Below are 72,089 nucleotides of genomic sequence, written 5' to 3'. Positions count from 1 at the left end.
CCTAAATACCTAAGGGGGATGAAACCTAAGACGAATCTTGTTATTATTTTCTGAATTGTATGATAAATATATAACTTGTTCTTAATTATGTGTTCTTAATTCTTGTTTTGATATCCCAGGATACTGATTCAAGATAAGCTCTTATTCAGAGGAGAAATAGACCCTGTCTAAGAGTACATTTGTCATAATTAAGCGGAGTTGTTTGCGCACCTAGAGATAGGGTGACAAGATTTTGTCGGATTAGAGTGAAACCTAATAAGGGGATCAATAGATCGAGTTAATGCAACCCTAGGGTGTTAATTAGAGAAAAGTCTCAATTATTCAATCTAGGGATTATACGTTATTAGTCTTGAATATGGATTATAACATAACTTAGGGATCTCTACGGAATAAGTTAAATGAATAAATCGCCCGATTCGGAGCTAGAATAACAAGTACAGTCTAGGTGGATTTTTCCTTAGGTATTGTCTTAATTCAATCGTTTTCCAAAAGTAATCCCCCAATTTCATTCTCTGTGAATTCTTAGATTAGTTAATTAGTTAGTAAAAACAAAACCACCTTATTTTTAGGCTAGATAATAAAAAGATAGTCATTACTAGTACTTTTAGTTCCTTTGGGTTCGACAATCCGGTCTTGCTAAAACTATACTTCTGTTCGATAGGTACACTTGCCTACATCGCGATAATAGTTAGTTTCAAGAACAATTAATTATAAATTTATAAAACTTATCACACAAAATCACGCGATCAACAACTTACACGTTTTAGTATTCTACAATGGAATGGAGTTTCTGAGAGGAGAAATTAAACACTGTTGGACATGGTTCGATCAATCATAAGTCATATTGGTCTTCTTATATCTTTTTGGGGACATGCACTTGAGACAACTACCTTCACACTAAATCGTGTTCTATCTAAATAGGTTCAAAAGACATCATATGATATGTGGATTAAGAAGCGTCCTAGTATGTCTTTTATAAAGATTTAGGGTTTTGAAGCTTATGTTAAATGTTAGACATTTACAAAGCTCGAACCTAAATCTCAAAGCTGTATCTTTGTGGGATATCAATGATATTATTTCTTCAATCCTACTGAGAACAAATTGTTTGTTGCTTAAACATGAGTCTTCCTTGAGAGATAATTTGTCTCTAGAAAAGGAAGTGGTAGAAAAATTGAACTCGGAGAAATTTGAGAACAATAACAGGTTTCATAAGTTGTTGTGGAACAATGAACTATTCTAGAAACATAAATACCGAGACGATTTTTAAGAGGAGACCATGTACTTGAGAGATATGGTTTCTCATTACAGCACATGGTGATATTCTACTTATGGATCAAGATGAGTCTAGTACTTATCAAGAAGTGGTGGCGAGCTTAGATTCTGAGAAATGGCTTGAGGTCAGGAGGTTTGAGATGGATTCCATGTTAGAAAACTAGGTATGGATCTTTGTTGACCCACCTAAAGCGGTTAAACCCATAGGGTGCAAGTGGGTTTTCAAAAATAAAAACCCGATTTGTTTCTCATACATGGATCCTTGGTTGATGATCACTGGAATTTTTTTCCCATTGCGCCATAGGGTGTACCAGCTATAACAATCCACTTTTTAGTGGTGTCAAAAATAGTGGTTTTGGGACCACAAATCCAACGAATAAGTTCATGTTATTATTTAATATTTTGAGTCAAACCTAGAAATGGAGGAGATTTATAGCCGAAAAAGACATCATTTTTCTTTCTATAGCCCTTTGGGAAATTCATATATGGTATAGCCCATAAATCTTAAAATATTATATTAAACTCTAGCTTAATATTTTATTTTTATAAATTGAACGAATAAATAAAAATAAGTGGTACAGTCTAAAGGTCAAGCGATTTTTAAAAAGGAGGTATTGGGACTCATTTCTGTAATTTAATGTCGTAAATATTTTTATTAAATATTTACAGAGTCATATTATAGGTGAGTTGAAGTTTGGTCCGGTAACTTTGACGATTGATTGCTTAATTAAGGAAAAATGATTAAATTATAAAAGACGCAAAAGTGAATTGCTATAGGTTTAAAATGCTAAAGGGACCAAAATGGTGGTTAAACCATGGTCAAAAAGTCCAAGAGGTGGTTACATGATTAAATCCACTAACTTTTGGGTTATTTATTCATTAAGTCCTAATTAGTTTAAGGTTAAATTGAAATAAAGCTTGTTTAGTTGGAATTTAAAATAATTGAAGGACCAATTGGGTAATTGGACCCTCCTTAAATGGCCAAATGGTAGGAATGATGTGGAATTCTCTAGATTGGGGTAAATTACAATTAAATCCTAATTAATTAAGGATGTACTAATTAGTCCATTTTTCAGTACTATCAGAAATGGTAGTTTTGGGGCCACAAATCTGATGTGTCAACCCTTAAATATTAATTATTTAATATTTACGAGGTCATTAGTGTTGTGTTAAAATTTGATTACGAGGATTAGATTGTAAAAGTTGTAAAAGTTGATTAAAATTGGTTAACAGGTCTAAATTATTAAATGGAGGGGACTTTAATGGTAAATATACCATATGGGTATTAATTAGACGGTATAAGTTTTAAAAATTCATGAACTTTCATTTGTTTTTAATGGGTAAAGTAGTAAATTGTAAATATTAAGTAAATAAAAGCATAAAGTAAAAGAATAAGTCACCACTTTCGTATTTTGCTTCTTGGGGATGCACCGAATAGCCATGGCTAGTTTTTTTGACCTTCAGCTAAGCTTGTCTTTCAATTTGGTAAGCTGATTTTAACTAGTTTCTTGTAATTTTTATGTTTTTGATATCGTTGCAATTAGGTCCAGTTAAACCGTATCTCCGTTTTGAAAATGATTAAAGATTATGGATTGTGCCATTGATGAGTTTTGGATATTCTTTAAGTTTTATGATAAATTATTAAGCTTCATTATTAAATTAGACTATTTTGTAAAGTAATTTTTAGTAACGTTAATGTTAAAGGACTAAAGTGTTAAAGTGATAAAATTTCAAGGACTTGATGTGAAATAACAACAATTATGGGTTGTAATGAGACATTATACAAATCAGCTAAACTTAGAATTTATTGAAAATAGTTAATTTACAAGTTTTGGGATTAAGGACTAAATTGCATAAAAGTAAAATATTTGGGGTAATTTTGTAAAAATTTCAAAAAATAATTAATAGGATAAAGTGAGTTAATTTTACTTTTGGTATTAATTAATTGAATGAAATTATTATTCTAGATTAAGAACATGTTGAAAATCGAGAAAAAAAGTTGTCAAGTAGTCTTTGTACCTTGATTGTTGTTACTAATTAGTCCGGTATGTTCGTTCAGTTTAATTTTAGTAAATTTTTAAATGTGTTATATGAACCTAATTGCATCATGTTAGATTACATTGATGTGTGATTGAAAATGGAAAATAATGAATTGATACAACGCCAATCACTTATTGAGATACTTTGAATCGTTACTGCAAATCAATCCTGTAAGTTCGTAACTTGGTTAATTCAATTAATTACTATTTCGATTAATTATTATCTATTTGTGTATATATGTGAACCAAATTTTCTGGCTTGAATGAAACGGATAAGACCATAGTTGAAAGACACTATGGCACTATACTGAACTGAATAAGACCATCGTTGAAAAAAACTTGGCATCATACCAGAAACGAGTAAGACCATAGCTGAAAGACTTTATGGTATCACGATTTTAATGAGTAAGACCATATTTGAAATATGTTATAGCATCACACGAGTAAGACGATAACTGAAATACATTATGGCATCACGATTCTAACAAGTAAGACCATAGTTGAAAGATGTTATGGCATCATGAATCAAACAAATAAGACCATGATTGAAAGACACTATGGCATCCTTCAAACATTTTCTATTCATGTAATATGTTTCGGGTGAGATATGTATTATAAGATTGAATGTGTTGACTAGTATAATTTGTAATGAATATTTATGCCTTGGTGTGATTATATGCTATATATGTATATAAATATGCTAACTAATGACGTTTTTGATGTTTAAGGAATTAAATAGATATATGAGTATTTGTCGAGCAGTCAATGTTATTATATTTGGTTCATCGGGCTATGTTTTATTGATTTCTGAAAATTTATTAAAAAGTGGAAACTGATTTGTATTATTATACTGAGCATTTCTCACTTATTGTGAGTTGTGATTGACAGAAATTCTAATAATAACCTCATTGGCTGGAACTCTGTTCATTAATCTTGTATTTGAATTATTATTATGTTTGATTCGGTAAGCTTTACCGTTTAATCGACGAACTTATTAAGCTTTACAAAAGCTTACTTGCGTTATTTGTCTTATTTCTTATAGATACGTTTTGTGGATCAGGAGATTGGGTTAGCTCAAAGAATCACACTATCCGGGGATCATTTGGTAGCTTTTGATTACATATTGGCTTATATGACATGTAATAGGAGAATTTGATTATGTTTGTAAAGGTTCATAAGTGCTTATTGGTGTTGTTGTTAATGTGCATATTGTAACAGTCGATTTTCAGTGAAATCAGAACAATGGTTTCGTAACCACAAATTCAAGCCAGAAAGAAAATTTATTTTAATATTATTGCATGGTCCGCATTTTGATAGGAACGTTATAAGAAAATTCTGATAAGAAAATTTTATCGATTATGTGTTTAATTAGGGAAATGACCAAATTGCATAAAAGTGAATTTTGATGAAATTGTGATTTAGGGACTAAATTGTAAAATTTTGAAATTTGAAGAAAAATTCTAATTTTTTTGAAATACATGTACTATAAAATTTATACTAAAATTTCGGCTATACTTGGAATAATGATTAAATTGCATAAATTTTAATTTCCGAGCCTAAGGGCGAAATTAAAATTTATGGAAAGTTTAGGGGCAAAATGATAATTTTGCCTAGGGTGTAAATTGAATATAATTGAATATGAATTGTATTAAATTGATGATTAAATTCATTTATATAGATCTGGATAATTCAAATTCGAAGCTAGATCGAGGAAAAGAGAAAGTTTCGAATTAATAGATTTTCTTATACGAACTATTATCGAGGTATGTTCTTGTAACTTAATTATGCATGTTAATATGTTTCAATTGAATGTGGTATATGTTTATGTGATTTATATGAATGTCATAAATACATGAAATGATCACATGATTGGAAATGTATTTAAAATGTTAAGTTCCGTTGGAATAATGAAAATCGATAGATATGTATGATTTCCCGTATGTGAATGTGATTCTGCATATGTTCTAGACAGGATTTAGCTCGAACGAGTAATCCTGATATAGCCCTCTCAAGCATCATGTTATATAGTTCATGCAAACATCCTGATTGGTAGTGATTTAGCATGTTTTAAGCACTACCGCAGCTCTTTGTGAACGTCTTGATATGAACTCTTAAGAGTTTCTTGACATGTCTCGCTTGAACTCCTTGTTACCTTATCTGATGCTCACTGATATTATCTCTTCGGAGATATCTTATAAGCTTTATGAGCTCCCTGAATAAAACTCTTATGAGTTTACTGATTAGCTCAGATAAGTGTCTTGTTACATGATTGCATGGCTCATTTGAGCATCCTGGTATATGGCTTGAGAGTGTGCTTCCTGAATAAGTGCCCTACTAGGTACCCCTGATTATGAATTGACGAATTACAGATTTGTAAACCTTGAGTGTACTATTTGAGTATCCATCAATATTTCAATAATTCAATGAATAAAACTCTCGACATGAGAAAAATGATAAGATAAATAGAAATATGCCTTGAATGCTTTTGAATTATTTGATGATGGGTTATATGATGAGCTCATCTATGCTTATTTGATGTACAAATGTATTATATGACTAACTTGCTTGATTGAGTATATGCATTTAGGTAAACTTGTCAAATTGATGAAAAACATGTTAATTTTATGCTTAACATTAATAAATGCAATTGGTAAGTTTTAACTCCTGTTATACAAACTTACTAAGTATTAAATGCTTACTAGGTTTTATTTTTTCTCTGTTTTATAGTGCTCAGAAACTTGCAAAGGTTGGAGACCAGTTGGAGCATCATCATACTATCCAATTAGTAAACTTATTTTGGTATAATGGCATGTATAGGTAACTTGGTCATTGTTGGCATATAAATGTGGTTTGTAAACTAGCCATTGGGGTGGCTAGTAATGATTTGTTTTGGTATATTTTTAAGTTATATTATGAAAAATATCTATGTGTTAAGTATATTAAGTATGGTTGATCAAGTTATGCTTAACATATAAGTTAAACAAGGGTAAGAATATAAACATGAATGCATATGATAAAATATCATATTAGATGTTAGAATTGGCTTGGATTTAATGCTTGAATTGGCTGGTGTATATAATTGTAAGTTTTGGTGTAGGTTATTGGCAAAATTTGGGTGAGAAATAAAGCTAGGAAATGGCTTTATTTTGTCCACACGGGTAGACACATGGGCATGTGTCTTGACTGTGTGTGACACACGGCCTGGCACATGGGCATGTGGTTTGGCCGTGTGTCCCCTGCATCTTAAATTTGAGAAACAGAATGCTCAAAATTGAGCACACGGGTAGAGACACGGGCGTGTGTCTCAGCCGTGTATGCTACATGGCCCAGAACATGGGCGTGTGTCTTGGCCGTGTGAAACCTACACTTAATTTTGGAAAATTAAATTAACCACACGGCCTCGCACACGGGCGTGTGGTTAGCCGTGTGGCACAAGTCAGAGAGTTACACGGGGTCGAACACAGCTTGCAACACGGGTGTGTCCTATGGTTCAATAGCTTGCAACACGGGTGTGTCCTATGGTCACATAGGCGTGTCCCTTGACCACACGGGCGTATGTGCCTTGTATCTAGGAAAAATTTTAGAAATTTCGTGAAAAATTCTCTGAGTTCCTGATTTAGTCCCGACTTGATTCTAATGTTTATATTGAGCCTCGAAGGTCCATTCAAGGGACAATATGAAACTTTTAGAAATGAATAGTAATCAACATGAATTATCTGTAATTGTTCTGTAAACTCCGGTAATATTCTGTAACCCTATTCCGGTAACGATACGAGTTAGGGGTGTTACACATATGATGATGTGGTATAAGTACTTAAGTGAGATTTGCATACTTGATTCAATGGTATAACATTTTGAGATAAAAAACAAGTCAATTGAATGTGCTTGTAATTTGTATACTTAGTTAAGGAAATGGATTTTGTAAGTACTTGATATCTGGTGTCATTGATGGTACATTGGTTAGATCTTAGGATGATTGTTTTAACATGTTTTGAGTGTCATTGAAATGCATTTTGAAGTCTTATAATATTGTGTTGAGTATTGGTTTAGGTGCCTAAGTATTTGGATGTGAATTAAGTATGTTTTGGGTCATTTTTGGGCACACATGGCCTGGGACACGGGCTGTCACACGACCGTGTGTCACACACGGGCAATCTACATGGCCGTGTGCCCTGAACGTGTTAGGTGTAGTTTTCACACAGGATGGCACATGGCCTATGACATTGCCGTGTGACCCAACATCAAATTGAGCACGATCTGTGACACAGTCGTGTGAGGGTATTTTGGATGCTACATGGGCTAGCACACGGCTTATAACACGACCGTGTTAAATTATTTCAAAGGGTACACAGTTTTTCACACACGACCATGTGAGCCCTTTTTTCAAAATTTTCAATTTTTCCTCAGAATATTCTGATTTACTACAAATTGGTCCTTGATTATTCCTAAACTAGTCTTAAGGCCTCGTAGGTTTGTTTTAATGCCCATAAATGTACTTATTACTCCGATATGAATTATTATGAAATTTTGTTAATTAAATTGGAAAATTGATACTATCTATTATTGATTGTTCTGGATTGTATAGTAATACGCCATAACATTAATTCGGCAACGGGTACGAGTTATGGGTGTTACACTGATGATCCAACATTGTGAATGCCATTGGGCATACTATGTTAGTACATCCGAATCTCTTTGAAAGGTTGAGTATCTTATGAACATTTAAGCTTAATAACTAGCGTAATTCCTGTATATTATTGTGATTATAGTTAGAACTCACTAAGTGCGCTCGAACTTACTTTATTATTTTCCTTCTCATGCGAGCTGAGTAGAAATGGGTCTGAAGAAAGGGACTACGCTAGAGTTGCTGTTGCTAGTGAGCTACTTAATTATTTTCTGAATCATGCATGATCGTTTGGGCGAGTGGCATATAAAACTGTTTTGTAATCAACTTCGTAATAATTTATGTCTTCAGTCAACTCACTATTTTTAAAAGAAATTCTACGTACTATTGGGACATATGTTAAATATTATTGTTTATGATATCATCTTTAAGACATATACTCCAAACTATTTTAAATGATATTTAACTGTCACTGATGCACTTGAAACTTTTGTACGGGAAATAACTCACCTTGCATTTTACATAATCATATCGACTTTTATAAGGCTTACGCCAAATGTTTGTTTAAACTATGTTTTGTTTTACTTGGCATAATGTTGATTTGATTGTTTTGTTATTATTATACTAGGGTTAACACCAATTTAGGGGTATACACTGAGACCTCAAAGCTATAAAAATCTCAAGTGTTTTTTATCAAACTCAAATGGTTGTAAGTTGTGACATACCATACTCAAATCTGGTGATAGGGTCGGGCGTGGGTGTTACAAAGACCATAGCTAAAAGATGTTATGGCATCATGATAGAAATGTGTGAGACCATAGTTGAAAGATGCTATGACATCCTTTGATAATCCATCAAGACAGTAAACACGAGGTTATATCGTGTAAAACTAAAGCTGAAAAACGCAATGACATTGTAGATAGTTCGTTAGAACAATAAACATGAGATAGTCTGCCAGGATAATAAACACGAGATAGTCCGCCGAGATAGTAAACATGGGGAAATTCGTTAGGACAATTAGCTTAGGAAGAAAGAGTGAAAGACCATAACTCGGTTATGGCATCATGAAGACTCAGCTGGTAAAGTAAACTCGAGAGTTTATAAGGTGTAAATTCTTGGCTCAATGATGGAGGTTGGCAAAGATAGTTGAGTGGAATGGATTCTAAGGCAAATTGAATAAAATGATGTACTTATCTAAGGACCAAGACTTAAGGGTCCTCAGACATAGGGGAAATTAAGGGTGTTTATATCCGTCGAGGTTATACAGGGTTAGGTTTGCAAAAAAAGAAGTCTATCAAGGACTAACCTAGGGTGAATAGTCCCCCAAGAAATAGGGAGGATAATAATTTGAAATCGAGGAAATAAAGGTTAGATAACCAATGACCAACATTGGGTCTCTTATTCAAGGTTGTGAGGGAAAAAAATTTGGTTGAGGTGCATCCAGGTTCGTGTTCCTAAAGGATCTATACTCTGAAGAAAATTAGTGTTTGCTACAGATGGAGGAGAAGTCAGTCAACCGTGAGATACAGGGAAAAAAGGCAAAGCAAAGGCCTCATTGATATAATCTGTTAAATGCCAGGGTTAAACAGAGAGTGGGAAAAAAATCCTTTAAACCTTCAATCCCTTAGTTTTGAATTTTTTATATACGTCTATTATACAAAATCTCACTAAGTTCAATTAAACTTATAAATGGTTTGCTTAATTTCAGGATAAGATTGTCGTCGGAACCAGAATAGAAGGCTGAGTTAGACTTTGTTGACCTGCAAAAAAAAAGGAGTGTAGTCGTAACGTGTGTATAGAGGGGCGCTCTTCGAGGTTATGCCTCAGGGATTTAGCCTAGCCATAGAATTTTCAAGTTTTATAATCAAATTAGTAAATGAAGTTGTTTAGCATCAATTTTAAAAGATGTATGAGCTAGTATAAACTATTGTGTATTGTTAATTTTTCAAAAACATATTTAAAAAAAAATAATATTGGTCAGTTATTTAGAATTCGTTTCATCTAGGACTCAGACTCGGTAAGTAGGTCGGGTATGGGAGTTACAAATGCCATCCAAACACGTGTACCATAAAATGGTACAATTCACCATTAACTTCACTTCCCATAAGCAGTTGTGTAGCTTTTCATTTATGAGATAGTTCTGGAATTTTCAAAGCAACTTATTATCTTTAGAAGCATTCCAACACTCATAATAAATAACCTTTGATATTCTAGACCACCTGCCTTTTTTCTGCTATAACTACCACCCATTGGAACAATCTACGAATGGTTTCTAGTAGGGCACTTTATAACCTACCCCTTGAATGGGGGGAATAGTTATACCTTTACTCGCCTCGGATACATATGGCATCAAAAGAACCTAACTGGGAAGCACCCACAAATGGTCATCCGCCTTATACTATTCAATTGGTCATGAGGTGACCAACCATGAGAAGACCACCCGGTCTTAGCTGCCCTCTAATAGTGGACCTTCTATTAGGTTATCCGTTATTAAAAGGCATGCACTAATCAAGAGGAGACCACTATGGGACCATTGAGGCCAAACAACCTCATACTACCTCTGTAAAGGGAATGTCAAAGTTGTACTACACTTGACGACAACCTGTGTGCAACAGCCTTGCCATTTGGTCTACCATATGTTTGCCATACCTAGAGATTGTCAGTGATATGGTGTAACTAGATAGGAACTCCCCACCTATAAATATCCCAAGACACGACAATAAATGGATCTTCTTCCTTTTCAACAACTTTAGCAATATACTTTAGCACACAACCTCATCTTTCTTTCCTTATTTCCCTTCCTCCTCTCCTCTTTCTCCTTCTCCTTCTTTACTTTAGCTCTCTACCAATCATTGGTGAACCGACCTCCTTGTCACCACTACCATATCTTCTTTGTTTTACCCTTGTTGATACTAGTATTAATAAGTGCTTCTCAAACTCATTAACTTAATATGATATTGGTCAATAACGTTATTGATTTTTTTTGTATCGATTGGTACGTACTATTCCTATATCAAATCGGTACCAAGTAGTTTTAAGTTTAGTTCTGATCAAACTTTCGATGTGTTTTGACCATTTTGATGTATTTCAACATGTCTCAACTAATATTGACTTCTACTAGTGTGTATCAGTTAGTATTAATTGGTAAACGATTTTAATATTTTAAACGAATTTTTAAAATTTTTTCTTAACTATTTGTAATTTTTATAATTATATTTAAACATAAAATTTAATTAAATTATTGAACTTTATTACTAATTTTAAAATTTATATTTACATAAAATATATTTACAGTATATTTACAAATATATATATATAATAAAATTATTTAAACATACTTAATAAGCCAAAATATACTTATTTTCAATTACTTATTCTGGATGAAAATTTGTGGTAAGGGGTACACAAAAGTATTTATACTTATAAACTATTAAGTTTGACTGGAAAAATCCGAAAATCATTGTTGGATATAGATTCTTATACTTTTGAGATTGACTCAATGCACCCTATTCCTTTTTTATCATGTTGAAATGAAATTCATTTTTCTGTCTCTTTTTTATATATTCTTTAAAATTATTTAATTTTTTTAAACATTAATATTATTATAAATTCTTATAATATATATTTTTTTATATAAAACCTAAAATTACCAGTAACCACTAGTTTATTAGATGAGTAAATCATACTCACCAATGAGTAAAAGAGAGGATGCAGATTGAGTTGACTCACCCATTTTGGCATTACATGATCCGAGTGGGTATTGCGAGCAGAAGCTGAGGCTGGCCCTTCGCCCACTCTCTCACCAATGTGGGCCTCCTTCTCCCTTTTTCACAACCCTCCTTTCTCATAAATTCCTTTTGCTTTTCTCCCTGTCTATTTCAACAAAATTCAAAATAATATTATTACCACTAATAATTTATATTGTTATGCTTTTCTCTATATTTGATTATATCACATCAATAAAAAATATTTAAATTATATAATAAAAATGAATAGTATTTACAAAAAAAGATAATTGTCCACTGAATCATAGTAGAATGATAGTATTTGCTTAGAAAAAATAATTATCAACTTAATCATAGTATAATGATAAAATACCTGTTTGTAAAATTCATTGTGTTTTTCTCTTGCGAATGCATTCTTCTATAATCTTACACCCAACATTTATTGTATTATCTTATTAAATATAGGTATGAATGTGAAATAAGAATAAAAATAAGAAAGTATTAAAGATGAAGTTTGGGATGAGCATGCTATTGCATAGTTTTGACGTAGTTGAATTTGTGGTGGGGGCAGATGTGTAGTATTTGAAAATTATGGGTTGGTTGTTTGGTTCCTTCCTACTTTTTTTTTTTTTGGGGGGGGGGGGGGATAACCCCACAACCAAATAAATAAAATGATGAGTGAATCTCTTTGAGGGAGCCCCACCTCCACAAAAGTCTCTCAATTATAATTCACAGCACATATCTCAATTACACACCCACTTTTCTATTCACCTTTTTAATGTTTATTACTGTATATATCTGTATGACATTAGAAAATTAGATAGTGTTGATGCGAATATTGTCTATTATTTGCTTTGGAAGTAAAGACAATCTTCAATAGTCTTGTTTTCTAGAAAAAAGAATGTATTTTGATAGAGAAAAGTATATTTTTGCTTTATAAAGTCATAGTTTAGTTTGTTTTTTTGAATTTGTTTTCATTTTTTCTATTTGGTTGGTATCTGAATTTAAAATTTATCATTTATATTGTCTTAATTTGTTAATAACATTAATTTTTTAAAGGTTAATATTGTTTAAAAATATTTAGTTGATATTTGAATTTATCAAAAAATTTATATATTTTTTAATTAATTTATGTCTGTCACGTGTTATCAATAAATTGACCATCAGTACCATGTCAATATAAATTAATGGTATTAGTACAAAAATATCAACCTAAATAACAAAATATAAGTTTCAGGCACCAAATTATTTTATAAATGATATTTTGTAGTTACATATATTATTTTTTTTCATCTGTAAGGCTTTTAATCGAAATTATTTTTAAGAGATATTAAAGACTAGCTCTTTTAGTTAAGGATTCCACAATTACTACTTTCCATGTTAGCTCCTAGCATAACCAGTCAGCAGTCCCCCACCATAAATGAATTATAGAGATGGTGAGCTTTGCCATTTAGCAACAAAAGAAAATTTGAAAGATTGAAACTTGAAAAAAAGCAAAATGGCACTCATTCTTGATTTTCATCATTCATGATTCAGGCAAACTGCCAACAGTTCTGCTCCCACATGGGGGATGTGTTGTGCTGTGGCCATCATTATTATCCTCTTTTTACTTTTTAAGTATTTACAGTCAGCTATTTGCAATTTGCTACATTTACCAATTATGTATGTATTCATTCATGCCATCCAACTCCAATAAACCCAAACTTTCCTCTTAATTTGTGTTTCATCATGGTTGTTTGAAGCTTGCTTTTGAAATTTGCAGCTTATTATAATTCTATTTGTTGACGAAAAACTCTTTTTATTAGCTACTCGTACAGTCGTACGTACACTCCTTTTTTTCACATATATAGGCAACTATAGACTTTTTTTTCTCATTTGTTGATCACTTGCAGAGACTCCATTGTGAGGTTTGTATCATGCTTATAAGCAGTTTTTTCTTTTTTGGGGTCAAATTCTTATAAGCAGGTTAGCATATAAAATAACCCCGAAAGCATTAGCCATTTCTCCAAGGTCTTGACTACATCATCACTACATTATAAAAATCTTAATTTGTTGATAAGAAACTGGAACTAATTGAATAAGGCAGCCTGTGTTGCACATGCATAGCATTGCGTGTGCACATGTATACATTTATATATAGAAATAGAAAGATGGTGGTAAAAGTATAAGGAAACTCTTGTATTTAGAGAAGGATTATATTTCGAACTTCTACTAAAAGAATGAGTAAATTAATCTTTATTAATTTTGAAACGTACAAATTAGCTCATTCATTTTTTTTTCTATTAAATGATGACATGAAATATGCTGAAAATTATTTTTTGTATGGGTAAACTATAAAAATGGTCACTCAACTATGTCTTTTGTTCTATTTTGATCATATAACTATTAATTTTTTTCAATTTAGTCATTAAACTTTTCGAAATTAAATATTATAGTCTTTAAGCTGATGTAGGCTTTTTTATTGGTCTAGTAACAAAATTAGCCTTCTAATTTTTACACATTCTATAATTTGATCCTATATATAAAAAATTCAACAAAATTAGCCCTTATTATTTACCAAATTTGTCATTTTATTTATAATTCTAAAAAAATTAATAAATTTAGCCCTCAATATTTAAAATTTGTCAATTTAGTCCTAACTCTAAAAATTTTAAAAAATATAATTTAAAAAAAATCATTTTTGGCCTTTTATGACCCATTGGCTAACTACTGATGGCAATGGAACGGGAGAGGCAGGGTAGGGCGGTTGTTTTCTTGTCTTGATCCCAATCCGATGCTCTACTGCTATGCCTCAACCCGACCCCGAATTTAGAAAAAATTAACCTGCTCCGAACACAAACCCGAAAATTAATAGTGTACTCAACTCCAATTTGATCCAACCCGAATTTTTTTAATTTTTTTGTAAAAATGTGATTAATCATTTTAAAAAAAATGAAAGATTTTGGCTCCATTTCTTATTAGATTTTCTTAATTATTTATTTTTGAAGTTGTGTGCTAATGTATATTTAATAATTATTACAACATAGAAGAAAAAAAGAAGGAAGAAAGGTTCCTTTAATAAATTATTAATTTAAAAAGATAAAAAATAGGAAAAATAACATTATAGGGATGAAAGGGGACTAATATAGAGGTGGTAGAATGAGATTTGTAGTGATAAATTTTAGGGATTTTTAATTTAATTAATGTTAAATATGTACAGAGGGTAATTTCGTAAATATTTTTGGGAGAGGTGGGACAATTTCCTTTTAAACCCGAGCCTGACCCGACTCGACTATTTTTAAAAATTGATTTGCCTCAACCCCAACTTTAAGAAAAAACCCGACCCTATCGGGTCGGATCGACTTGAAACTCGTCAGATTCAAATTTTTTTGTCAACCTTACAGCTAACTCATGTGAGATATTAAAATAAAAAAAAGTACCTTATTTCAAGTCACTTGTAGAAGAGCTCTAAAAAGTTGGGATAAAACATAAAAAAATATAAGATCTAAAAGAAAATAAAGACATTAAAAACATTATCTGTTTGAGTAATAATCCAACCAATTATAATAGATAGGTTCCAAATCAATTGTTTAGTCCACTGTGAAGCCTAAATTATAGTAAAAGAAATTGTTGCAAGTGACTTGAAAAGAGGGTACTCTTTTTCTTATTTTAATATCTTACATGGGTCAATTGATAAGTTATAAAGGACTAAAAATAAATATTTAAGATATTAAGTAATTTTTTCATAATTTCTTTGTTTGGATAAGACTTCCATGTTCTTTAAGAACATTAATGATGTTGGTGAATCTATTGTACGTTTCTTTGGTGCTCTCATTTGACTTTATTTTGAATAGATCATGGTTAAGTGTGAGTAAGTCAATTTTTGATTCCTTAACTTAGCCATTTCCTTCATGGGCGGTGACTAGCTTACCCAAATCTCTTTGACACTTTGACATTAAGATACATGGTTGTACTCATTTGGCTTCAATGAACAAAAGAGAGTTTGTATGCCCTTTGCATTGAGTTGAGCATTCTTCTTACCGCACTCATGCCAATCATTTTCATCTTCAACCATTTTCAAATCACAATGTGAAATTATCCTCCAAATATGATAATCATTTGCTTGAATGATTATTTAGACAAACTTGAATTCAAGAGAAAAGTTATAGAGAAAAATTTTTTAAAAGAGATTATTCTAGAAATTTTCTAGAGATATTTTTCTAATTTAAAATTTGACCCAAAAGTTTAGAAAAATTACAAAATTACCCCACTGCTAATTTTTCTGAAAAATTTTCTGACTCGAAGTGAGCCCACACTCGATAGACGTGAGCTTGAAGATAGCGGAGAAGACTACTCGGTCAAAGCACTCATCTTAGATGAATCGAAAAGGTACACTCTTGATTAAGTGTTTATTACTTTAGATATCTCAACGGTTTTTGCCTAAATTTATTTTCCACTGCGTTTTCCAAACTCGTTTTTCCAATAATGTTTAGGTTTATGTACTAATATAAGTTGTCTTTTCGTACTACGATCCAACCACCTAATACCACTTTGTATTAGTTAAACATTTAGACAACCAATGAGCAATATTTGTTTCCATTTTGTTTGCATGCAAAACCATGTGTGGACAATTATACAAAGTATATTAATGTAATTAATGATTTTGTCTTATTAATCAATTTGTTCAAAAAAATTACAAGTGTATATTGACGAAAATACTACACTTACGGCACCAGATCCAACAAAGAGGGGGTGAATTGAGATTTTAAAATATCTTTTCTAAAAGATAAGATAAGGTAGAGAAGCTTGCATAATCATTTTAGAGTGGTTTTGCCCCAATTCCCTACCTCCACTACCTTATATTTCCACTACTAATGACTACCCAATTCACTACTATGAATTGTTACCTTTCAAGAAAAATGTATAACCTTTACAATCCCCCATTTTTTGCTAATGATTAGATAAAACCTTTCCCTCTAATTTTCCAAGGTTAAACTAGAACCTCTTTAGTTTTTGTGGCTCAACTAGAAACACTCCTAATTCACAATTGGTTAAGTGAAGTTAACAAATATTGTAACACCCCACACCCATACCCTACGCCGAAACGGAATACGGGGCATTACCACACTTAAACATATGCATACGATCATTTCTAATTTATAAGAACTAGGTCCAATTTAAAAATTTTCCTTTTCAATCTACAAGCTTTTAATATGGGCCTATGAGGCCTAAATCACGCTTTGGAAATATCCTGGGAATAATCCCAACATCTTTGAAAACTATTGAAAAATTTCCACCTGAAGCAGGGCACACGCCTGTGTGGCCCTTGTGACATAGCCGTGCTGATGGCCCGTGTGACACATACGGCCTAAGCACCTAGGGACATGCCAATGTCCCATGCCTGTGTGAATTAAATTCAAAATTAGAACCTATAGGGGTTTTCACACGGCCTGGCACACACCCATGTCTATGGCCCATGTCCCTCACACGGCTATGACACACCCATGTCCTAGCCCGTGTCCAAAAACCTTGACATTCTATTTCTGACGTCAGCATCTAATAAGGGGCACACGGCCAAGGTACACGTCGGTGGCCAGAGGCCGTGTCTTCCATGCGGCTAAGACACGTGGCCGTGTCTTTGTCCATGTGTTTACTACCATGCATTCTAACTTGCACATTTTACGTGCGGGGGACACACGACTGAACCACACACCCATAGGGCTAACCATGTGTCACACAAGGCCTAAACGCACACTCGTGTGTCTACTCGTGTGGACAATATAGGGCTATATACCAAGCCTTTTGCCACCCTGAAACACAACATAACAACAACCAACATATCAAAGTTTAACTTAATATGATTTTCACAACCAAACAACCATAGTCAAGACCTAGATACATTACATATATTCAACCATGCCAACAATTTCACATTCATGAAAGACTAGCTTGCATTCACGTAATAACTTTCAATATTAGCCATTTTTACATGGCCTATACAAAATGAATCAAATGCTAAAGTAAGCTAACACATTTTTCCAATTAACAATGACATAAAACTCAAAAGTTAGAGTCCTATATATGCCATAATCAAAATAAAATATCTAACCATACCGAGTGCTTCAAGTGATAGTGTGACTGGCTTCTTCGATGTAAGAAATGATCCTCGAGCTACTTTGGCAGCACTATAAGAAAATGGAAAGGAAATGGGAGTAAGCATAAAGCTTAGTAAGTTGCATGCAAATAAATATAACAACAAATTTACCATTCAACAGCATGCTCATAACACAAAAGTAGGCATAAACACAACTTACTCATCACTATCCAATACAATTCACATAGCATACATTGAGCTCACATCTCATACATTTCAAATAGGTACCCGTACCACTCATGTAACGTCCCCCTACCCGAGACTGTTGCCAGAGTCAAGCAGGAGACATTACAAAACTTATCTTAGCACTTAAACAGTTTTCGTAGTAAACTATCCATCTGCGTCATAGTCGCTAAAAAAATCATATCTCGAGTTACGAAACTCAAAATCCAATTCCGTAAATTTTACCTAAAACTAGACTCATATATATACTTACTAATTTTTTTCTAGAATTTTTGGTCAGGCCAATTAGTACAGTTTATTAGAAAAAGTCTCCTCTGTTTCAGGGTTCGGCTACTCTGACCCTTGTGCACTACGAATCAAATTTCTTCCTGTACAGAAATCCAATGACTATGCCATTTGTTTCAATTAAAAATAAACTCAATAAGGAATCCATACAAATAAAGTTTGAGTCCTAATTCTTAATACACAATTTATGGTGAATTTCTAAATTCAGAACAGGGAATCCAGAAATTGTTCTAACCCTGTTTCACCAAAACGTAAATATATCATAAAACACAACTCTTTTACCTATTTTGTTTCTTCCATATAAAAATAGATTCATTAAGCTTCAATTACATATTTTATTCATCATCTAATTCACTTTATACTATTTTTGGTATATTTTCAAAGTTGGACTACTGTTACTGTCCAAATCTGTTTTAGTATAAAATGTTGATAACTAAGTTTATAACATCTTCATTTCTTCTCTCTACAACATTTACCAACAATTCCTCTTATTACTCTTCACTAACATATCAAAACATACCATACTTAAGGTTTTGGTAACATTTACAAAACATACCAAAATATCACTTAACAACTTAGATACTTTCAAAATGACCAAAAGACATCCTAGGTACAATGCCGTTTTCCAAAAAGATAGAAACTTCACCAATTTGAGTTCGGGGATCGGCTTGTATGCTGAGTCCTTATACTTTCGTACCTAGCCTGTGTACGGAAACAAACCGTATGCTGAGAATACTCTCAGTGGTATTTCTATAAACAATAGCTTAATCAACTTTAAAACAAGGTAATTCAAACACTTTATTGCTATTATTCAATATCAATCAGTACTTTAATAACCTTTACTTTATTTACCCTTATTAACATAACTCGGACACTGACGGATACACGGATCCAACCCACACTCCGGGATAAGCACATATTGCTTCATCGGAATAAATCCGGAACTTTAACATTATAGTACACAAAGTACTTCATCGGAACAAATCCGGAACTTTAACAGTAGTCGACACATAGTGTCTCATCGACTCAATGTCGGAATATCCCAGTACTTCCAATTCCTATGACATGTCAACTATATCCGACTAGCCCGACACTGTTAATAGGGTATTCAAAATCACATTCATTTTAATATGGTAAAAATACTTACCTCATTCACATTTTCATACAATATAAATATCAAATATAGCAATAACGATTAAGCTCGGTTTATAGAAATACAAACCACTATTTATCGAATTTAATCGATATCTTCGTTCACTTTCTCTTTTCCCTTCTTTGATGACGTATCCGGTGCTATGTTTGCTACTAACAATCATACAATTAAAAATCATCAATATACTAATTCATAAAACACATTTTCACTTTCTATCAAACTTTTACAAAAATTCCAATTTCGTCCTTTTTCCATTACTAATCTTTTTTTCTTTAACTTAATCTTCATATTCTCTTTTAATCAACTCATTAACAATTTCTAACTCATAAAATTCATTATAAAACATAAATTTTGAGCTCTATTCAACTTAATCCCTATTTAAACCTAACTTAGAATTCTTTTAATAAATCACTCAATTTTCACTTCTAACTTCAATTCCTATCAATTTAACCCATAAAACCTCAATTTATTCAACTAAATCAATATCTAAAAATTTTCTATTTTTCTTCATTTTAACCTCATACATGTAGAACTTTGAATTAGGCATCCATAAACATAAAATCATAAAAAAAATGAGCTAAAACAACTTACCAATCAAGCTTTAGGGCCTTAATCCTCAAATTTCCCTTTTCTATTTCTTTCTTTCTTTCTTTCTTTCTCACGTTTGCTCTCTGTAACTCTTTCTATGTTTCTTTACTCATTATTCTTTATTCATTATACTATATTATATTATTATTAACCTATAATAAATATAAAATTAACATGTGTAATAGCTATAACATAAAATATCTTATAGCTATTACACATATATACCAACTATTACACATGTTATATCATACATTCACACACATGGCACTTAGGGTCTAATTGCTAGATTAGTCCCTTTTACTAATCTATAATCTATAATTAAACTTTTATACCGTATGCAATTTAGTCATTATTCTAAATTCAAGCTACTTAACTTAATCAAACATTAAATAACCATTCAACTATAATTCATCAATATTTCTAATAAATATTCATGAATAAATTTCACGGAAACAGTACTCAAGACTCAATTTCCGATACCATAACTTTCGGTTCATTACAACTCACAACATGGTTATACTTTTCTTGTTTAACTTAAAATATAACTCTCACCGTTGAACCATTTGGAATACTATCGGATATTCACTAAGCCTTAAACATAGGGTATAACGTCGATGCCATGTCCCAGACATGGTCTTACACTGGCTCATCCATCAAGTCGATTCCATGTCCCAAACATGGTCTTACACTGACTATCGAAATTGACGCTGACGTCATGTCCTAGACATGGTCTTACACTAGCTCTCACATATCCGTGCTGATGCCATGTCCCAGATATGGTCTTACACTGACACATCTTGTAGTCGATGCATGTCCCAGACATGTCTTACATGCTTACATCTCGAGGCTGATGCATGTTCTAGACATGCCTTACACTAGCTCTAGTCTCAATGTCGATGCCATGTCCCAGAAATATTCTTACACTGGCTCTCATAATGTGGCCAATGCATGTCCCATACATGTCTTACACTGGCATACAAATAACCAAAATGTCATGGCACGAATATCCGATTTATTTCCTAATGTTCTAACGAGAGTTCTACTATCCCAATATTCATCATATATAATCATTTTCACAAACAAGCAATTTATGCTATATCAATTCAAATGTATATAATAACAATGTAGTTGTATTATTTACATACAACTTACCTTGGATTACAAAATGTAGGCGACTAGATGATTTACTCAACTTGCTTGGCCTTCCTCCGGTCCAAGTCCGGTTTTCCTGTTTCTTGATCTAAAATAATAAAAATTCACTCATTTAATCTCTAAATAAATTTAAGCAATCATAAGTTCACTTTTTTTGCAAAATGACCATTTTGCCCTTAGACTTTCACAAAATGACCATTTTATCCCTAGGCTAGAAAATTTATTTTTATTGAATTTATTCAAATCTTAAGCCTGGACGAACCTTTTTTACTCTTATAGTGACTCAAAATTCCCATTGTTTCACAACAGTACTATCCATTTTATAAACTTTACAAAATGGTCCCTTTTAGGGTTTTCATGAGAAGTTCTTTCACAAAAGTTGTTCACTACACAACTAAGATTCATTTTCTTCCATAAAAACTCAGCAAAAATCATAAATCCTTTCATGGAAAAACCCTATACTATTAACCATTTTTCAAAATGGTCCCCTCATTAGCTAGCTCATGCTATAAGGGTTCCAAAAGTACAAAAATCAACAAGAAAGACCATCAAAATCACTTACTTGTGAGGGTTACAAGTTGCCAAAATTTTCAAGCTTTCAAACCTTTATAATGGATAAATTTTTGGTGGAGAAGAAATGGTGAAAAGGGATGATATCATCTTTCTTTTATTTTATTTTATTTTGGTTAAATAAGTCACCAAACTTCACCTAATATTTGACTATGTTAATTTCCTTGTCTCATGGCCGGAAAAGCCTCTCTAAAGGGTCTAATTTCCCTTTAAAGACCCCCAATTTAGGTTCTCTAGCTATTAGACACCCTTAGCTATCAAGATAGGACTTTTGCACTTTATGCGATTTAGTCATTTTTTTCGTAATTAAGCTCACAAATGCTAAAATTAATTCACCAAAATTTTCATGCACCTTTATAAACATGCCATCACACATAAAATAATATTAAAAATAATTTCTCTGACCTCGGGTTAGTGGTTCCGAAACACTATTCCGTCTAGGCCCAAAATCGGGTTGTTACAAATATAACCTCTAAAAGGTTGGTATTTGGAAATTTTGGCTCAATAAAAAAAAGGTTTTACTATTGAGCACTAGAAACTTGTACAAAATAATAATGAAAAATGAAGAACTAAGGTTCACATTTAGTCTTATCATGATCAACGATGGAATTTCAATGTGGAAAATGACTTTCTACCCTCCTAGCTCACTAACAAGGTTCAATCCACCTAGCATGAAGGGCATGACTTCAAAATTCGAGGCAACATATGTTGCATTATAGGCGATAACTGCTGGAGTTTAGCTATCAAACAAGCTGATCATGGTAGTTAATAGGAGAATGGTAGTATTACTATATAAGGTAGTTTTATTTATTCTTGTTGATCTTAGTTTACTAATTTTCAATGAAATTGTAAAGTACACATAGAGCAAGAATGCCGTGCATATACTACCTTTCGCTTCACTCCTCTATCAGATCTTGCTACAACAAAATAAATATATAGTGGAGGAGGATAAGATTATTGAGCCTTTAGTAACTAAATTAAAGTATTCTTATAAGTTGAAGAGGGAGAAACATGCAACTGCAAACACTGATGTTGGAGTGGTTTCATAGGATAATGAGAATCATGTACTGGTTTTTTGTTTTAGTTGCAACTAGGTCACCATTTGGTGGGTTATTCATAAGACTAAACTTATGGAGAATCTGATAAAGACTTGGCCTATATTGACAAACAACTATGGCATTTAGAGAGCCAAATGAAGCTTATAAATAGGTAAAAATACTCGTTTTCTGTATTATAATGCATGATTTACTTACTCGTGATCTTTGAAATTTTTGCATTTTTGAACAAAAAAAGGAGATGAATGAGTTTAGATTTAGGGAGTTAGGGGAGTAAAGAATGTTGTGAATTTTGATGAGTTGATGATTTGTTTTGCTGGTGATGATAAATGTATTTTGGATTTTATTCTTCGCTTGGTTTGGTTTGTTAAACATGTACTTAAATTGGTCTTGACTATTGCTATGATATTATGTTTGTAATTATTAAGGATATCTATTCTTTTTATATTAATGGTTAATTTCACATTACTTTACATGGATGTCTGGATTGTATTAAAGGAAAGTTTACGTTTATGATCACATTTATCTTGTTAGGGTTAATTACTTTTTGGTTTTGGTCAAAAATGCCATGCAGTTTCACTATCCAAATGCAACTCTAGATGCAAACTTAACTTGGATTTGGCTTGCTAAGTAACTTGACACATATGTGTTGCCATTTTTTGAACAGAAAACTTTGGACTCTTTAAAACATATCTTTTAGGATTTTAGTAGTTGTTTATTGAAGTGAAATGTGAAGAAAATCAAGTCAAGCAAGCACTCTTTGAGGATTTCCAATGTTATCAAGTTTCCTTAATTGAAGATATCTATTTTCCTAAGAAGATTATTACTAGAAGATCTTTATTATTTGACTCCGTATTGAAGATTTACTTGAACTAAATTCAAACTGAAAGTTCACATTGATTGTAGTTTTGACACTCCAATATATGTCTATTTAAGAGAAGGCTTGTTGGTAGTTCATGTACGAGATTGAGAGTACTTATTTTGTTTGTTGTAAAGAACTTATTTTAGTGAAAAATTATTGTAAACAAATTGTTCTTTCTATTCAATTTGTAACTAAGCTTTTTTTGGGGGAGGGGGGAGGAGGAAGCCTTAGTGGGGAGAGTGATCTAGATAATGTATAGGACTGATGTTGTAACTTGGTGAGTGTGTTTAACTTAAATCATATCTTATATTTTAGATTGATAGTGTACTACTCTTTAGGTAAGACCCTGAAAATATATGAAGTTTCTGAATTGTGTAACCAATTTCTATATTCGTCTCAAATTTTTACCATGTTAGTAATACCATTTGCATTTAAATGTTCAACTAAAAAGCAAAATCAACCAACTTTCGATATCTTCTTCACATTCATTGAGGCTGCAGTCTAGTGAAGAGAAAGATTAGTGAACAACAAATTTGTATGGCTAAAATCTAGACATAATGGCTTATTTGACTCTTCAACTTTATAAAAAATTCATTTAAATTGTTCTTTTAATTCGCTTCTTTTAGTTTTTAAGTTTGCACTATTTGTTAAATTACCCAAAAATGGATAAAAAAGATTGCCACGTGGATGCCATATAAGGAATTAATTAATTTTTTAAAATTCTAAAAAATTTTAAAAATAAAGTTATTTAAAAATATTAAAATTATTAATAAATAAATAATTTTAATTTTTAAAAATTAGTTAATTACTAACGTAGCATACATGTGGATATCATTTTAGCAAAGTTAATAGACATTAGCTTTTTCATCCATTTTGAGGTGATATGACAAACAATTCAAGTTTAATGATTCAAAAAGATGAAAAATTAAATGAATAATTAAAATAACCATTTTTTTTGTGTAAAACTAAAAGGCAAAATAAATTATTATTTCGAAAAATAATGAAAACTTTAATTAAAACACCTTTTATATTCTATAATAATATGATAAACAGAGCCAAAAAATTAGCTTACAAATAGAACTGCCCTTCCATTGATCTCCATCTCTCAGTTTTTTTTTTAAATATTTACGTATATATAATATTTACTACCATAATGTATAATTGTACATGTTTGTACCCAAACACACAGTGAAGAGAGAATATATATATATATATTATATTTGAGGGAAGGAGACATTGAACAACAAAATAATACTTAACAACATTAATTGGAGGGCTCGTGTAATAACTTAAAGAAGAAGACGACAAATAAGCCAATAAAAGAATCTTGCTTTTATAAAATGAGTTGAAATATATGGAGAGGGGAAAAACCTTGTTGGAAAGACAATAAGTGTAAACTAAAACTAAAACTAAAACTGAAGAGGGACGAGGGAGAACCGATAAGGGCTTTGTTTTCGAGAATAATATGGAAAATAAATTATTGATCGGAATAATATGAAAATATTTCAAATTGACATTGCGGATAACTATCTGCGGTGACAATGATATATTTATTTTGTCAGAATCAAGCATGACAGTATTGTAAACTTAAATCGACAATCAATAATTAATATGTTGATTTGGCATTTTTATGCACAGTCCAAATATTATTGCAAAAAAAATAAAAATATAAAAACTAAATTCCCTGCGCTTTCCATGTCTGATTTATTGGGCAATCTTGAGTTTAATATTATTTTGAATGGTGCAAAACATGCTTTGGGGTGAAGCAGCAAAATGAAAGAGGGCCACAACATGAGCCATTTTCAATATTTATTCAACACATTATCATATATGAATTCCTGAAAACTTTAAATGAAAAGAAGCAGGTAACATAACTATTAACTACACAAGATTCTTAATATTTATGTTGTAAAAAAGAAGATGGTATAGGAAAACGATTTTGTACCAAAAACCAGAGAAGCAGGTTATTGGTAATTGGAGCTCTTCCAAATACAACACTGCCCTTCCTAATTTGAACAAGCTCAGCAGCAAAGCCATGTTGACTTGGATAATATGTGAACCCTCTTACTGCACTTGAATTCAACAGTTCTTTGGGCTTTAGCTTTACAAAATCAGCTACTATTGAATTCACCCCATTAAAACCTTGAAATTTATACCTCCATCAGATCTCTATTATTTCTATTTTATATAATATATATATAATACTTATATAATTGTTAAGGGGAAAAATACCTTGGCTCTCGTTGAACTGCCATCAAGCAGATGAATCGAAGAAGAAAACCGCACACTTATTCCAGTCCTTGATTCGCGTGGGGAAAGTACTATGAATGTTTTTGTATTAGTAATTAAATTGCATTTTATCTTATTTGTTCAAAAAATAAGTAAATTAATCTTTGTATATTAGATTCAAAAGAAAATTGGTCTTTTTGTTAAGAATTTTATATATTTCTATTAATAAAAATCAATCCTTTTACGTTAGCATGAAGCACACGTGACAGTCATATTCACTATTTAGTTATTTTATCACCATATTAATTTTTAACAGTTCACATAAATGAAATTTTAAACAGAAAAAATTAATTTCTTCTTTAATTTAATATATAAAAGGTAAGTAAAACAAAATTATAATTTGAATTCTAATAGAGGAATTCCATCCTACTTTTACCTTGTATGATTTGTCTAGGAATGGTATGATGAAAACCCATGTTTTGTTTGTTTGTTTGTTTATTTATGTCACGTCTTTCTATCTCATACAATATGATATCATATGAGTGCAGGGCAAAGGCAAATTGGCAATTCAATATATTCAAGTGGTGGGTGTGGGGTGTCTATTCTTTAAATCTTGTATTCAATTCAATATTGTCTAGGTTCTGGATTGGATGTCACTCTCTGCACTGTTCAACCTGTCTGCTGACATCCTTTTGTCTTTTCCTTTTCTTCTATTTTTAATTAAATTTCCTCCATATTTATATCTGCATTGCACGCACGTCGTCTTACAGGCCAGAAAACTCTTTACTCAACAAAAATAGATTTCAACAGTCATTAAGGCCCTCCGCAACGAGCTAGATGGAGGTCCAATATGAACTATGGAGGAACATTGTAGCCCATACAAAAGGGGTCTTTTGGACCAATATGAATCGGCCTTAGCATTCAATTCGGCTATGTCAACCATCAGGGGCCCAAAACAAATGGGATATGAAGAGGAATCTCCATCCCATCCCTTTTATTATATAGGCTTGGTCGAGATATTATTCCGACGAGTAACGATGACGTTGGGATTTTTATCAAAATAATATTCAAATAGAAATTATTTTTCAAAACTATTTACTAAAACAATAAGGTCATGTTTGGTTCAGTGTAATAGGTAATCCATTACGCCCCGATTATGCGCCTATTACATTACCGATCTATTCCGGCGTTTGGTTTGCTGTAATAGGTATTACGCGCCTATTACAATACCGACCTAATGCCCAAATTCTCTGCTTCTCTATTCCCTTCCCAAATCCCAGATTAGCTATTACGTCCGGCTTCCCTTCCCAAGTCTCTGTTTTACCCTCCCTCCCTAACCGAAATCAACCTCCACCCTCTCCTTTTTCTGTCCTCATCGTTTCTCCTCCCATTTCCCACTGATTTCGTTGATGATTCTGTCCTTATCGTTTCTTCTCTCGGTCTTGGCGTTTGGTTTTTGAGGTATGAATAAACTTTTCATTTCTTGAAGCATTTTACATGATTCTTTTCATAATAATGGTTGTATAACTGTGTCATTATCTCCACATTTTATAAGAGTTTCTGCCATTTTTTGAATGAGTTGGTTTTTTCCCAGAATTTTCCCTTTGCTTGTTTCAGCTAGTTCTATTTCTTCGTTTTTCTTTTTGGTGCTAAATACTCGCTTGAATATGTTATACTCTTTTTCTTTCTGCTAGTTCTATTTCTTCGTTTTGCTTGTTTCATTTTTTGGTGCTAGTTCCAGAACCGTTTTGCCTGTTATACTAATCGATCCCAAGGATCGGGTGGAAGCGAGGGGAAATAAATTTATGCTAAGTGATGCATATTGATGGTGTGAATGTAGTTCACACTTGTAAACCAAAGCAGTAAAGCCAATAAGATCATTGCTTGCTGATCTGAATGGATTCTTTTTTACTTTGGAAAGCTTTTTTAGATTGAAACATATGTTTTGCTTGCACAGTGTGATCAAATATTGCAGATGATTGAAAAAAGTTGCACAATTCCTAGTTTTCTTCTTTAAACAAGGATTTGTACTTTCTGCTTCTTTTTCTTCATAAAGAACAATTCTGCCTTAGAGTTAAGGATTTTGTTTGTATTTGTTGCCAAGTATTCTCACAACAACAATTAAAATTTTTTCTATTAATTAACAAAGAAAAATAATGATGTTGGTATAAACTATAGCAAGTGGGTTTGTTTTAATTTGAATTTTGTCCTAAAAGCTGAATTATAATTAAGTTGGAAGAGCAAATATTGGTTGCATAATGTTTTAAATAATTCATCTAAATAAATGAATCTTGGAGTTGATTGGTTTTAAGTTTAAACCTTTTTCACTATAGGCATGCTAGAGGGTGCAGAAGATAATTTAATTCTGAAAGATTGTTCTCCTTTACACCATTTGCTGATAAATAAGATAAATAAGATAAATGTAGTTCAGAATATGATAAATAAGAGATGTCTGTGGGACTTACCTCTGTCATGTTGGAAAGGGAGGTTATTTTTGCTTCAGCAGCATCCAGTTTAACAGTTAACTCCCTCTTTTCATGTTGAAGCTCTTTATTCTTTCTCCTAAGCTCCACAACTTCAATTTCTAACTCCTTTAAAGCTTTCAATTTCTTGTCAATCTCAGCATCACTTTTGATGGCTTCTTGCTCTTTTGCTTGAAGACCAGAAACTTGTTGCTTGAGAAACAATACCTGAGCTTTTGTTTGGTTAGCAGCAAGTTGAATTTGCCTTTGTAGCTCCTTGATTTTGTTCCTAGCCACCTCCAGCTCCTTTTTTATAGAAGCTTCATGTGCAATCTCTTCTTGAAGCTTCTTCCTCTCAGTTTGCAAAGAGTTTATGGTAATATTCAGCATGTCAATTTCAACTGTCTTGATGTTAAGCTGCTTTTGTAATTCAGCAATATCTGATTCCTGCTTTTTTAAATCGTAGTACTCAAGCAATTCGCCCTCGAGCTTCAATTCCCTCTCCTCTAGTTCCTTTACTAAATTGCGCAACCTTTCCAGTTCACTTTCATTGTTTTCCATCTCAGTTTCATATTTTTTTTTTCTCTGCCCTGTCAAATTTGTCAGTTGGTAACGGATATTCAATTCAGCTCCATCGAGACTTGAGGGTGCTTTGGCGATTTGATAATTTCCAGTTTCGAGCCATGAGCAGAGCGAGAATCAGCAGTATCGAATTCATAATTTCCAAAGGTCCGGGCTGTGCTAACCTCTTCTTCGTCATACTCAACTTGTTCTTCCTCTTCCGAGCTGAGCAGTGCATCAATATCATCGGAATCCTCTTTCAAAAAAGAGGATGTTTCTTCTCCCACATCATAAACATCTTTCCTCTCATACTTGCCATCATTGTAATTTGCAAAAACATTTAATCCATTACCATGAAACTTGTTTGTGATAGCCGGTTTGAACAAGACTTGGTTCCTATTATCAGTCTGATTGAAAATAACAAAGATCTTGGGACAAACCTCAAAGGGTTGAAACTCAATGCCATGGAAGGGCGGTAAGTGTTTTGCACATGGAGGAAAAACTACCATAACAGAATGATCGTGCTTTGGTTGTTTTGTACTAGTTCCCTAACAGTAGTTTGTTTTTCTAAAGCTTGTGTAAACCAATCCTGGAGATTGTTTAGTTTATTCTTATTATCCTGTTCTCTTAATATCAAAATAGTATCATTCTTTATATCAACTAAAGCTTGACCATCTCTATATATACTATCTAATCTTCCTTTAATGTTTTCTATATTGAACTTCAACTACTTCTATAATATGCACAACATGGGAATTTATCAGCTTTCCATTTTCTTATTACAGGTTATTTGTTCCAACACTTCTTCATCGTAGTCATCCCCGATTTGCTCATTACAGGTTAGTTTTCCATTGGTATTCATGGTCATTTAATAGATTTAATGAAGTGAGCCTCCATTTTTGTAAATTTTGCTTTAAGAATGAAACTAGCTCGATGTTGATAATCCATGTTTAAATTTTAATCCCAATAGAGATCAGCTAGTATTTTTGACTGTATATATATAACCTCTAAAAATACTACTAGCTGCATACATATCAGACAAAAGAAAAAACCTCCATTAATACAAGCTCTTGTTTTTTTTCCTAGTTCTTTCTATCTGATTTATCTTGTTTCTAGTCCTTCGTGTGTTTAACATCCTTAGCATGTGTCGTGTCTTCTTGTTTAGATTCCGGACTGTTATGATATATTATAAGACTATGCCGGCTGTCGAAATCATCTGCTTTTTATTTTTATTTTTATTCTGATGTATAAATTATGCTGGGTTGTTTCGAAAAAATTCATCAATAATTATTATAACCTTTTTTTTTGGGTTTCACTATTTTATTGAACAATCAATTAAATAAATAGTATTTTTTTATAAAATTATCTTTACATGATAATTTGCTGTGAATCTGTCGGTCAGGGACCATTGATGTAAAGTTTAATATAATATAAAATAGAGCCCCAAGATTTTAGAGTCCAATGGCAAGCATCTAGAAATTCGTTTGAGAAACTTCTGTATTGATTTTTGTATTGTACTGAACTTGTTGAATTATAATTTAATTTCTTCTCATTCAGCATGTGTTATAATTTTAAATTAGTTTGGCAAGCACCTTTTGAATCATGATATTAAAATAGTAATTAATATAATTTGTTTTTTTTGTTCTTAAGATCATTATGTCAGGTGTTCCAGAATCAAATGCTCAAGCTTCTCGAGGAAGCAAAAGAAAATGGGTTCCCGAGGAAGATGCAGCATTAGTTTCCAGCATGGTGGACCTGCACAATGTTGGAACATTTAATGCTGATACCGGGTTCAAAGCCGGTTATTTGAACGAGTTGGAAAGAATGCTAGAAACGGTTTTACCAAATGCAATGTTGAAGGCGAAACCTAATATTGAATCAAGGATTAGGTTACTTAAAAGGGAGTGGTCAATCGTCTACGACATGCTTAATGGCCAAAACAATAGCGGTTTTGGTTGGGACGAGCATAGGCAGCTCGTTGTTGCTGAAGATGCGGTTTGGGAGTCCTATTTAAAGGTAAGATTATTTCAAGTCTTTATTATATTATTTTTACCAAACTTACGACTAATATGATTTCCTCATTTTTTTAGAGTCACAAAGAAGCCGCCCAATTCAGATTTCGTACTTTCCCTTACTATGACCAGCTTACTACCATATACGCAAGAGATCGAGCAACTGGGAGAGATGCTCAAACAGCTGCTGATGTTCTTGAAGAAATACATGCTGATGATGTACGTACTACAGATATGAATGAAGAGAGAAACACATTCTATGACTGCGAAGCTGACGTCTCTTTAGACGACATGGATGTTTCTGGTACGGATCCGCGAGGAGATCGAGACCAAGGGGGTTCCTCATCTTCAAACAAGAGAAAGAAGAAATCTGATGCTCGTGATAATGTGTTTTCTTCATTTAATGAGGCTGCCACTTTGTTCGGGGAGAAAATCCAGGCCGTTGGCGATCAAATCAGTAGGAGTTTTGCCTCTGAGGTGGTAGTTCAGCAGAAGTCAGAACAACATATGGAAGAGAGAGCTTCAAATTTATATTCAGCCTTATGGTCAATTGAAGGTTTAACCGACGATCAGCGGTATGATGCATTGAGTAAACTTCCCGACCATCCAACTCAAATGATCGTTTTCTTTAGTTTACCTTCAGTTGCCCGATTGGAATGGGTTAGGAGATTTCTTTCTTACCATTAAATATCAATGTTCAAACTTTTTGATGTTGTAAAACTATATAACATATGGATTTTAATGTACAATTTCATTTTCATCTAACCTTTTCTTAATATAAGTTAATTATGTTTATGCATAATATAATTCTCAAGTTATATATTGATTTTAGTAAATTCATATAAGAACATTTTATTATTAAGAATTTTATGAAATTATATATCACTATATAATTATATTTAATATTAATTATTTTAAATTGTATAAATTCATATAAGAAAATTTTTATTATCAAGAATTTTATGAAATTATATATTATTATTAAATTATATGTAATAATTATTATTTTAAATTATACAAATTCATAAACTATAATCATATTAGTTATAATAATTTTAAATTTTATTAAATCATATATTTAATTAAATCATATTTAATATTAATTATTTGAAATTTTCTTTTATAGTATCATATATTATGATTTGAGTAAATTCATAGAAGAATTTTATTTATTAAGAATTTTATTAAATTATATATTTTAATTATAATATATTTAATAATAATTATGTTAATTTATATTTTACAGTATCATATATTATGATTTGAGTAAATTCATATAAGAATATTAATTTTTAAGAATTTTATTAAATTATATATTTTAATTATAATATATTTAATAATAATTATGTTTAAATATGATTAAATTATTTATTATTGATATTAATCTTATTAAAATTTAAATAACAATAACAATAATAATTTACCAAAACAAATTTATGCTAATTATTAAGAATTTTATTAAATTATATATTTTAATTAAAATATATTTAATAATAATTATGTTTAAATATGATTAAATTATTTATTATTGATAATAATAATCTTATTAAAATTTAAATAACAATAACAATAATCATTTACCAAAACAAATTTCTGCTAAGGGTATTCTAGTCATTTTAGTTTTTTCATTATGCTATTACACCTCTATTACACTCAACCAAACACAGGATTACTATTACGCCTCTATTCCATTACATTCAACCAAACAGTTGATTTGCTATTACACAGCTTTTCCATTACACCTCTATTCCATTACACCTCTAATCCAATACACCTCTAATCCAATACAGCGAACCAAACGTGACCTAAGTTTTTTATAGTATCCACTTGTGTGGTCTATTTAGAGTGCGAAATCAATCCAAAAATCCTATACCCGGGAATTTGAATTTTTTTAAAAAGGTAAATTATATATGTTTCTAAATTTTGCTTAAAATTATATTACAATCATTTAATTTTTAAAAATTACATAATAATCACTAATATTATCAAATTGTTATATTTTTTCATTTGATATTTAACTTTTGTTAAAAAAGTATCGTTGCACCTTGTTAATTTGATCCATGAACTATAGTTAAAAAAATTATTTTGATATTTTTAAACTTTTCTTAACAATAATTGTAAAAAAAATAAAAAATCTTAAAAAAAAACTAACAGTTCTTGAAAATTTTAATTATATAAAAATTTAAAAATTTTAAACTAAATTTCATTTGTTTTCCACGATTGATCACCTCAACAACTTAATGTTGTTTTACTCAGAAATTGTTTTACAAATTCTATTTTGTTTTATTTTAATTTTTCTCAAAGCCCTAAAAGCCCTAGCAAAATGTATCTTAACGTAAGATTTAGATTTTACTATTAGAACGATTGTTGCTGCTCGAGTTTTTAAGAAATAAAATCTAGGCTTGCAACATTGCTTTCATTATTGAGAATCATAAAAATTTCTACCATTAATGACCTATATTAGAATGATTATTTAATTTTCAAGTTTTTTAATTTTTTTTACAATATTGTTAAGAAAATTTTAAAAAATATTAAAATAATTTTTAACTTTAGCTCAAAAAATAAATTAACTATTAACCCTTTAAATTAAGGTGCAACATTATTTTTTTTAATGAAAGTTAATAATTAAGTGATAAAAAATATAACAATTTAATAATATTAATAACTATTATGTACCTTTTAAAAATTAAATAATTAAAATATAATTTTAAATAAAATTTAATGATAATTAATGAAATTTACTTTTTTTAAATGGGTGTCACCTACATAACATGTGACACCCAATTGATTTAACAAAAAAAATATTTGTTAAAGGGGTGTCACCTACTTGACATACAACATCCCACTACCCATTTTTTCCTCCAGTTTTATTTTTTTGTATTTTTTTTCCATTTTTTGTCAAATTAACAGGGTATTGTATGTCAAAAGTGCAACACCCTTTTTAAATACATATTTTAAACTTTTATACTTATTAAATAATGATGGAGTAGTTTTGGAGTTAGAATTGCTTGTGAGATAGGCGACATCATTTTTTAGAGTAGAAAATGTACTATTTTGGTAAATAATGTTAAACTTATATTATTTTTGGGAAATGATTTTATTTTTATATTATTTTGATAAAAATTCCAATGATGTTGATAGGTCAATATTAGGACCAAGGCTATTCAAAACTGATGACTCAATGCATGTTCAAACAACTGTTTAAACACATTCCGTTTAAATAGTTGTTTAGATATTTGTTCAGATAAGCATTTGGGATAGCTTGAATATTTTAGGATATTGGCATTTTGACTTCGGCTTGCATATATGTTTTGTCATAAGCAAATGGGTTCTTGGAATATTTTATCTCATCTCAAAACTATGTGAATCACATGTGATGGTTGATGGAAGATTGGAGATCAACATGCCTTTATTAGATAAGGCTTATGCTTATCCTTTAACCAGTATATGTGTCGATTTTATGGAGATTACCAAGCCTTATCATGAGATAAAATTTGAAGATTATTTATCCAAGATTATTTTGGTGTTAAAGAAGTATTTATCTCTACTTAAGGTTGCCATATTGAGTCTAAAAATGGACAATTGGTTCATATATGAAATGCATGTTTTTTGAGAGTGTTGTACTAGTTTGTTGAGTTCCTTCTTCTTGTTTTTTTTCCTTGTAAGTTTGCACTCATTTATGAGGCTTTACTTGTGAGAGATTGAACCATTCATAAGATGTTATTCTTCAGTGCTAGCATTGGCAAGATGTTCTTCTTTGATTGTCCATTGAACATTGGATTTAGGCACTCTTCCATCTTCAATGTCCATCATGGGTGACTCCCATCTTAAAAGGATCCAATACCAGGCTTTTCACCAATAAATTTGATATAAGCCTTCATGTAAGCCTTTCAGTAAATATAATAGCCAAATTCCAACATCGGGAGACGTGAGGTTGATGATCCTTCCATAGCTTGTAGTTAGCAATATTAGGAATCTCTAATAGATGGGTTAACTGGTAGGCTCTGATATCAATTATTGACCCAAAATAGTTTCTAAGTAACAAGAAAAGTATGAATAGAAGTGTTTGTGGAAGTGAACATTTCTGCAAGCACTACAATAGCCCAAGATAGAATAGGAGACAATAAAATTTGTTTACGTAGTTGTATTTCCCTATGTCTACAGAGCCTAACTCAGTGAGAATAATCTATTATATTTATATTTTTTTAATAATTATAAAATTTCAGGTTTTTCAATAAATATTTTGAAAAATATAAAATTATTTTGAACTTTTAAATTTTTATTGACAGAGACCAAGTTGTTCATTTCGAAATTGACAAGGACCAAAGGGTATTTAAACAAATATGCTATTTGAGTTATTTGAATTGTACAATTTAACTCGAATCAAACCTCAAAATTGAATTACACATTTAAATTAACTAAAAAAACCAAAAAACTATATTCAACTAACTCAAAATTAAAAAAAATAAATCACAATTGAAGCTTGTAAAAAAAGAATATATATAGCAACATGTGGTAGCACATTAAAGAAAATTGAGGTTACTGGTGAAGGCCAATTAAAGTTCCAAGTGGCAGTTATTTTGCATGGCAATTAACTCATGATCTTTGGTGGCTAAGGAATTATACTTATATTCTATTTCTAATTATTTTAAGGTAAACATTTTCGCTAACCACTTTAAATTGTTCTTATTCGGATTATTATTTTTGTTAACTCTATCACTTTAACATTAAAATTGTAACGTGATCAAAATAAAAACGACTTCTATTATTAAAATAAAAAATACACAAATAGTAAGATTAAAATAGAAACGACTTCTATTTAAAGTAATTATCATCATAGTTTACCAAAATTTCTGTGAAACTATATTATTTTAATATAAAAGGTCTAATAAAAATCCTATATAATTAAACTAAATAATAATACGAATACATGTCAACACAACACCCAGTATTCATACTAATTTTCAAAAAGAAGCAGAAGAAGTTAGTTACAAAATTAGTGCCCGATTAAAAATTCAAAAATCAATTTAATCTATAAAAATAAAATCAAAATTCAATTTAAACTTAAAATTTAACAAAGTTCAAATAAGTTCATGATCTATAAAAAAACTAATAATCTAAATTTTATTCTTTCATTTGAAATTCCTGAAATATTTTATCTTACTAATATTATAAGTCCATGATCTATAAATGTGACAACCAACACTCGATCCGGTCGTCAACTTCGAGTATGTAACATCACATTACATTGTCAAAGCAGCTTAGACTTTAGACTATTTCAATATAATTTCACCATATTTAATTCACATTTACCAATAACATAACAAATAAATCATTTAACAAAATCATTCATATGCATTTATAAGGTTTAAGATCTTATTTCATCTTATTGCGGGGTCATGCTAAGTCAAAATCGGAGTTAGGACACGAATCCAAACTCACTTGTCAAAATTCCAAGTTATGTCTCGAGACAAGTCATAAATTATTCTGGAAATTTTAGCTTCAATATTTACTTGTCTCGAGACACAAAAGAGTGCGTCTCGAGGCAAGGTCCTTTATGTCTCGAGACTAGGTCTCAAGATCTGTAACACCCTTCGCCCGTACCGGAAGAGGGTTCGAGGTGCTACCAGATTTAAACTCAACCATTTATATAAAACCAGGCCGTAAAAATTTTTGATCAATTTTAAACTTTTCATACACGCGTATATTATCCTTTAATCGGGCTTACAAGGCCCCAAAACATTCATGAGATATTATTAAATATTTACCAATATCTTAGTCTTGTATCATTTACTTACTCAACAATGAATCACAATTCAAATTCTAAATATACATGCTATAAACCACATCACAGGAGATAATAACATACAAGCATATGAATAATCAAACTACCTTAATAACAAGCCAAAGTCTTTGGCTTAATCATAATATTACATGCTCAACTTTACAACCCTATACATGCCATAGACTCGAAACACTAAGATTTACTTACGCCGATAGTGTAGACTCGACTATGTGATAATATCTCTGACGACCTCCAACCCGAGCTAACCTTGCAACCCTAGGGAATATGGGAAAGAAAAGGGAAGTAAGCTTTACGCTTAGTAAGTTCATAAGAAAACAATAAGCAACTCATTAACAAGTTTTATCAATGTTTACAACATAATCATAAATTCACTACAAGTTGTTTTCCTGAGCAACAGTTACTAAACTATTTATAACTGGAGCTACGAAACTCCAAATCAATTGTCGTTAATTTTTCCTGAAAATATACTCATATATCTTCTATCCATAAAATTTTCAGAATTTTTGGTTTGGCCAATCAATACCATATTTTTCTTAAAGTTTCCCCTATTTCACTATTTGACTAATCTGACCACTCTTCACTACGAATCAAATTTCTCATTGTACAGAATTCAAAATATGTTCTCGTTGATTTAATTTGAAACTAGACTCATTAAGGAGTATAATAATATAAATTTTATCTTATAACCATTTTTGTATAAATTATAATGATTTTCTAAAAACAGAACAGGGGACCCCGAAGTCATTTGACTCTGTCTCACGCCACTTCAAATATCTCATTATTAGCAATTATATTGCTTACACAGTTTCTTTTATAAGAAACTAGACTTATTAAGCTTTAATTACATAATTTATTCAGCTTCTAACTCAACTCTCACAATTTATGGTGATTTTCCAAAATCACGTTACTGCTGTTGTCCCAAGCAGATTTATTACAAATTTACTCTTTCACACATTCTTTGCATTCATATTATTTAAACATGTATATCACCAATCAATTTCATCACATATCTATAATTTCACTTAAGCATAATCTCAATACAATACATCATGCTCAATGATTCACACACAACTGTTCAAATTAGTAATTATAAGATGGTTCCGCACATAGCCCACCCTTATCGATTATTTACGATGGTTTTACCCTTACTCACATATATGACATAGGCATTTAAATACTTCAGTGTCAACTTTAATTCAACCAAATTCAACCATTGTACCATTTCATAACCACAGTTAATTTCGTCATTCATATCTAAATAGTATTTCACATAATTCATATAACCTTTCACCATGACCGAATACACACATACACATATGACATCTTCACCTATGCTTCTCATTTCACATTCATGATTCAATTCCAATCGATCTAACATGTATAAGTATATATCACATACCTGACCAACTTAATGTATTGAATGAATTCAATTGCCGATTTAACACAAGGTCTCATAGTCTTAGACTTTTATCAAATCACCTGCATTTAGCCTGCTAGGTTTTAAACCCGAATTCATCACCGGCACGAAGCTTGCTAGACTTTAAGTCTGAACTCATTCACCGGCATTTCACCTGCTAGGCTTGAAGCCCGATATCATTTCACCGGTATTATAGCTTGCTAGGCTCGAAGCCCGATATTATCTCACCGGCATTATAGCCTGCTAGGCCCGAAGCCCGATAATATTATTCACCAGCTTAAAGCTTGCTAGGCCGAGGCCCGAATATCACATTTCGATAAACAATTCACCTGTTCTTTCATACTTTCATAACTTATACTTCAATTGGATATACCAAATCAATATCATTTAAATCATAGCCATCATTCAATCATAAATTACATACAAAAATTCTCATAACTATTCACATGCATACCTTATTACGAATTAATAGCAATTTAACTCGTACTTGGCTTTACACTCATTTTTAACTTGTTCAATAACACATCAATTCTTAGTCACGAAAAATCATACCAGCATGTAGCCTGCTAGAATTATAACCTGGATCATATCACCGGCAATATGCCTGCTAAGCTTTTAGCCCGATGTTACAATCATTCACTACTTAGCTCATTGCTAAGATTACACATAGTATGAGTCATAACACAACTACTTTGATACACATCAATTTCATCAATCCTTTCATTTGAAAATACCTTCGGCACATTGTCTCAATGTCTATTTCAATTCAAAAAGTATAGCCACATTCTGCTCAATTTATTTATTCAAACACACATGCAGCACATTATATTTCTATGTCTATTTCGGATTAATAATTTAGCCACATTCGGCTTTAATCATTTCTCCAAACATATATCCATCACATTATATTTATACATCTATATAATCAAGCATTTTACCTTACTATGTTTATTTAAATTCTAAGCATACCGAATTGAATTTAAATTACTTAAGAACTTACCTCGACAACTTCGTACAATAGTGTCGACTACTCGGCTAACTTCGCCTTTCCCGATCCAAGTCTCGGTTCTTTGGGTCTTGAGCTTGAATTAAAGTAAAGCAACTATTTAATCGATCAATTGATCCACTTAACATTACCCCATAGATTATATATTATATATATATAAAATAACACAACTTAAAATTAATTCGCATAACAGCCCCCTTTATAGTATTCGGACATTAACAATTAAGCCTTAACATCCTTAACATGTAATTACTCAGCATTCTATCTATTTCACTTCATCCGAATATTCCTTAGTATTTTCAAGTCCTTACAAATTAATCTAAGTTCATGCAAAATAACAAGAACCAAATTTGTCAAAGATACTCTTAACCGAATGCCATCTCTTCACATACAAGTCCCTCCAACTCATTATTTTACCATTTAGTCACTTATTATAGATTCATAAATTTCTCTCCTTAATTAAGACAAACAACCAAATTTGATTCAATTTCCTCTATGACCGAATGCACATACCTCAACCGAAATCAAAATTTCAACATGGGCTTTAACACTAATTAAACAAGGATCACACATCTATTAAAAATTAACAAAAACTACATGAAATTTACATTAAATTTTTAGCTTATTATGTTGCCGAAATCCTCAAAGCATATTTCTTCTTTCTTTCTCAAACATTCGGCAAGAACAAGGCAAGGATGTATGGCTTTCTTTTCTTTTATTAATTTCTTATGTTTATTATAAAACATTTAATAATTATATTTCTTATATATATAAAATGCATATATTACAAATCATCATCATCATGGCTGGCCACTAACTTTAAATTGGACAAATTGACATGCAAGTCCTCCCTTTTAATAAGTCATGCATTATTCGGTCACCTCATTTCTTCCTAACACATTCTTCAATTTTATCACATAAGTCCTTTTTCATAATTTCACATTCAAATGAAAAATTTAGACATGATACTTTCACACATGATACTTCACATATAATAAACATAGAAAAGAGCATTTAAATAATTTTGTGACTCAGTTTTGTGGTCCCGAAACCACTTCCCGACTAGGGTCAAATTAGAGCTGTCACAAGATCAACCTTCCCTATTTTCTTATTTTTGCTTCGAAGTTTGGATGTCTTGAGATAAGGGGGTTTTGTCCAGAGACCTGGAGCAGGGCAATATCTATTCAGCTTTGATGTAACTCTCTATTAAGATAGAGACCACTTGTCTTAGAGACCTAAGATCAATTGTCTCAAGGCTATACATATATGTCTTGAAACCTTATGCATTTGAATGCAAAATTTAGATGAAATTTGTTCGAATGAGTTTGAGGTATGCTTTTTCCGTCTTGAGACTTAGTGACCAAATGGTCAAAATCTTGCGCTTTTAAGTGTTCAAAGCCTTAAATGAACCTAAACGTACTTAAAACTTACCACAAAACATATTCATCCAATTAACCTATCTAAAACATTGTTCAAACATTATCAAATCATAACCTTCAATACATCATTACTAAACTAACCAATTTGCACATTTAAACTTACAAAATCAAGCATAATTAATTAGTTATCAAGAGATAAAATTCAACCAAAATAACATTATAGGTCACTTACCAAAAGTGTCATAACTAACTTAGGCAACAAGTCAACCAACCTAGGTACATGCCATATGACTTTAAAACATATATATATACATACAAAATAGGTTCGTAATGAGTTCCAAGATGAGCCTAAAAATTGGATGCTTGACCGCGATAGCTTTTATTCGAAACTTGTGCATAGAAATAAACAAATGCGTATGCTGGGTAAAGTATACTCAGTGGTGCTAACATAATTCTAATCTAAATATAAACATAACAAAATAAAACAGAAGTAAGTAACAAGATAACTCGAGTTAACTGACCAACCATTTCAACATTAACATCAAGAATACGTATATACCAATAATTTGTTTATCATTTCAACTGATTCACATCTACGCTTTGCTTAACTACTCTATATATTTTCTGATGCACCCCTAGGGTATTTGCTTTAGTTTAACATATAAACATTTTTATCTCATTTTAGTTTCACATATGTATAATAAGCAGTGTTACATTTTTAATCGTTATTATCAAATTCAAGTATCTTATTAAAAATCACATTTAATTAATTTATTTGGCCCTTATAAATTGACTCGGATTAGAGGACAGATACACGGATCAATCTACCAACGTACACCAGTATACGCATTAGAGTGCTAGTCAAGCATAAAGCACCAATCCCACCAATCACATCAACACAACATGCATAAAGCAGTTAATATAACATGCATGAGGCTGTGACTATAACACACATATAGCGCTCAATGTAACACGCACAAGGCGCTAAATATAACACACGTAAAGTGTTGAAACTCCCACCTATCAAATGGACCCTATAGCATACCAATTATACCCATGACTCTATCCAACAACGTTAACATGACAAAGGCCATATATCATCAAACAAGCATATATGCATACGAATCACATATCAACAATCACAAATCACTTAGTCAGGTATACGCTGAGGCGAAGCTAAGGGGGCTGGCAGAGGCCTCGGTCCCCCTAAAATGAAAAATTATTATTTAGGCCCTTTAAATTTTTTAAAATTTTAAATTAGTAAAGGTAAAATTGCACTTTGGCCCCCTAAAATTATAAAAATTCGATTTAATCTTTTTAAAATTATAAAGATATAGACTATAAAAAATAAAAATTTCATTCGCCCCCTAAAAAATTGTTCTGGCTTCGCCCCTGGGTATACATACCTTTCATTATTAATGTCCATAATCATGTTGATAGTTTACTATTTCCGATCACTTAACAAGTCAAGCAAATACGTTTAGATATTTAATGAACTCGAATTATGAGAACACAAACAATATTAGCTATTCGTCTACGATTTTGCCTTTCCTTTTGTTTTTCGACATCTCAACGTCTTCTTTAGTTATGTGCGATAAGTTTTGATAAAAAAAATAAATTAATCACACAATTCAAATACAAATCAATACATAATATACATGAAATAATTTTATTCGATTTAGTCCCTATATACCCAAATATCTGAAACACTCGTTTTTCACAATTTGCCAAATCGAATTTAAATCTAACTTAATACATATAGTATAGGGACCTCCTACAATCATTATTTATTCTTAAACCTTGTATTTTTTTGTCATTTATGATTTAGTCCTTAGCAATAGATTATTTATCAATTGATTCAAACTAAATTCTTTAATTCCTTTTGAATTTCTAACATATTTTCCATCACTTAAACTAAATTCTTGCATGCATTCAAGCTATTTATATCAAAATTTGAAATTTTCTAACAATGAAAACCTAACTCAAAGCTTATTAATTTCATAGATTTATGATTCGGGCTTCTAAAATCTAACATTATTAATCAACAATTTTTTAAAAATTAATGAAAACAGCTCACCTATCCTTCTAATTGAAGCTACGACAATGGAGGAAATGAAAGGAAAAAAATTGGTTTTCTTTCTATAATGGACGGTGAAAGGGGGAAAGAATGAGCTTAATGTTTTTCTCCCTCCCACTATCAAGGCATATATATGTATATATAGAGATGGGGGTAATTAACAAGTTAATTAAGTCAATTAAGTCACTAATCAAATGATTAAATTAACTTAATATTCACTTAGTGGAAAATGATGACACTCCACTAACATGAAATTAAAATGGTTTAATTGCTAATTAACCTTTGTTTAATATCCATTTAAGGAACTTATGAATTTAAAAATCTCTTTCCTTACACTTTAGTCATTAATCAATTTAGTCCTTATACTAGTTTTATTAACCGATTTAGTTCAATTACATTCACTCTTTTGACCTTTCTGATGTGTATTTGACACTTAATTATTCTAATTTAATTATCTACTAATTCTATTCAATAAACTTGGTCCTAAACCAAATTTTTTGGCACTGTTGAAATCCGGATCATTACAATAAAATATTCAAAAAATTTAATTGAATTTATCTCGATTCAACATGAAATTCGAAATTAAAAATTTCAGGGCGTTACAGAACAAGCCTCTTATGCATATATGTCTGACGACTTGTTTAGGTTAAAAGGTATAAACTATAGAGCACATTTATTTGTCTAATTAGAAATTGTTTTTTTTAGTGCAAAAATTGTAAGTAAACTGAATTGTGTTCACTAATTTACATTTAAGAAAAAAATCTTAACATTTATGTGATAATAAAATGTCGATAATGGCAATGTATCGCAAAGAAAAGAATGAAAAATAGAACACACAGATTTTATGTGGAAACCTTTTCAGGAAAAAAACCACAGGTAGAGGAAAAGAAAATTTACCATGTCGAATTCGAATTATACAAGAGGAGAGACCACTTCATCTATTTATAGGTTTGTAAAACTATATTCTAATCAAAGTCAAATAGGAGTAATGCAAGAAGGTTAAAACAACTTATTATAATCAACATCAAATAGAGGTAGTATAACTTGTGTAGCCTATATTTTATTTATCGGCCATCGCCCTCGCAGATCCCCTATCTTGCCACTTGTATTTTATTTTAACAAGAATTTGGGTCACATATCTTTAACAATTTATATTAATAACTTTTATAAAATTTTAAAATTATATAATTATTAATTTAGTATAACTTTATCCATAAATTATGTTAGAAAACTTTGTTGCAACAAAATTTATAAAAATAATTTAAAACTTTAAAACTTAATGTTTTAATGGTAAGCTAACAAATTATATTTTAATTAGATTGAATTATTTTATTTTATGACATATTTAAATAGATAAAATTATTAATTTAAAATTTAATAATTTAAATAAAATTTATAATTAAATTTATTAATGTTGAAGTCAATTTCTATTTTGAAATATTAATTAATTTAAGTTTAAGTAAAATTAGATAATATAATTTTTTTAATTTTAAATATTTAAAGGATATTTACGTGTTTCATTTAGTAGTTAATTTGAAATTCATAGATGATATACATAAAGAGTTTTAACTCTGAGATCTTTTAATACAAACTATGGAGGCATTGTAGAGGAACCTATAACTCGCTAGAGACTCGCATGATGAGTCCAAGATAAGGATAAATAGTATATAGGTAAATTGCTTATACATAGAAAATATAGCACCAAGTAGATAGATAAATTGCCAAATGTGTTCTAGGATTTTGATTGAGTCGGGACCGTTAGAGGGTGAAATCCGTGCTTGAGGCATGTTTCCCAAACTTTGTCAATGTTAGAGATGGTGTAACCACATTCATGCTCCTCCCATCCTTCCAGAGCATGCAATATCCCAGCTATGCGCCATACGCTCATCACTCTTCTTGGCAACCAATTCTGCTACATGCATTCATGTTGTTACTCTTTAGTACATATATTTTAACAAAGTAGAACAAAAGCTTTTGAAACTTTTAATTAATTTTAGAGATAACGGGACATATGGAGTAAGTTTCAAGGCCAACCTCGCAAGAATCCACATTCTCAAGGGCCTTCGGAGTCTGCATTGCTGGTGTTGTGTGATAGAAGCAGTCTTTGCGCAAATTTTTCAGTGGAAATTGCGAAAAGGGAATAAATAGTGTTCCTTTATTTGCCTTTCTTTGCTTTTCTTCGGTCAAGTCATCTCCCACTAACCATACCTGCAACACATCAAATAATTCATCATCACTTGCTAGCCATTTCAACTATTTTTATTTGGAAAGGCCTAGGTTTGAGGCATCAGACTTAATTACCTTGCAAGAGCTATAACTCTTTGAGATAACCAATTTACCCTCAGACTTGGTGCCTAGTGATATATCAAGCTTCTCATATTCATCCTCATGCAATACAGTGACCTACAATGAATTAAAATTAAATATTATGATATCATAAAAGAGGAAAATATTACGAAAACAATGCATTATGGAGTTAGAGCTTCAAATTTCCTTAGAAAAATTTAGACAGTTGAGAATTTGGCAAGCTAGGCACTGCTTATTTATGTGGCTATCTAATTAATGAGTAAGCAATGAGATGGGATGGTACCTGAATACCCTTTTGGCATAGGGAAAAGGCGACTGCAAAAGCAACTTTAGTTAAGTTGCCTCTAAGAAGTACTTGGGTTGTTCCTTTTGGTATGCTATTTAGAAGAACTGCAACTGCCAAGCTGCTCCCATCCACTAATTTCACTTTAAGCTGGGGATGTTTCTTCACATACACCTCACCATATCTGTTTAGCTCTTTACCCTACATAATGTTCATTTTACCATCATACTTTGTATTTTCCGTTAAAAATTATTTTTGCCTTTTCTTTTAAAAATATTTTTAATGTAATTTTCCTACAAACATGATGATTATTGATTTGTGGGAAGAGGGGGAAAAACTTGCCTGATTCATGAGGCCTAGACTCAACACACTAGCACCTTTTTCCTCAGCTTCTAATACGGCTTCCTCAATCATGTTATTGATGGATTCCTTTTGCCATTTCAAGTGGTACTGAAATTTAATTGCAACACTGTTAACTACTAAGACTATGCATGTATGCATATATTTATTTTTAGTATTTGGCTGCACCAACTCACAGCTGCACTAATAAAGCTTCCTTACCTGTTCTCTGAAATTGGGTATGGCCCATGTCTGTAATCTAAGTTGATGGAATTGGTTCCTTTCAACAACAAAACTGCGACGATAAATCTTGGTAAGCATCATGAACGACAATGTAACAGGCCAGAGCAACCACAAGTACCAAGCTGATGAGTATGGTTTAGAAGCCAAGTAGGGAAATCCAACGCGGAGATGATAGATTGACTCAGGTGTGGTTAGGTGCATTAGATGCACCACGTTGGGCGTTTCCTCTTTTCTTTGGAGTGAAATTTTATACAAGGTATCCGAAGATTTGTCCATTGTGCCATAGATGATTGGCATAAACAATGAATAGTTGGTCCTGAACTGTGTGTGGTGCAAAGAGTGAAACCTGCCCAAAAATTTAACAGTATATTTATATATATCAAATCATATGTAGACATTTAAGAATTGTTATATTATATATGTTTTGCTTTAAAATAAGATATCAATTTAAGAAAAAGGTTTACATGAATCAGTTACTTCATGTGTTATTTAATTATCACATATGATAGTGTAATACATAATAGACTTTCTATATAAATGTGAATATGTAGAATGATTTAATTAAGGTGGCTTTTTTTTTTAAATGAAAGTGGTATGTTGATGTTATGTAATTGTTTTATACAATAATTTCTCGTGAGGCCTTGAAATAGTTGGGAAAGTTGGAGGATGTGGGTTCTTTGAACCTTAGTTTAAGATTTACAATGTGCAATTATACGTATGGATTAATCCAATTAGTTGATTTTATATTGGATTGTTTAAATTCTTAATTCATTTGCATTGTAATAATTTGATTCTTAATTCGTCACTAAAAAATAGAATAAAATCATAATCAACCAAACTCAAAAATCTTTTGTAAAAAATAATTTTAATAAATTTATATGTATGTTATATTTTTTTTAGCTCTCATGTTTATGATAGTTTTTTTTCTTTAAAATATTTTAAATTAAATTCGCTGTTAAATGGATTTTTTTGGCAATTTTTAAAAGGTGTTATAAGTATAAAAAAAATCATTCAAACTTTGTAAAACCCATAATAGTGGAAATTAATGTTTTTGGTTAATAGTAGAAGTTAATTATGATAATTATTTTTAACTTAAAATTATACGAAAGATCTGGAAAAATAGGAACATAAGTTAATAAAAAGAAAAGAAATATATGTTATACGGAAATAAAATTTAAAAGTAAATAAATTATTGTATAATATAAAATATAAAAAATATAATACATTGTATTAATTATAAAATCTAAATTAAACTTATTAGGTGAAATTCTGTTATTAATATTGTATTATATATAAATTATAAATTTAATCTATATTATTTAATTTGATCATTTTTAGTATTTATATTTTTTGATTTTGAACTTTTAGTCATGGCTCAAATGGTAGTCAATAAATCTATTAACTAAAATGATTTGGTTTTTATGTGAGTATTATATGAAAATAATAAGGTGATATGACATTATACATGTGATAATATATTTATCACATGAAATTTTGAAAATAATAAAATATAACTTAATGAGTTTAACGGGCATGTTAGGTGAGGACTAAAATCTAAAATTTAAAAAATATAAAGATTAAATATAATTAAAATTGGAGTGTGGAGACTAAATCCCTACCGTACACATAATATAAGGAATATAGCAAATTTTGACCACTAAAAGAATCTCATTTCCTTTTCCAGACTTTTTTTATTGCCATTAATACCACATATGTTTTTTTGGGTTAATATATATTTTGCTTCCTAAATTTGTCTATTTTGTGCCTATTTGGTATCTAATTTTTTTAGGACTTAGTTCGTACTTGAACTTCTTTTCTATCACATAGTTTGGTATCTCCAGACTAACTTTGTTAATTTGTATTGACGTGGCATTAATAGTTAATCCGATGGGGACACATGACAACTTCTTAGAATGTTACGTATCAAACATAAATAAAAAATCTTTAAAATGATATAAATTAATAAAAAAATATAAAATATTTTTTATATCAAGAATGAATTTAGACAACATTTATTAATTTATTAATAAAAAAAGTATAAATTTTTTCAACATCAAGAGTGATTCCAGGTTCATTCTCCATCCTTGATGTTAAATGTTTTTTGATATATTTTTATTAATTTATATATTTTTATGTTTTATTTATGTTTGACACATGATATTCTAAGAGGCTGTTACATGTCACCACTGAATTGGCTATAAGTGTCACGTAAACACAAATTAATGATGTTCATGTAAAGGTATTATATTGTATAAAAGAATGTAAATTTAGATACCAACTAGATAAAAAAAATGGTACAAACTAAATACAAGTTGATAAAGTAGGGGCAAAATATATATTAAGCATTTTTTTGTTAATGCATCTCCTTAAGAAGACACAATTTACTCGCCGTGTCACGTGCTTGTAATTTTCATGATCCCAAAAGAGTTAAATAGTAGATAATGAAATTGATTATGAAGAGAAAGAGAGAGAACGTACGATGGAGTATACATTATGTACTTGAGAGGAGGGAAAATGGAGAAGACCCAGTTGGGGATGAGCTCAAAGTTGCAATGCCCCATGTTGTTCATCAAGTCAATGTAAGTGATGTAGCCAGCAATGGCGATGATGGATCCAGTTCCAGTAAACACAACTGTTGACACTGGTATTATGAACAGTGCAAAATATACTATGTGTTCTGCAAATGGATGTGTCACAGCTGCAAAACGCATCATTCTTAATTATTTCTTTTCTCATAACAAAAACTATATTATATATAATCAAATACTAATTATTACTAAATATAATTCCCCCACCAAATTACTATATTCATATTATATATTTATACAACACTTGATCTCATCTCAAAACGTAAAAAGGGTTGATATGGTCCCAATATGAGGGTGTGCAGTAGTATTGAAACCAAAAATAGCAACACAACACTACAGACAAACCATTACTATTTATGCTTTTCACTATCATGTTGAACATTAAGTTTGAGAAGCAGTTTTGGAAAATATTAATTAAAAAGTGGATGGAGCACAGAAAAAGCTGCTTACAAGTACTAGGCTCAGTGACAATGGAGGAATGATGATGAGAATGGTAGCGAGAGTAAAGATAATGATGGTGCAAAGCTCTATGAAACCAGTAGTAAAGGAACTCCACTGGACCGGCATGGAGCAGCAGGGTTATAATCACACCATCCGTTCTCCATATGGGTATGTGTGAACCTCCTGGAAAGTATTTGTTGCCCAAGTAAAAAATGATTGCATTGAACAATATTTGATCATCCCTGCAATGTTCATGGTTCATCCCCAATCCAAACAAGTATACCCACTTTAAAAATTAATCAATTCTCGGAAACAAAAATTTAGCTTTATTTGTTACTTGGGCATATCAATTACCAGTTCCTTTCCCTGTCAACTTGGTCAAATTCGATACCCTTGTCCACAATCCTGTTGGTGCCTTTGGTAGTTCGATAACGAGAAAGGCTAATCCAAAGCTGGCTATGCAACATTCTCCATAACATGAGTGGGAGTATCATAAGGTTGAAAACATCACACCCCTTTTCATCCCCAACTATAATCGAGTATATACTCTCTGTGATCTAAGGAGCCAGGATTATGTACTGTAAATACCCATCCAACAACACAACATAGATGAATGAAAATGCATGAGAGAATTGACTCGATATGGGAGAAAATTAATATATAAAAAAGGAAGGAGACCATCTTACCTTAAAGCTTCCAAGAGGCTTCCATGGCCAGTCAGTGAGAATTCCTGGTTCAGAAGCCATGCTTTGGTGAACTACTAGTTTCGATGGGTAGCTGCTAATAGCTTTGGAAGGGGATCTTATTACTAGAATGAAGTTGAGCCGCTTTGTTGTGTAGGGGGTGGTATATATGGTGCATTCAAGCTCTAATGTAGGGTACATTAAAAATATTTCCAACCTACTCCTAACTAGAATAAATTCCTAAAACCTCTCATTGAAGTTGAAAAGTACCGATTTTAAACCAAAACTTTTAATAAACATACCGTTTTTAAATTAAATCAATTAAATTACCATTTTCTTCTTCATTCCACATAAATAGCCCAACATTTACTCTTGCATTTTCGAAGTATCATGTTTGGTTTCTAACTTTATTTTTTGGTATATTTTCTTTTTGGAATAAATTATATTAGGATAATATAATTTTAAAAGTATAGTTTTTAAGCACCAATAAAATAATGTCATGTCGTTAAATTTTAAAAATAATAAAGTATTATTATACACTCATCCATATTTAATATCTTCTCCATCTTAATTTAATTTTAATTAAATTACTTAAAATAATTAATTTTTTAAATTATAAATAACCATATTTTTTTACAAATTTTAATCATTTTATTTTTTTTCATAAGTTAATATTTTTTATTTTTGTGCAACCAATTTTTTAAAAAATTTAGTAATTTTTGTGCAATTTTTTCCATGACATTAACACATAAAAAAATAGAAATTTTCTTCTTGATAACATACGAGACAAGTTATCAGAATACTGAAGGAAGATTTACCTTTAGAAGGTTACCAAAAAAAAAAGATTTACCATTAGAAGATAAAAAATTCATTGGACATAAATGATCACAATAGGCCTTAACAAAGTGAGACACATCTCAAACAAAGATCTGAAAACAGAGAAGTGGTAGATGTTGGAAAAATTGTAATTTATAGGAACTTTGAGGCATATTCTCAATAGGTAAAGGTGGAGATTTGAATAATACAATTATGGTTTCATATTCTACTCCATGAGACCTTTACAATGGTATATTATATGCTCAAAATGCTTGAGTGATGAATGAGAAATTGATGCTCAAAGTAAGCTACTTGGAAATATTTGTTGAGGAAAAGTAAAAGCTTAGATCCCTCATTGGTTAAATATTAAGTGTAAGATGTGTATATATATGAGAATCATCTTAAAGTGTGATTGAATGATTAAGTTTGGAACCTTGCCTCGCGCTCGGGAGGGGGGGTCTAAGTCCAAACCCATCGAGTTGGGGTGCACTAACATGAAATGTTTGAACTGGTTAGACCCGATTTGTTTATAAAATGACATTTATCTTATTTTATTTGATTCCAATCAATTTGATTTTTAATCAAATTGATTTGTTGGCTCCTTTAGTGGCAGATTTTGTGAAAATTTCCAAAAATTCTACCAACCTAAATGCCTATAAAAGGCTTTGAATTCTGAACGATTTACATGCTTAATCACGCTCACATTGACATTGTTTTCTCTCCAAAATTCTTCTCTTTTCCTTTCTATATTTTCCAATGTTCGGTGATATAAAAAGACGTCGTTTGTTCGTTGATCACTGCAAAGGTGCAACTACTTTGATCATCGTGTTATTGTATCTTGGGAGACATTCGATCAACGTTTCTCCAAGTACCGTAGGAGCGGCCGAATCTGTCTTAAGGAAAATGTGTAAAACATGCCTCAACATCTAGTAAAACTCATTTCTTCTTTGTGATTTTTGCTTTTTGTTATGTTATTTATTGGTTTTTCATATCCGATAATTTAAATAGAAACTATTCAATTTATTTTATTATATATATGAATATTTTATTATTTATATTTATATATTTTTGTTTGCTAACGTGTTTTGTCCAACAATCTTAAGACAGAGCCTATTATTTTTTGCAATTCTCTAATCATAGACAAACGAGACACCAAGGGGAAAAGGAAAGAAAAAAAAATTTATTCGAAAATAAATTTTTAAATTAAATAAAATCTGTTTCAGGATTTTTTCCCATCGTTCAACAAATTTTATTCTCTATTTTGTTTTTATTTCCAAACGAATATTAAAATTAAATAAAGTCTATTTCGAGATTTATTCCCGCCTTTTAACAGATTTTATTTGATTTTATTTCTCAATTAAAAGTAAATAAAATCCGTTTCAGGATTTATTTTCGCCGTTCAATGGGTTTTATTCCATTTTTTATTTTACTTCCAAAACGAGTATTAAAATCAAATAAAATCTGTTTCGAGATTTATTCCCCCCGTTCAACAGACTTTATTCCATTTTTGATTTTGTTCCCAAAACGAGTATTAAAATTAAATAAAATCTGTTTCAGGATTTATTCCTGCTGTTCAAAAGATTTTATTCCATTCTCAATTTTGTTGCCAAACGAGAAATTAAAATTAAATAAAATTTGTTTTGAGATTTATTCTTGTTGTTTAACAGATTTTATTCGATTTTAATATGGTTTCCAAATTAGAATTAAATTGTATAATCTGTTTTGGGATTTATTCCCGCCATTTAATAGACTCTATTTGATTTTTTTGTTCGCAAATTAGAATTAAATTGAATAATATGTTTCGAGATTTATTCCTGTCGGTTAACAGATTTTATTTGATCTTGATTTCGTTTCTAAACGAAGACTTAATCAAATAATTTTGTTTCGGGATTTATTCCTACTGCTTAACGATTTTATTTACTTAAATAATTCTATTTCGTGATTTATTTTGATTTTGTTTCCAAACAATATTTAATTAAATTATTCTATTTCAGGATTTAATCCTGTCATTCAACAGAATTGATTTTGATTTTGCTTCAAAATTTTAATTCTACCGTTTAACAAAGTCAAAGGGAAATATAAATTGGAAATTAAATTTTCTATTTATTGTGGCCTTAATTGTGGCTTTAAATTGTGGAAGCTTAAATTGTATCTCCAAAATTGTGACATTAAAGGAAAAGAAATTTGTCAACAGTGAATTAAAAAAGACAATATGAGAGTGCATGTCTAGGATTGGTTCTTTGAAAGACTTGGTATTTAAGTGTGCCAAGTGCACCACCTCTTTTTTAGGGTTACCTACCTGGTGCATTGTTTTATTGTGTTTGCGATTAGACCGTGTAAACTTTTGTTTCGGATTTTATTAAATTCCTGTCGTCTAACAAAAGTTGATAATTTTTCTAATTCAAACCATTGAAAGAAGCAAAAGAACCACTTGATCTAATACATAGCGATGTTTTTGACTTAAAGTTTGTTCAAACGAGAAGAGAGAATAAACATATTTTTTATTACCTTTATTTACGAAACACAAAATACTGCTACGTGTATTTTCTTAAGAGCAAAGATGAAGCAATAAATAAATTTATTCTCTACAAGTAGGAAGTTGAAAACCAACATAATTAAAAGATTAAGATGGTAAGAAGTAATCGTGGTGGTGAATATGTTGAATCATTTGGTGAATACTGTGCACAACATGGTATTATTTATGAAGTGACACCACCATACTCTCTTTAATCAAATGGAGTAGTCGAACAAAAAATTGGACTCTAAGGGAAATTTTGAATGCCTTGCTAGAAAGCTATGGGTCATCATAGGAAATAGGGGGAGGGGACTTCTCCATCAACTAATTACCTTTTAAATAAGGTGCCCCGCAAGAAAATGTAACAACTTGATTTTCAGTGGTGACAGAATAGTGGTTCGGGACCACAAATTTTCATCGCGTAGACTCGTAAATATTATTTTTAGAATAATTATGGAGTCACTAAAGTTGTATGAAAAGTTGGTTCGGAAATATTAACGTTTAGATAGTTAATTAAAGAAAAATGACTAATATGTAAAAGGTGATTTAGGTATTTAATGACTTAATTATTTAAAATTGAAGGACCAATAAGACAATTATACCTCATTAATTAGTAGTGGACGGTTAAGGGATTATTAATTAAAGAAAAAATTAAAGAAAATAGGTTTAATGATAATTTTGTAAATTATTCAAAAATTAATGAAACAAATTGAAACAAAAGCTTTATTTTTTTCTCATTTTCTCTTCTTCTTGACCCAACCTCACCATTGATGACTTAAGAAGCTTTTTCCATCTTTTTTCCTTGCATGGTAAGGAAATTGAACCATTTTAATTTTTATGTTTTTGAGATCGTTGCAACTAGGTCTAGCTAGCTCATACCTTCGTTTTTTATTCTGTTAAAAATTTTGGAAGTTTCCATTGATGAATATTGAATGTTTTTTTGAATGCCATGTATTTGGAGTTTTGATTATGTAATTTAATGAATTTTTAAAGTGATTTTTGTTAGATTTTTTATTTTAGGATTAAATTGTAAAAATGTCAAAATTTAAGGGTTTGACAGTGAATTTAATGTTCATTAGGGACTATTTAAGGTTCTAGTATATTTGGATAGAATTTTGTTTGAGAAAAATGGTTAATTTGATGAATTTCGGGTTAAGTGACTAAATTGCAAAAATTGTAAAAGTTTGGGGTAAGTGTGTAAATTTGAAAAATAAAAGGGTGTTAACTGTAAAATGGATTGGAATGTGAAATGTAAGTTGATAATTGAAGAATTCTATATTTTAGATCAAGACCTGTAATATTCATGGAAAATGAAAGATAGTGGAATACCCTGAACTTTTGCAACTATTACAATTCAGTCCAAGTAAGTTCGTATGGTTTAGAATTTAATATCTATAAGAAATTTTGAGTAGAATAAAATGGTACGAGATATGTATATACATTAACTACTAACAATGAATGATTATTTGAGTAGAATAACTTGGTTGTGTAAGTTGTTTGAATATCCCCTTTTTGGTACTTTTGATATCTTAAAAATATGAATTAAGTAGTTATGTGATGCATGTTAAGATGACCAAATTAGTATGCTATGAATTGAGTATAGTATAGCTAAGATATGATATTGAATCTAGAATGGTATGGTTGGAAATGAATTAGTTGATGAATGGTTAAAAATGCATATGTTTAGTTATGTTTAATGTATATGTTTGAGGTGTCTAAATGACATATTGGTTGTATGGAATATTAGCCTATTGTATGTGTCATTTTATGCATGTTTTAAGCATGTTTTGAATCTTTGGTCATGTGTGCAAATGTACTTAGGCTTATGCTTGAGAAGGGTGAAAGGAATGACTTGATTTTGGTCATTTTCTTGTTTACACAGCCTAAGACACGGGCGTATGTCTCGCCCGTGTGTGACACACGGCCTTGTGACATGGCCGTGTGTCCCCTGTAGTGTTACAAGTCAGGTAGTTACACGGCCTAGTACACAAGTATGTGGCTTGGCCATGTGACCCAAGTCAGAGAGTTACACGGGTACGGGCACGGGCTGGGACATGGTCGTGTGTCCTTGTTTCGATTGTTACATGGCTTGAGACACGAGCGTGTGTCTTAGCCGTGTATGTCACATGGCTTGGCTACATGGCTGTGTGACCCCTACAGTCCATCTTTTTTCACTTTTTCCAAAACTTTCCAAATGTTTTCGATTTAGTCCTGGATTGATTCTATTGTATCCTTAGGGATTCGAGAGCTCGATTAAGGGATGTTATGAATGTATTTGAATAGAATTAAGTTATGTTTGCATAGATGTATGAATTGAATGATTAACTATTCTGTGTATTCGGTAATACTCTGTAACCCTGTTTCGACTACGGATACAGGTTAGGGGTGTTACAAAAGGGACAAGACACCATATGAGTTATGAAAAGGAAAAAAAACATCCTACAACCACTTGAAAGTGTGAGAGTGTCCTGCTAACAGAATGTACAATGACAAATCGAGGCATATGTTTCGTCGACACAATACCATTAAACAACTAATCTCAAATGGAGTTATCTCTATTGATTTTGTAAAATCAAAAGATAACATTACGGATCCGTTAACTAAAGGCTTAAATAGAGATTATGTTGATAAAGCATCGAAAGGAATGAGACTAAAGCCCATTAAAATAAAAGGCGCTATGTGAAGGGAAACCTTACCTAGTTGACTGGAGATCCCGAGATTTAGGTTCAAAGGGACAACCTAATTGTATAGGCCTTGTGAGGTCACTGTGGGGGTTCTTATCCCAAGTCCATTCCTATAATGTAAACAATGACTAAAAATGGGATAAGTTAAGTAATGCTTTTAATGACCGTTGTGTGATCACCTATATGAGAGGGAAGTGGGGCCGCTTCAAGGAGACTACTGGGGCATAGATCTTTCAAACTTTTGCAGAACCAGGAGATGTTCACGGCTGTATGAACATACCCATGAGAACTAAAACCTTCCTAAGGAGGTAGTTGTGTGAGGTATATCATCGTTTACACAAACGACAGAATAGTTTGAGGACATCATGTCTACTGGTCAGCTAGTAAATACACTTTCACAAGGGAAGGTTCAATGGTGGATACCTACCTATCCTATGCAAGTATCAATCGTAGATTCTATCACCACATGGAGTCAATGTTTCAATAAAACTATCAATTTTCATTCATATGGGGGATTGTAATGCCTCAAATTTTATAAATATGTTTCTGCAATTATTTAACACAACTGTGTATTTGTTTCAGTGGTTAAGTGTTCTGGGTGTATGTGTGAGGTCCCAAGTTCAAGCCTTAGCTTGGGTAAAATTTTGGTTTTTATTGAATAAAGCCTTACCTTTGATTAATAGACTTATAGGTATTTGTTTTTTTAAAATATGCAAGAATGGGCCTGCTAGTCTGGTGGATAAGTGGAGTGTTGGTGTGAGGGAGGTCTTGGGTTCGAGTCTGAATGAAGGCATTATTTTTGCTGCTAATGCTGTGAGAGTATTTAAGTTGGTTTGGGATACTGAGTAGTTGCAACAGATGTGGTTTAGTGGGAGCAAAACAAGGGATTTGAGAATTACCCAAATATTCTGCTTTCCCTTTCTACCGAAATTCCTCTGCAAAATTTCTCTTTCTCCACATTCTTTTTCTATTCTTCCAGCCGAAATTCCCTTTTTTGTTGCCGTTTTCCTTCACTATATTATTGATTTTTGGTCCTCTTCCATCGTCATTGCTTATCTCTGCGCATGGCGCAAAATCGGTAAGTGTAGGGGTGCGTTTTGTTTTGTTTTTATGAATGTTGGGTTTTTAAGAGATTGTTTTCTATTTAGGAGACAATCAAGATTCAGTGGACTACTAAAACGACGCTCTAAGTCAGCAAGGAACTTGTAACAGCCTAATTTTCAGTGGTATCGGGAATAGAGATTTGAGATCACTAAATCCGATAGGTGAGTTGAAAATTTAATAAATTAATACCTATGAGTCAAATGTGAATATAAAAGCATTTTTTTAATTAGTGGATTTGGTGATTTAAAAGAATTAAATAGGTAAATTGGGTCTAGAATGAGGTATCGAGACCTCGACTTCATAAATCGAGCCATAAATATTTTTAGAAATATTCATGGAGTGTTTGTGAGATAGTAATAAAATTTGGTCAGAAAATTTTGACGTTTGGGTGGTTAATTAAATAAAAAGGACTAAATTGAAAAGGGTGTAAAAGTTGCTAAAAGGATTAAATAGCTCAATTGTCAAATGAGGAAGGACCTAAAGTGAAAATAAGCCCAAAGGAGATATTTTGGGCGGCAATAGCTGAGAAAAATCAGGAAATGGGTGAAATAAGGGTAAAATTGGAAAATTGCCAAAATTGGCTAAATAAAAATGGGACTAAATTGGAATATCTTGAATTCTCTTCATTTCTCTTCATATTCATTAGCTGAAAAACAGCCATGGAAGAGGGTTCAAGCTGGTTTTCATACTCTAGCTTCATGTAAGTTTAATTCTTGCTTTCTCCTTGAAATTTTTGTGTTTTTGTGACTTTTACAACTAGGTCCACTTGTTGAATTCGTTAGTTTTTGATTCTATGAAAGAAATTGAAAGTTGCTATGAATATGTGTTGGAAGTATATGGTGATTTGGCATGGAATTAGAGCTTTAAATTGTTTATATGCTGATTTTATTGAAAGAATTGAATAGAAAGTGAATGTTTGGGACCTAATTGTAAAAGAGTTTGAAGTTAGAGTTTTATGTGAAAATTATGAATTTCAATAGTTATGAAATAACTTATAATGTCTAGAAAAAGTATTAATTGAGAAAATTATCTTAATTGAGTGGTTAATTGAGTAAGGACTGAATTGTATGAATTGAGAAATTTGGGGTAAAATGGAAATCAATATTTTGCACTAAAACTGTTTTGGGCAGCAGCAGTAGTTTAACTTTGAAAAATCACCAAAAAATGTAGAAATTTAATTAGAGGATGAATAAAATATAAAATTAAATCTTATTGAGTCTAGTTTCTTATAAAAGAAATTATGTAAGCAATGAAATTGTAAATCATGAGATACAATAACTTTTGTGAGATAAGGTCAGAATGATTTTTGGTTCCCCTGTTCTGACATTGTAAAATCATAAAAAATTGGATAAAAATAATTATGGGATTAAATTTATATTTTTAGAATCCTGAATGAGTATATTTTCAATAGAAACAAACTAAGATATCATTTGAATCTTGTACGAGAAGATAATTAAATTTTAGTAAAGAAGGGTCGGAATTGTCAGATAGCAGAATAGGGGAGGCTTCAATGAATAAAATGTATTAATTGGCCCAACCAAAAATTATGAAAATTTTATGGTAAGAAGAAATATGAGTCTACCTTCTGGGAAAATTTATGGATCTTAATTTGGAGTTCTGTAGCTCAAGATAAAAATAATTTAGTGACTATGACACAGATGGACAGCTTGAATATTCACATATGTAGATAGTGAAAATTATGGATAATGTTACCTACAAGTGTGTTGTTTATACTAAGGATGTGGATGGAGAGGAGGAGGAGGAAAAATATACATACATATATGAATGACTCGTGTATAAATTGATCACATGCCCGATTATAATCGATAAGTGTTGAATTAGAAATGATATAATGATTTATTTGGAATATTTATTATGAAATTATGATTATCGTTACGATACAAAAATTGAACTTATGAGTTTATATGGCTAAAATCTTAGTGATTATTTGTTAATTTTATGAATTTCATGATGTGTTACTTCATATGTATTGATGATAAAATCGTGAATAATGTAAAAGCATGAAAATTGAATAAATGATCAAATTGAGCATTTTAGTTCAGTGACAAGATGAATTGAAGGAAAAGACCATGGTTGGACCATGGAAACAAGTGATAAGTGATAGCTTCGGCTACACTTATCTGATCAAGGAAAAGTGAAAGTGATAAGTGATAGCTTCGGCTACACTTATCTGATCAATGACAAATGACAAGTGAAAAGTGGTAGCTTCAGCTACCTGATCAGTGAAAAGTGGTAGCTTCTGCTACCTGATCAGTGAAAAGTGGTAGCTCCGGCTACCTGATCAGTGAAAAGTGGTAGCTCCGGCTACCTGATTAGTGAAAAGTGGTAGTACCGGCTACCTGATCAGTGAATAGGGGTAGCTTCGGCTACAAGAGACAAGTGACAAGTGATTTTCATATAAGACCATATCTGGGATATGGCATCGGTGTGATATATGCTACTGTATAAGACCATATTTGGGATATGGTATCAGTGAGATATGTGATTCGTGTAAGACCATACCTGGGCTATGGCATCGATATATGAATATGTGTAAGACCATAGCTGGGCTATGGCATCATTATGTGAAGATGTGTAAGACCATAATTGAACTATGGCATCGAGAAGACGAAGTACTCAATTCCGTAAGATGTTCACTAATTTGAAGAAGTTTGGTAAGTATTACATGAAATTATGTGACATAAGGAAATACGAGTTGATGAGACATGAGCATAAAACTTGGTTGATGAATGAGTTCATTTGTGATTATATATTTCTACGCCTTGAGTGTATTATCCGTATGAATTGGTATTCCAAATGAGTTAATGAGAATACTTCTAGTATGAAATAATCTGAGTTCGAAATGAAATATCATGAAAACGTACTTGAAATACATTGGTATGTCTTGTATATGCTATTTGAATTCATAAATGTGGAAAGTAAATGTATGTGGAAATATAAGATAATGATATCTGTACATGGAATTTATTGATGAATATGTATATCTAAATTTATATGATAGATTTTAGTGAACATTGAAATTGGGCTCAATAAGTGATTTGGCAATTTAAATCGTGACTGGTAGGAATAGTTAATGAATTGCATATTTATGAATTGTTACACGTATTTTTCTAAAATACGAGGAAGTGATGGTAATTGATACATGGAAATATGAACTATGATATATATAAAAATATGGAATATGTTTGATAAATGTGTTCATTCATAATTATGGAATTATGTACCTCATGTGTGCTATTTGCATAAAGATGATATTTCAAATACTTTGGTAAGTAAAGCTTAAATATGAAATAGTATGAAATCAAGATAAGTTGTTATGAAAATATATTTAGATTACAGAGATATGGCTGATATATGTTGTATGATTACATAACGTGAAATTGTGTATATATATGAGAAATTTAATGAGAATTAAGCCTATACAAGTTTCTTGTTATTTATATGAAGTGTACGACTGACAAGGGGGATGAAGTTATAAACAGAGAGTTACACAGGTTGAAAACACGAGCGTGCGACTTTCTGTAACACCTCTAGCCTGAGTCCGATCGCCGGTTTAGGCTATGAGGTATTACCGAGCTAAACCTTTAATTTCAATCACATAATTATACAACAAAAGCAGAAATCAAACTGAATACATACCGATTTATAAGTTATAAAATGCCATTTTCATACGGCCAAGATATTTACAATTACAAAATGTATTTTGTCAACAGTCCAAACTATACATGCCATATCGAGACCAAAATATAACTATACCAACAAGGTCGATAGTTTGATGATCCACTGACGATCCCCGAGTCGGTGGCCAATATCGATAATCTATAAAACAGAGAAAATAAGAAACAGAGTAAGCTTTCGAGGCTTAGTAAGATTTAAGCATTTCATACTATAAAAGCTTGTCATTTAAACAAACATTAAGTAATCAAACCTCATATTCCAAATCTTGACCCACTTGGCCGAATATACACAAGAAGATTTCTAGCACATGCTTCATTATCTACATGGCTTAAACAATTACTTTTATTCACATATTTTCCTATAATGACTTACATTGACCGAGTATGTCATTGTCATAACCTCAATTACCGAATTCATCCACACACATTTAAATATATATATACATCATTCTTTGATACTAATAAATTATCTTGAAATCAATTCTCCTATGAGCACATTATACGTACCTTAACATGCAAAGCATATAAATATTACTTTTCTACAATGATTACCAAGAATATTCATTATTGTAGTCTTACTTAACTTACTGGCTTCGTCCCGGTCGAGTCTTAGAACTTGAAACACATTTATAACACAAGTTCACGGTTCTTTACCCCGTATACCATTCTAGCACGTGGCTTGCGGACTTCAAGTCTGGATATATTTCCAGCATATAGCTTGCGGACCTCATGTCCGGATATATTCCCAGCATATAGCCTGCGGACTTCATGTCCGGATATATTTTCAGCATATAGCCTGCGGACCTCATGTCCGGATATATTTCCAGCATATAGCCTGCGGACCTCATGTCCGGATATATTTCAAATACCATGCATACTTAATCATAATTTAGCACATTTCATTCAACCTATCACTTTAGTAATCATTTAATATGTTCGGTTATAAACTCGATATGCACATCATCATTCACATTTCAGCTCAAAAGTTATACTTAATATCACACATTCATTTCACTATTCCAGCTTAAACTCAGAGTGACCATCACTATAAGTCATATACACGCATTATTTAATAAACAACTTTATTCCAGTGTAAACCAAAGTTCGTGATTCACCTATTATACTCTTATAAGGCATCATCAATTATGTATACTAGAGGAGACTACTTAAAACTTACCTTGGTATATTCGAACAGTTGTAGATTGGCTACTCTATTGCTTTCTCTTTTCCCCTATCCAACTTTGATCCTCCTTGCTCTTGAGCTTAATAAATGCAAATAGATTTGTTTAATATCTTAACCAATATTGTTTACTTATTATTCACATTCGGCAATCACATAACAAATTCAATATGTATTATAATTTATAAATATGCCATGATTCAAGTTTCATACTTATTTATAACCGAAAATAGCAAGAACTTATCAAGCCACGATAGTCATTTATAACTCAACTCAAAATGATCATAAAACCCTAATAACCGATCATTCAACTTATACTAGTTTCGTATACATAAGCAAAACTCACATAGTTTATCTTGTTTTCTTATACACTAGTTTAACCACTACGATTATTACCAAATAAATCACATACAAATAACACTACCCATTTACATATACATCAACTATCAAATTCTCACTCCTAAGCTAATGTCGAATGCTTATATAAGCCCTAAGTCATCTTTACACATTCATCAACTTTCCAATTCAACTTAATACCAAAAATTAATGTCATTTAAATAGCCAACACCAAAACATTTGTTCAAAAGGACCTAGCCGAACACCTCACTTAGTTAAAAGTTCCACACAAAACACTAATAGCCAACTCAATTTCATCCTTAATATCTCTTATAACAAAATTTATCAAAATTCAATAAGAAATACATTAAATTCCATGGCCGAATTTGCAATTCACCATAATAACTACTTGCCATAAAATAATTAAGCCACAATCATTTAATTTACCTAGCTTAGACTTAGATTAATAATTATCTAAATTATTTAAAACATTCAACACAAACTCTTCTTTAATTAAACACATATTCGGCAAGGAAAATGGTAATTTAGCAAACCATAGTTTAACGTATAATTTGTTTATAACACATTTTAAGCATTCTTTTCATTCCATCAACTCAAAACACATATATTACTCAAATATAACCAAGTTCATATTCGGCAATAACATCCAACATGATAGCCGATTCTTCCCACTTAGCATCTAATGCATACATATGATCATTTGTTTGGCTCAAACACCCATCCACCATAATTCGTCCAAATTAACATGAAACAACAACCATATTCTTTATTGACTACTATGGCCAAAGGCTCTACTCATTCCCAAAATCAAAAATTTAACATGGGTCAAATAAAGAACTTGGTAACTAACTCAAAATTAACTAAAATTTCAAGAATTAACATAAACTTCTTACCTTAATTTAAGCCTAGGATGACCGAATGGTGTTTCTCCCCCATTCTTCCTTCACATTTAGCTTAGAAGAAACAAAGATGAACACTTTGTTTTCTTCACCCATTTTCCCCTTTTTTAATTATTATTATTCTATAATATAAAACCATTTAATTAAAATAATGCTAATAGAAAATTCTTATATTATATATTAACTAGTAACATGGTCGGCCACTATCTAAAATGGGTAATTTGACATGCAAAACCCTTCTTTTCAATACATGCATTAATAGACCATTATAAAATTAACCTATCACATTTCAAAAGTGTCTCACATGAGTCCTATTTAATAAATTCACATACAAATGACCAAATCAAAGCATGAAACTTTCACACATGCATTTACTCACATCAAAAACATAGAATATAACATTTAATTATTTTTATAACTCAATTTTGTGGTCCCGAAACCACTTTTCGACTAGGGTCAAATCAGGGCTGTCACAACTCTCCCCCACATAAGGAATTTTCGTCCCTGGAAATCTTACCAGTGAATAAGTTAGGATATCGTTCTTTTATAGAGTTCTCTGGTTCCCAAGTCGCTTCTTCAACCCTGTGTTTGAGCCACAATACTTTCACTAATGAGATTTTCTTATTTCGTAGTTCTTTTACTTCACGAGCCAAAGTACGAACCTGTTCTTCTTCGTAACTCAAATCAGATCGAATTTCTACCTTTGATGGGCTAATTATGTGCGATGGATCGGATCTATAACGTCGAAGCATCGAAACATGAAAAACGTTGTGAATCTTTTCAAGCTCAGAGGGTAAAATCAATCTGTATGCGACCGGTCTAACTCGTTCGGATATTTCATACGGCCTAATGAACCTCGGACTTAATTTGCCCTTACGACCAAATCTGAGCACCTTTTTCCAAGGTGAAACTTTAAGAAACATTTTGTCTCCGACCTGATATTCAATGTCTTTTCGTTTTAAATCCGCATACGACTTCTGACGATCTGAAGCTGCTTTTAGACTTTTACGGATTACTTTTACTTTCTGCTCAGCATCTTTGATCAAATCAACCCGAAGATTTAACTTTCACTAAGCTCGGTCCAAAACAATGGTGTACGACATTTACAACCGTATAAAGCCTCGTAAGGTGCCATCTTAATGCTTGATTGAAAACTATTGTTGTAAGCGAATTCAATTAAAGGCAAATATCGTTCCCATGAACCATGAAACTCAAGGATGCAACATCTCAACATATCCTCGAGTATCTGAATGATCCGCTCGGATTGACCATCAGTCTGGGGATGAAAAGCGGTGCTAAAATGCAATTTGGTACCTAAAGCTTCTTGCAATTTCTTCAAGAATCACGATGTGAATCTCGGATCTCTATCCGACACAATAGAAATAGGTACTCCGTGTAACCTCACAATCTGAGAAACATACAACTCGGCTAGTTTGTCAAGTGAATAATCCGTACGTATGGGAATAAAATGAGCCGACTTTGTCAGTCTATCAACAACAACCCAAATTGCATCTTTCTTACTTGACGATAATGGCAACCCAGATACAAAATCCATCGTAATTCGATCCCATTTCCATTCAGGTATCATGATCGGCTGAAGTAATTCCGAAGGCACTTGGTGTTCCGCTTTCACTTGTTGACATATCAAACACTTTGAAACAAAATCAGAAATGTCTCGTTTCATACCAGTTCACCAAAACTGACGTTTCAGATCGTTGTACATTTTCGTACTTCCCGGGTGGACTGACATTCGGCTACTATGAGCCTCGCTCAAAATCACCGAAATAAGTTTCGAATTTCTTGGAATACACAATCGACTTCTGAACTTCAAACAATCATTGTCATCGATTTGAAACTCTGATTCTACATTTGAGACACATTCGGTTCGTTTAGCAACCAATTCATATTGACTTTCTGAGCTTCATGAATTTGATGAATCAATAATGGTTTGGCCTTTAATTCTGCTACTAACACATTATCGGATGAAACGGACAGGTGTACATTCATCGCTCGTAAAGCAAACAGTGATTTACGACTTAAAGCATTAGCAACCACATTAGCCTTTCCCGGGTGATAGTCAATAACAAGTTCATAATCTTTCAATAACTCAAGCCCGAAGATTCAAATCTCTATGAGTCATTAAATATTTGAGGCTTTTGTGATCCGAATATACATGGCACTTCTCTCCAAACAAGTAATGTCGCCATATTTTCAAAGCGAAAACAATGGCAGCTAATTCGAGATCATGGGTCGGATAGTTTTTCTCATGCAGCTTCAACTACCTCGATGCGTAAGCTACTACTCGACCTTCTTGCATCAACACACAAGCCAGCCCAAGTAAGGATGCATCACTATAAATGACAAACTCTTTACTGGATTCGGGCTGCACTAGTACTAGAGCTTCAGTCAAATAAGTTTTCAATTGATCGAAACTTTTCTGACATTTTTCTGACCATTCAAACTTAACATCTTTCTGAAGTAGTTTCGTCATCATCGAGAAATCCTTTACAAATCATCTGTAGTAACCGGCAAGCCCCAAAAAGCTCTGAACCTCAGTAACATTTCTTGGAGGCTTCCAGTTAAGTACGGTCGAAATTCTGCTCGGATCAACTCGAATACCCGATGCGGATACCACATGACCCAAAAAGCTAACTTCTCTTAACCAGAACTCACATTTACTGAACTTAGCATATAACTTAGCATATAAGCCTAGGATGATCGAATGGTGTTTCTCCCCTATTCTTCCTTCACATTCGGCTTAGAAGAAACAAAGATGAACACTTTGTTTTCTTCACCCATTTTCCCCTTTTTAATTATTGTTATTCTATAATATAAAGCCATTTAATTAAAATAATGCTAATAGAAAATTCTTATATTATATATTAACTAGTAACATGGCCGACCACTATCTAAAATGGGTAATTTGACATACAAAACCCTTCTTTTCAATACATGCATTAATAGACCATTATAAAATTAACATATCACATTTCAAAAGTGTCTCACATGAGTCCTATTTAATAAATTCACATACAAATGACCAAATCAAAGCATGAAACTTTCACACATGCATTTACTCACATCAAAAACATAGAATATAACATTTAATTATTTTTATAACTCGGTTTTGTGGTCTCGAAACCACTTTTCGACTAGGGTCAAATCAGGGCTGTCACACTTTCCAAAGTGTGAAAATTTTCTAAGTGTTGCAAAAGTTTCATATGTTTACGGTTTGGCCCCGAACCACCCTGAATGTATGTTTTGGGCCCCGTAGGCCCATATAAGGAACGTTAAACATATGTATAAAATTTTTTAATTTAGAAGAAATTTTATGGCTGATTTTTTTACATGATTGATCGTATTAAGTTCGGTAATGCCTCGTACCCTATTCTAGGCTCGGAATACGGGTAGGGGGTGTTACAGAACTGCCATTGTTCGTTAGAGGTAAGGTCATCATTAACTTTCAGGATTTGCCCGTCCTTATTAACTCAGTTTAAGTGACTGATTAAGTGACTTACTGTTTAATAATAGGTTCTAGAGTACTTATGGTTGCGTTAGCTTCGAAATGATACTAGGTGTGTACTTCGATTGCACAGAAAATGAGATTTGGCAAAAGCCAAAAAGCATACTATCGACTCCACACGGACGTGTGACTTGCCCGTGTAGAGGCTGTGTGGCAATACACGACCGTGTGATCGACGAACCAAGGCATGCGCGACAGACACGGCCGTGTGATGGATGGTGAGGCCGTGTGTGAGACACGGGTGATAAACCATAAATTATACATATTTTTACCTCATGTTTAATGCATTTTATGGATAATTTCCCATTAGAACTGGTGAATTTGATGCTCCTAATTCTTTAATTTCATGTTTTATACTTAGGAGAGCATAGGAGAGAAAAAGGAACGAGAAACGGGCTAAAAACAGAGAAAATGAGCCAAAGTACGAAATCAACATGGCCTGGACCGCTTCATACGGGAAGACCACATGGCCGCGTCAATTTGGCAGGCTCAAGCACGGCCTGAAGTAATCACACACGGGCGTGTCCCTGCCGAGCCCAAGTTGAGTCCAATTCAGAAAAGGCTAATTTTGAAGGCTCTTAGGCATTCCAAAGCCTATAAATACACCTTAGAGGAGGAAAGAAACAGACACGGAGAATAGGGGGTAAGGAATTACTCCAAGGAAGCCGATTGATCCATCTCAGAAGCTAGATTCATCATCAAGACTGAAGATCTCCTCAATTCCCCTTCAAGAGTTTTAGGTTTTCTTTATGTTTTGTATTCTTTATTATTCTGAGATGTTTTCTTATTTAGTTATGAACTAAACCCCCTAAATACCTAAGGGGAATGAAACCTAAGATGAATCTTGTTATTATTTTCTGAATCGTATGATAAATATTTAACTTGTTCTTAATTATGTGTTCTTAATTCTTGTTTTGATATATCAGGATACTGATTCAAGATAAGCTCTTATTCAGAGGAGGAATAGACCCTGTCTAAGAGTACATTTGTCATAATTAAGCGGAGTTATTGCGCGCCTAGAAATAGAGTGACAAGATTTTGCCAGATTAGGGTGAAACCTAATAAGGGGATCCATAGATCGAGTTAATGCAACCCTAGAGTGTTAATTAGATAAAAGTCTCGGTTATTCAATCTAGGGATTAGACGTTATTAGTCTTGAATAGGGATAATAACATAACTTAGGGATCTCTACGGAACAAGTTGAATGAATAAATCGTCCGATTCGGAGCCAGAATAACAAGTAAAGTCTAGGTGGATATTTCCTTAGGTATTGTCTTAAGTCAATCGATTTTCCTCAAAAGCAATTCCCCAATTCTTTTCTTTGTGAGTTCATAGTTTAGATAATTAGTTAATTAAAGCAAAAACCTCTTTATTCTTAGGCTAGATAATAAAAAGACAGTCACTACTAGTACTTTTAGTTCCTTTGGGTTGGACAATCCGGTCTTGCTAAAACTATATTACTGTTCGATAGGTACGCTTGCCTTCATCGTGATAATAGTTAGTTCAAGAACGAGTAATTATAAATATTTAAAACCTATCACGAAATTACGCGATCAAGTTTTTGGCACCGTTGCCGGGGAACTAAGATATTAGGAACGCTCAATTTTTATTACTGTAGCCATTTATTTTTCTTGCAATTTAATTTAATTTTATATTATTATTATTTATTAATTTAATTTTTCCCTCTCTTGGTAGGTTTTTATAGTTTATGACTAGAAGAAACCCGTTAGGACCATTACTTTTTGATGAAGAAATCGATTGTACAGTTCACAGAAATCAAAGAGAAATAAGGTGAAGCTTACAATACACAGAGAACGAGCAAGAAGACGATACTCAATCCCCAACCGAAGAGATGGCTGAAAACCAAGGCAATCAGCTACCTCCTGCAATTGCGGTTAATCAAAATCCTGCTCCACGCACTATGTATGATTATGCTAAACCTTCTTTAACAGGAACTGAATCGAGCATAGTTAGACCTGCTATAGCTGTAAATACTTTTGAATTAAAACCTAATACATCAATTTGTTCAGTTTGATGGTTTGTAGGATGAGGATCCTAATACTCATTTAGCCAACTTCTTGGAACTATGCGATACATTTAAAATCAATGGCGTTTCTGATGACACCATACGTCTTCGGTTGTTTCCCTTTTCATTAAGGAACAAAGCTAAACATTGGTTGAACTCGTTACCATGAGAGTCAATTACTACTTGAGAACAAATGACTGAAAATTTTTTACTAAAATATTTTCTGTCGGCTAAAACGGCTAAGTTACGTAATGATATCTCTTCTTTTGTGCAGATGGATTTAGAAACACTCTACGATGCATGGGAGAGATACAAGGACTTACTGAGAAGGTGTCCTCACCATGGGTTACCACTTTGGCTCCAAGTACAAACATTCCACAATGGTCTGAATCCTTAGACTCAGCAAATGGTTGACGCAGCTGCTGGCAGAACCATCAATAATAAAACACCTGAAGATGCCTATGAGTTTATTGAGGAGATGTCACTGAATAACTATCAGTGGCAAGTCATGAGGACAAAGCCAACGAAAACAGCCGGCGTGTATAATGTCGATTCAGTCACCATGCTCTCTAATCAAGTAGAACTCTTGAATAAAAAGATTGATGGTTTTCTTAATTCTTCACAGGTTCACCCAATGATGCAGTGCGAAGCAAGTAGAGGTGGATCAAGCCATTCAGAATATCAACCTTATGGCCACAACATGGATAACGAGAAATTAAATTACATGGGTAATAATCCTCGATCTCAAAACAATCTATATAGTAACACTTACAATGCAGGTTGGAGGAACCATCCTAATATCTCATGGGGAGGCCAAGGAAATCAAAGACCACAGCAGCCTCCTGGCTACCAACAACCACCCTACCAACAGGAAAAGAAGCCAAACCTTGAAGAGATGCTCTCAAAGTTTATATCAGTGTCAGAAACTCATTTTCAGAACACCGAGACAGCACTTAAAAATCAACAAGCGTCGATCCAAGGGCTCAAAACTCAAATAGGCTAGCTTTCCAAACTAATCTCCGAACGGCCACAAGGTCGTTTTCTAAGTAATACTGAACCTAACCCAAGAGAACAGCTCAACGCAATTAATATTCAAGATGACGAAGGAGCCATTGAGCCTGAACCAGAACCGAGGCAAGAAACTGTGGTAAGCAAAGGTTAAGGTGAGGTACATCAAAATACGAACAAATCGGTAAATGTCAAATATAAACCTCGTGTGCCATACCCCAACGCAACAAGGGAAGACCGCTCAGATGAATAGTTAGGTAAATTTCTTAAACTCTTAAAAAAATTACATATTAACTTACCGTTTATCGAAGCCCTATCGCAGATGCCAAATGCAATGAAATTCTTAAAAGAACTTTTAGCAAATAAGCGGAAGTTGGATGAGGCGTCACATGTGGAGTTAAACGCAGTGTGCTCAGCTATTCTAAAAAATAAGCTACCGAACAAACTAAAAGATCCAGCGAGTTTTACGATTCCTTGTTTAATTGGTAGTTTAGATGTTAATAATGCACTAGCTAATTTAGGGGCTAGTATCAACGTAATGCCTTATAAAATGTTTAAACAACTAGGTCTCGGGAAACTCAAACAGACTAGGATGAGTATTCAATTAGCAGATAAAACTATGAGATTTCCTTGGGGTATTATTGAAGATGCGCTAGTAAAAATCGACTAATTTATGTTTCCTGTTGACTTTATTGTTTTGGACATAGAGGAGGATAGCAACACCCTTTTAATTCTAGGAATGCCCTTTTTAGCAACTGCTAAAACAATTATTGATGTTGGCACAGGTGAGCTCACACTTCGCATAGGAGACGAAACATTCACCCTTCAAGCTCGCAATTCTGACAACACATCGGGAATTGAAGGTGATCGTCTAAACCATCCTATTAAAACTAACCACATTTTGCAAGAGATAAGTATGAAGGAAGTACATGAGCCATTCTCGAGCAATAGTAGAGGACCTGTTCATGAAGATCGAAGGCTACAAATAGAGGAGCAAGATGAATGGCGGACGCATAAACCGAGAACACCCAACAAACCGAATCTACGCCAGAACGAGCTTGATACCTCTCCTAATCATCTTAAAGTTGGAGATAAAGTCTTATTAGATGTCGCAAATCCCTATATTGTCACCACCATACCGACTGAAGAAATCCCTTTTATGATACTCAACATTTTCCCATTCGGTACGGTCGAGGTGAGTCATCCCATGTTTGGCACTTTTAAGGTAAACAACACCTGTTTAAAACTTTATTTTGATAAGATTGATAGCAGGAATGAGGAGAATAAACTCCTCGAACCACCATGACCATTCAATGGAGAGGTAAGTCGAGCTTAGACTATAAATAAGCGCTTCTCGGGAGGCAACTCGAGCAGTAAATGTATTAACTTCTTTAAAAATTTAGTCTTCAACACCTAACTTACTAACGGAGCTCTCGAATACAGGTTTTCCATAGAGACACGACCAAGCACAAGGGCGTGCTTATGGCCGTGCGAAATAGGATAAGGCTTTCCCCAAACACGGGCTGCGATAAAATACCACGACCGTGCGACATGGCCGTGGTCGAGCCTGTCAAAACAACACGGGAGTGAGATACGTCCGTGTTGAAGAATTGTGGGTGAACCTGTTAAAACAGCACGGGAGTAAGACACGCCCGTGTCTAACACTTGTGGTTGAACCTGTTAGATCCACACGGGTGTGGGGATTGAATACATGGGCATGGGAGAAACAAACAATGTCAGACATGGCCGTGTGACATGACCGTGTGAACCTACACGCCCAAGGAGCACGAGCGTGTACGAAATTTTAGACGCGCCTAAATTCAAAATTCGCGAATCGCACGGGCAAAAATTAGGGAACATGGGCTTGTTCCCTGGCCGTGTGGCCCAAAACCTATAAATACCCTGCATTATTCACTTTCTTCCTCACTCAAAAACCCTAAACCTAGCCACTACAACTCCACACGACCTCCTTGCCACGCCCGTGTGCCGCCTCTAACTTCATTTTTGACGCTTAATCTCTCCCCCCTAGCGTTTGTTTACTCCTTACACTTCTATTTTACTTATTTCTAATGTTTAGTATCAACATAATCTTCCAATATTTTGAACTTTTTTTCATTTTGCTCATTATTTTATCATTTAATTTGCATTCTTAGGCTAGTTGTTATACATTTTGTGTTAAATCGAGTTATTAGAGGAACCTCATGCCCATGACATTGCTATGTTTATTCTCGTACTATTACCATGCCAATATCTATCATTTAATTTGCATTCTGAGGGTAGTTATCATACATTCCATGTTAACTCAAGGGTAGGAAAACCTCATACCCATTACATCTCTATTTTTAGGGGTGTGCAAAATTCGAGTAAAACCGAAAAAAATTGGTTAATCGATCGAATTCGGTTAATCGGTCTGTTAACCGAATTAATTCAGTTGGGGGTCGGTTAAAATTTTTTTGAGTTTTCGGTTAACAGTTAATTCAGTTCGAAACCGGTCGGTTAACTGAAAAAATTCGGTTAATTGAAAAAATTAATAAAAAAAATTATAATATATAAGTAGCCTACTATTCACTCAAACCCAATCCAACATAAACCCAAATACCCAATCTAATATATATTAACCCAAGTACCCAACCCAACCCAATCATAAAAATTACAAATAATTTAATAAATAAAAATAAAAATCTAAAACTAAAAATAAAAATAAAAACATATAATTTTATACATATAATTCGATTAATTCGGTTAATTCGGGTAATTCGGTTAATTCGATTAATTCGGTTAATTAGGTTAATTTTATACTTATTT

The 72,089-nt window shown here is 32.0% G+C and overlaps 2 protein-coding genes and 1 non-coding gene across 4 annotated transcripts; all 3 read right to left on the bottom strand.

Moving 5' to 3' along the window:
* Positions 1 to 28,952: 28,952 nt before the first annotated feature.
* On the bottom strand, positions 28,953 to 29,402 carry LOC107963128 (transcription factor bHLH144-like). Its single transcript, XM_016899712.2, has one exon. It carries the CDS (start codon positions 29,400 to 29,402, stop codon positions 28,953 to 28,955), a length of 450 nt encoding a protein of 149 aa, XP_016755201.2.
* Positions 29,403 to 44,097: 14,695 nt separating this feature from the next.
* On the bottom strand, positions 44,098 to 49,658 carry LOC107962103 (very-long-chain aldehyde decarbonylase CER1). 2 transcript variants are annotated; one of them, XM_041116011.1, is made up of 10 exons: positions 49,478 to 49,658; positions 49,146 to 49,348; positions 48,801 to 49,033; positions 48,241 to 48,460; positions 45,742 to 46,108; positions 45,523 to 45,630; positions 45,181 to 45,381; positions 44,892 to 44,993; positions 44,625 to 44,798; positions 44,098 to 44,502 (listed from the first exon to the last, which is right to left on the bottom strand). In XM_041116011.1, the coding sequence occupies exons 1-10, from the start codon at positions 49,535 to 49,537 to the stop codon at positions 44,323 to 44,325; spliced, it is 1,848 nt and encodes a 615-aa protein (XP_040971945.1). In that variant the 5' UTR covers positions 49,538 to 49,658; the 3' UTR covers positions 44,098 to 44,322. The 2 variants fall into 2 exon arrangements, with proteins under 2 accessions (XP_040971945.1, XP_040971946.1); XM_041116012.1 differs by having other exon boundaries at positions 49,146 to 49,369; positions 49,478 to 49,617.
* Positions 49,659 to 68,517: 18,859 nt separating this feature from the next.
* On the bottom strand, positions 68,518 to 68,624 carry LOC121231632 (small nucleolar RNA R71). The gene has a single exon (XR_005929688.1). It is a non-coding gene; the product is annotated as a small nucleolar RNA R71 (small nucleolar RNA).
* Between the last annotated feature and the right edge of the window lie 3,465 nt (positions 68,625 to 72,089).

The sequence above is a fragment of the Gossypium hirsutum genome, chromosome A06 (assembly GCF_007990345.1).
Source record: "Gossypium hirsutum isolate 1008001.06 chromosome A06, Gossypium_hirsutum_v2.1, whole genome shotgun sequence".
NCBI lineage: Eukaryota > Viridiplantae > Streptophyta > Magnoliopsida > Malvales > Malvaceae > Gossypium > Gossypium hirsutum.
The sequence above is the reverse complement of the archived record's forward strand: the minus strand, read 5'-3'. Positions and strand labels throughout refer to the sequence as shown.

What these genes read in the sequence shown, in the direction of transcription:
- LOC107963128 (XM_016899712.2), bottom strand. Translation starts at nt 29,402, where the DNA reads ATGGTAGTTTTTCCTCCATGTGCAAAACACTTACCGCCCTTCCATGGC.
- LOC107962103 (XM_041116011.1), bottom strand. Translation starts at nt 49,537, where the DNA reads ATGGCTTCTGAACCAGGAATTCTCACTGACTGGCCATGGAAGCCTCTT. An exon ending in GTTGACAGGGAAAGGAACTG is followed by an intron (nt 49,034 to 49,145) that starts GTAATTGATATG and finishes TGAACATTGCAG; the next exon opens with GGATGATCAAATATTGTTCA. An exon ending in AGAATGTGGATTCTTGCGAG is followed by an intron (nt 44,503 to 44,624) that starts GTTGGCCTTGAA and finishes GAATGCATGTAG; the next exon opens with CAGAATTGGTTGCCAAGAAG.